At 37.2% G+C, this 72,089-nt stretch overlaps 4 protein-coding genes across 4 annotated transcripts in view; all 4 read right to left on the reverse strand.

Annotated features, from left to right (window-relative positions):
* Window positions 1–14,324: 14,324 nt before the first annotated feature.
* On the reverse strand, window positions 14,325–18,487 carry LOC113289216 (probable protein phosphatase 2C 63). The gene is made up of 4 exons (XM_026538415.1): window positions 18,078–18,487; window positions 17,610–17,986; window positions 15,060–15,296; window positions 14,325–14,956 (listed from the first exon to the last, which is right to left on the reverse strand). The coding sequence occupies exons 1-4, from the start codon at window positions 18,331–18,333 to the stop codon at window positions 14,675–14,677; spliced, it is 1,152 nt and encodes a 383-aa protein (XP_026394200.1). The 5' UTR covers window positions 18,334–18,487; the 3' UTR covers window positions 14,325–14,674.
* A 44,545-nt stretch (window positions 18,488–63,032) lies between these two features.
* On the reverse strand, window positions 63,033–64,121 carry LOC113291469 (probable membrane-associated kinase regulator 1). Its single transcript, XM_026540999.1, has one exon. The coding sequence runs from the start codon at window positions 64,119–64,121 to the stop codon at window positions 63,033–63,035; it is 1,089 nt and encodes a 362-aa protein (XP_026396784.1).
* Window positions 64,122–66,027: 1,906 nt separating this feature from the next.
* Window positions 66,028–69,795, reverse strand: LOC113289218 (probable E3 ubiquitin-protein ligase RHY1A). Its single transcript, XM_026538416.1, has 4 exons — window positions 69,666–69,795; window positions 69,322–69,548; window positions 68,322–68,512; window positions 66,028–66,707 (listed from the first exon to the last, which is right to left on the reverse strand). The coding sequence occupies exons 2-4, from the start codon at window positions 69,532–69,534 to the stop codon at window positions 66,269–66,271; spliced, it is 843 nt and encodes a 280-aa protein (XP_026394201.1). The 5' UTR covers window positions 69,535–69,548; window positions 69,666–69,795; the 3' UTR covers window positions 66,028–66,268.
* Window positions 69,796–70,451: 656 nt separating this feature from the next.
* The window catches only part of LOC113289219, a 3,433-nt gene continuing 1,795 nt past the window's right edge, over window positions 70,452–72,089 (reverse strand). The window contains exon 5 of the mRNA XM_026538417.1: window positions 70,452–70,854. Within this exon, the coding sequence (XP_026394202.1) occupies window positions 70,829–70,854 (26 nt within the window). The 3' untranslated portion in view covers window positions 70,452–70,828. The remainder of the gene's footprint in view (window positions 70,855–72,089) is intronic.

Below are 72,089 nucleotides of genomic sequence, written 5' to 3' on the forward strand. Positions count from 1 at the left end.
TCTCTTGCCAACTTAGAAAATCAAGTCGCCCAAATAGCTAAGTTTCTTAGTGAAAGAGAAGATGGAAGGTTCCCTAGTCAAACTGATCTTAATCCTAAAGGAGATAAATCGTACAATCATGTGAATTCTATAACAACCCTTGGGAGTGGAAAGAAAGTTGACAATAAGGTTGCCATGCCTGATAGTGAACATGTTGTAGCTCACCGTTCTGATCCAGAAAATGAGGAGACTGATAGAGTCTCCAAAGAGACCAATGAGGGTCATGCTGACCCCGGATTTGTTCCCAAAACCCCGTTCTCCCAGCTGCTAGTTCCAGCTAAGAGGGAGTCCAACTTTAATGATATATTGGAGGTTTTTAAGCAGGTTACCATCAACCTCCCATTGTTAGATGCAATTAAGCAGATTCCCGCTTATGCCAAGTTTCATAAGGATATGTGTACGCGAAAGCGAAAACTTAGTGTCCAGAAGAAAGCCTTCCTAGCTAGTCATGTGAGTTCTATTATCAAGAATACCACTATTCCTAAGTATAAAGACCCAGGGTCCCCTACTATTTCTTGCACAATAGGTAAATACCGTGTCTAGAAAGCTTTGCTTGTCTTAGGAGCCAGTGTGAACTTACTCCCATACCATGTGTACCTTAAGCTAGGACTTGGTGAGATGAAACCTACCCATATGACACTTCAGTTAGATGATAGGTCCGTTAAAATTCCTCGTGGGGTGATCGAGGACGTTCTTATTGAGGTCGACGAGTTTAATTATCCAGTGGATTTTGTTATCTTAGATACCCAACCTGTCCCTGTCCCAGAGAACCAATACCAGTGATTTTAGGTCGCTCGTTTTTAGCTACATCCAATGCGATCATTAACTGTCGAAATGGTATTATGAATTTGTCTTTTGGTAATATGACTATTGATCTGAACATTTTTAATATTAGTAACCTACCCTCTGAACTAGATGACTCGAGCATAGAAGAGGTGAACATGATAGGAACATTAGTCGAGGAGTCATTACCAAACACTTTGTTAGAAGATCCATTAGAGAAATGCCTAGCCCACTTTGGGATTGATTTTGATGATGACGATGTGATTAATGAGGTGAATGCTTTGTTAGATTCAACCCCTTTGATAGACACTAGTAATGGCTGGAAACCTAAGTTCGAACCTCTACCCGTTTAAGTCTACCCTAGTTCCTTCGTTAGAAAAGCCTCCTAAGTTGGACCTTAAACCATTACCAGATTCCCTGAAGTATGTGTTTTTAGGCCCATCTGAAACTTTACCTGTGATTATAGCATCCGACTTGGATAGTGATCAGGAAAGTAGGCTAGTGACCGTCCTTCAGAATAACAAGGAAGCTTTAGGGTGGACCATAGCAACATTAAGGGTATAAGTCCTACTGATTGTATGCATCATATCTATTTAGAGAGTGACACCAAACCTTCTAGGGAGATGCAACGTCGACTGAACCCTAATATGAAAGAAGTAGTTCGAACCGAGGTTCTTAAGCTGTTAGATGCAGGCATTATCTACCCCATTTCAGACAGTAAGTGGGTCAGCCCCGTTCAGGTTGTTCCCAAGAAATCCGGTATTACTGTAGTCCAGAATGATAACAATGAGTTAATCCCAACCCGGGTGACCACGGGTTGGCGTGTCTGTATTGACTATAGGAAATTGAACAAGGTCACTAGGAAGGACCACTTTCCCCTTCCCTTCATCGACCAAATGCTAGAGAGATTAGCTGGACGTAGCCATTATTGCTTTTTAGATGGATACTGCGGTTATAATCAGGTTGTCATAGCCCCAGAAGACCAAGAGAAAACCACTTTTACCTGTCCCTTTGGTACCTTTGCGTATAGACGCATGCCTTTCGGGCTATGTAATGCCCCTGCGACCTTTCAGCGTTGTATGCTGAGCATATTTTCTGACATGGTAGAACGGTTCTTAGAGGTCTTTATGGATGATTTTTCAGTGTTTGGTTCGTCTTTCGATGAGTGCTTGCATCATTTGTCATTAGTTTTGACTAGGTGTAAGGATAAGAATTTAGTGCTTAATTGGGAGAAATGTCACTTCATGGTTCATTCAGGAATTGTTCTAGGGCATATCGTATCTTCGAAGGGTATAGAGGTAGATAGAGCCAAAGCTGACCATATTAAAACTTTACAGGTCTCAAAAACAATAAGAGATATTAGGTTATTCTTAGGGCATGCAGGTTTTTATCGTCGATTCATTAAGGATTTTAGCTTGATTTCTAGACCTCTTTACAATTTGCTTGCAAAAGATGTTAAGTTTGTCTTTGATGATGCTTGTTTAGAGGCTTTTGAGAAGCTTAAGACTTTACTCACTACCTCCCCCATAGTCCAGGCACCCAACTGGAACCTACCCTTTGAGATCATGTGTGATGCTTCAGATTATGCTATTGATGTTATGCTAGGTTAGCGAGAAAACAAATTACTTCATATTATTTACTATGCTAGCAAAACTCTGAATGATTCCCAGTTGAACTATACCACTACCGAGAAGGAACTGTTAGCCATTGTGTTTTCCTTAGACAAGTTTAGACCCTATTTCTTAGGTTCTAAGATCGTAATATATACTGATCATGCTGCTTTGAAATATCTTCTGTCTAAAAAGAATACGAAACCTATATTGATTAGGTGGATCCTTTTGGTGCAAGAGTTTTCTCCATACATTAGAGACAAAAAGGGTGCCGAAAACGTAGTAGAAGACCAATTGTCTAGGCCAGTTGTTGATTCCCCTGATGATTTCCTTCCTATAAGGGATAGCTTTCCTGATGAACAACTGTTCTTTGTTACCCAATTACCTTAGTATGCAAATATAGTGAACTATCTTGTTACCGATCGAATGCCCCAACATTAGGGTAAACAAGATCGTTCTAGGTTTTTAGCCGAGGTGAAGCACTTCTTTTGGGATGATCCTTATTTGTTTAAGTATTGTCCAGACCAAATTAGTAGGAGATGTATACCTGAGAGTGACCAGTCCAGTATTATTTCCTTTTGTCATGATCATGCTTGTGGGGGTCACTTTAGTGCTAAGAAGACTGCTGCTAAGATATTGCAGTGTGGATTCTATTGGCCTTCGTTGTTTAAAGACTCCCATAGTCATTGTGTTACTTGTGAGCGTTTCCAGAAATTAGGAACCATTTCCCGAAGGAACATGATGCCCTTGAACCCTATTTTAGTTGTTGAGGTCTTTGATGTGTGGGGTATTGAATTTATGGGTCCGTTTCCTAATTCTTTTGGTAACTTATATATCCTTGTCGCTGTAGACTATGTCTCTAAGTGGATTGAGGCGGTTGCGTGTAAAAACAATGACCATAGGGTTGTGGTTGAGTTCTTGAAAGATAATCTACTTACACGTTTTGGTACACCGCGTGCTATAATTAGTGATGGAGGGTCGCACTTTTGTAATGGACCTTTTAGGCTTTTGATGAAGAAATATGGTATTACACATAAGGTAGCTACCCCGTATCATCCACAGACTAATGGTCAAGTAGAGGTGTCCAATAGGGAGATAAAACGTATATTAGAGAAAACAGTTAATCCTAATCGGAAAGACTGGTCGTCTAGGCTTACTGATGCCTTATGGGCTTACCGTAAGACCCCCGTTGGAATGTCACCTTATCGAATTGTGTATGGCAAGGCATGTCACTTACCTGTTGAGTTAGAATATAAAGCATATTGGGTTGTTAAGCAGCTAAATTTTTCACTCGACAAGGCAAGAGCCCATAGGAAACTCCAGCTCAATGAGTTGGAAGAAATTCGTAGAGATGCATACGATAGTGCTAAGGAGTATAAGAACAAAATGAAACTTGTGCATGATAAGAATATTTTAAGAAAGTCATTTTCTCCCGGTCAAAAAGTTCTTATGTATGATACCCGCTTGCATCTTTTCCCTGGGAAGTTACGTTCTCGGTTGACGGGTCCTTTTTATTGTTCACACTGTCTTTCCTCATGGAGCTGTTGAGATCGAGACACCAGATGGTAGTAGTTCTTCGAATATTAACGGTCAAAGATTGAAACCCTTTTTAGAGCCCTTTCCTATAGGTGATGTCGAGGAGGTCCCTATGGAGGACCCTGTTTACCCTTGATTGACCATCAAGGTGATTGCATGTTGTATATTAGTTTTTGATTTCTCTCTTCACCCAGGTATTATCTTTCCGACTTCTCTCTTTACTGATTCCTCATGTTACTTTACTTTTTGGTATTGCTCTTTCATTAGAAACATTGAGGACAATGTTAGATTTAAGTTTGGGGATGGGGAAGAAACTTTTTGTTAGCTTTTAGTTGCAATAAATAAACTCCGGAGCCTAGAAATTTATGCTTATTAAGGTTGGCACTAACCAATCTAAGTGGATGGGAACATCTTGGTTGTAGGAGTTGAGGAACCAAGCTGATTAGATGGAAACATCTAAAGAGTCTATTCATAAAAGCACAGAGTTCAGGTGTTAGAATTAAAAAAAACATGGTAGTTTCACCATATCTCGTTGAATCCTAATCCCTTCTGTTTTTATTTCTTAAGTGATTTGGTGGGGCACACGATTCAAATTGTTACCATTGCTAGGTGAAATAGAGTGATTGAGATACAAAAATAAATAAATATTTGAGACCAGACCATCAGACCAACCGGAATAAATTCAATAAAGTCGACCACTGGTACCCTTGTATATGCCAGTTGTGTTGACCTAGAGTTAGGATTATCGACCGCTGGTCCCCTTGTATATGCCAGTTCTGTTGATATTAGTCTGACCGGTATCTCAGCCCATTAGGATAGGTTCACCTTGGCAGAGGCCTTCAGACAGATATGGAAAACACCATTCACTTTCAAAACCATCTACATTTTTTCTCTTTATTCATCTTCTTAATCTTTCCATGTGATTGGTTGACTCCGGTTATGATGTCCAGAAACTATCTGAGTAGAGCTCTGTCACTTATATATGAATTTTAGTATGCTGAGTGCAAACTCGTGTACAACAATTGGAATTTCGCATCAGGGTACTTCCTCCTGTATTTAGTGAGAGTATGCCAACCAAGGAGATTGTTTAGTGCCTTCAAAGGTTTTGCGTAGATAGCTAGGGTCCGGAGTAAAGGTTTTTTGGGTACACTTCTGGTAAACCCTCCGGAGACAACACTCCGCTGCTAGGGCCACCTAGCGGTTTAACGGCTTTGCTGCACGTGCTAAGTGTAGTCATTTTTATTTTTCTAGATTAGATTTGCTCGAGGACTAACAAATAATAAGTTTGGGGGTATTTGATAGCCACATTTTTGTGACCGAATTATCCTCAATTTTCAGTATTGTTGGTACTCGATTTTCTACTTATTTTGTGTTTTTATGTATTTTTAGGTATTTTTTGGAAATAAACATTTTTGGAAAAATCAGCTCGAAAAGTTGTCTAAAGCACCCGGAGGAACGTGTTATTCGTACTCTTACTGCTGGTTAAGGGGCACCTTCTTTACTACTTAGCACCCATTGCTATTCGAACCCAAGTTTGGTTAGGGGGGCACCTCACCTTCTTCGTTTGAAAATGAAAAAAAGGTGGGAAAAATAAGAACAGAGCTGTGTGATCTTCAGGGCATGTTTGGACATGATTTTTGTTGACTCTTTCATGGAGTTCGATTAATATGGGCCTGTTATAACTGATCGAAGGAGTCATGATCTTTAAAATCAACGGAATCAAGCTATATTTGGACATACGACAAAACATGGGAGTTTATTCTCGGAAGAGGTTATCACGGGATTGCACAAGATTTAGACGTGTTTGGAGTGTGCCAAACTGGAGCAGAAACGTGTAGAAGACAAATAATAGTATGCTGGATGGCTACAGATGTGTGAGAAGCTGTAAAAAGGGAAGAAATCCCGTGACTGGCAGTGAAGAATATTATCGAGTAATGAAGATTATCCGGAGTTATTAGTGAGTATTTTTGATTCTGGAGAGTTTATAAAGGGTGCCGAGGGTTATTAAAAGGGGGAGTGAGAGTTTGGGAGATTACAGAGCATCACAAAGCCGAGAAAATCAAGTTGCATAAATCATTATTTTTGCTGCTGTGAAGAACACGAAGAACTTTAGACGCACAGAGACAGTCGTTTATCAATAGTTACAACGACAGAGGGGTGAGGGTCATATGCTACAACATCAGTGACATTTTACATATATCGTTCTCTGTAACAATTCGGTTTGTAACACTTATAACTGTTATAAACCCGATTTTTAATAGTTTTTCTCCATTTCATCTTTGTAAACACCCTCTGAGCAATAAAATGACTTTTGAGTGTGTTTCCAACATGATGATGAGCTAATTCTCCCACAACCAAGGCAATGAGGAAGTTATTCACGCATGAATAATTGGTAACTATTTTATTCTCTCTAATTTATAATTTATAATTCACTCAATCACTGCTTTACAGAGTTTTAAATTGTTTGTATGATTTTCTTAATTACTTGTGATTCAATTTGATAGGTTATACTTTGTTTAGATAATCTATGCTTAGGGAATACAATTAATGTTTGAGAAAATGCCTGATTATTTGTGAATTAAGAAATAATGGACTTAGAAGATAATTAGAGTTTTGGATTATTTACCATAACTTATTCATGTGTGATAGTGGAATCAGTGTCTTGGTTATTTTTAAGATCTTAAAATCAATGTTGCAATAAATTTTCTATTTTCAAGTTTTATAAGTCTAAAATCTTTTGCTTTCACAAGTCTAAACGAACCTATTATTACTACAACTCAATTGAAAATCACATCATATCCTAGTAAGTTCCATAAAGCTCCATTCATGAAACTTCCTTAGTAACAAAAAACATTTATCTCGTTGGCCAAAAGATTGTTTATGGACCAAGATTAGTCTCAGTAACCAAAATTTACATTGTTACTCAAACTTTGTACATTTACTCAGTATCTGTTGTTACATCCTAGATCTGAATTGTGACCGCTAATATGCCACCATGACCTGATATCTAGTCTATGACTAAGAGTATACCCCGTGATCCAAATTTCTTAAAGGGAACAAAATTTGCTTCACGCCTAAGATGCCACGTGGTCCAAAATTTCCATGATGATCCATAATCAGTGCCACTCACAATGCTTGTCTCTATAACCTAAATCTGTCATCTATAAAAAAAATACATCTCGTAATCTAAACTTTTCTCCCAACCCAGATTTTTTCATATTTCAAATCAAATTGTGCTTGCTGATCCAAAACTAGAATACGACCAAAAGTTTGTTCCATGACCAAAAACCTGCACCTTATTTCCTGCGGAGACCAAAACTAGTAGCCCAATATTTGCTACCACAATCAGTACTTGTTAAGTGATTTAATTTTTTGTGATCCATATTTGTTGAGTGAATTAAATTGTACCTTGTCGGCAATTTTTTTTCCTTGATCTAAAATATGTCTCTTCCACCAAAAATTTCCACGTGACCAACAAAAAAAAAACACATTGAAATTTAACAAGGGATGACCAAGTCCATCCTAACACAGTGATGGAGTTATATACACCATCCGCCAATCTAAACCAAGATTTGGTATTTGGGTTCAAGACACACACTGGTAATACTGATTGGAGTAGTTTCATTTAGACTAGGTCCTATGGGATAGATTTGGCTGCTAGATTATCCCAAAAGTGTTGCAGTTCAAAAAAAAAATTGTCTGTTTGTTAACACTAGTTCTCTCTCCTATCAATTCTTGCATGTGCACTAGCAGCGAGATAGTTGCGCTGAATGGTTCAACATAATCAAAATCACCTTTTCACGGAATGGTTCAGCGCATGTTGATTTATTTTTTGATCTGACGGTTAAGATGGTTCAGCGCAAGCTAATCTACTTTTCGCTGAATGATTTAGAGCAGCTTCCTCAATCTACTTTTTGCTGAATGATTTAGCGCATCTAGTATGCTGGATTAGAACTACAATAGAACTTACGAGGTTGTCCTAACTGACGTGGACTTCCAATCTAGATGCTAGATTAGAAGACCATAGGACTAAGCCTAAAAGGGTGTTTGGACTTTGGTGCCAGAAGCATAAATCAGTGTCAAGGTTAGAATAAAAAGATAATTGCTTCATAAAAAATTAATTGTCTTATTTCTATAAGTTATTTTTAAAATTTGTTTCCAACTTAATTTCTGTATTTTTTTGCTTTTAAAAGTTGAAAAATTAGTCCTCAAGATGTATCTAAACACCCTTTAATTCAGCAAGGAGGGGACTGCAAAAACTTGATAGATAAATTGAATAGGATTCAGACTACCATCCCCTGGCAAAGCAAAGCCATTTCGGAAGAAGCACGACGGACTTCCACTTGTTGTTCATATTTTCTAGGTTTTTTGGTGTGCATAGATCAAGTAATGCAGTCGTGGATATCTTGGTCAAACAAGTTAAATGTTATAATTATAGTCTTAATTGGCATTTTATCCCACCTTTCAAAAACTCCTAGTAAATCCAATATGAGGAGGACTTGTATGCCCTATGACTCTACTAGTTTTGTCACCTCAGCTACTAATACTTTAAATTAGTCCATCAATGAATTCTTAAGTTGATGGAAACTTGGATTGTTTTGGATATGGTTACATGGGTATTGGAGAAAAAAAATCAAAAGTTGGGGTCCAAAGTACCAACAACTATTGAAGGAACAACAGCTGATGTATCTTTTGGACCATTTAATTTTTCAAGTGCTTCAAGGGGAGGAGGAAGTGGATGTTCTACTGACACAAATTCAACAGTTGATACAAGCAATCAACATACCGAAGTTTTATTGGCTCCAGCTACGCAACAAGTTTCTAGAACTGTTGGAACATGCCCCTCTAGGGAAAAGATCCGTCTCAAATATTTGGCACGCAGACAGCATGCTCGAAGTAATCCCCCGGCCCTAATAAGTGGACCAAGCGATCTCATGATTTTCGAGATGGAGATATTGACTTGTTGGGATTTGAGAAATCCTTCGTCGCACATAATCTTCAGAAATACAATTTTGACAGGCTTGAGTCCGGACGACATGACACGCGGCAGAGTAAGGTTGGAGCAGAAGACGAAGAGGGATTGGGAAGTACTCCCTATAGAGGTTGAATCTTTCAATTTAATTCGTTTCCTATGAAGATTATGACGTGGAATTGTCGGGGGACTTCAAAACCTTGCTTTAGTAGAGTGGCTCGTTATCTTATTGTGCATTACAAACCCAATATATATTTATTGTCCTTGAAAGTTGAAACTAGGGTGGGCAATGACAGATTCTATCATTGTTGATTCACAAGGGTTTTCTGGTGGAATTTGGCTATTTCGGAACAAAGATGATGTGAATATTAAAGCCACGTGAGTGCTATCCATGGTATTGTTAGTATACCTCCAGATCAACCTTGGATTCTCAAAGCTCTTTATGCTAGTACTAATCCCCATTTTTGACATCAGGTTTGGCATGAACTTAAGTTAGTATCTGAACTTCAACAGCCTATGGGAGTTCTTGGGGATTTGAATGTGCTTGTTACCCTGGCTGATAAGAAAGGTGGAATCATTCCTACCTATGACCAGTTAAAAGAGTTACATACAGTAATGAATGACTGCAATCTTTTGGATAAAATTCCTTCAAGGCCCTGGTTCACTTGGACTAATAAGAAAATCAATGGAAAGAATATACAAGAGCGGCTTGATCGTCTTCTTCTCAATGCATCTTGGCAGCTGATGTTTCCTAATGCTCGGGTATCTCATCTTACTTCTATAATTCTGATCATCGGGCTTTGTTGATAAATACTAATCCTAACTTTTAAGTTTCGACCTCGACCGTTTTAAATTGAAACTATATTTTTTCTAAAAAACCTGCATTTGAGTTTACATCAAATGTTTGGATCGGTAATCGCTCCTCTTTTTTATCTCATGTTTTGTACAGTGATGTTTCGGGGAGAGCCTTCCCCAAGTTTTTTAGGCTCAAGTAACGTGTTTTAATATACGCCTCTTGCAAAAAAAAGAAAAAAAAAAGAATTCTCACGTTTAAAAAAATCTGGTTAAATTGGGGTATACCTAATAAGACAAAACCTGGGTCATTATGAAGTAAAACAAACCACCCCTTAACCAATTATTTTTAAAATACCTAATTTACCCTTGTTTAATTAACACTAAAAATGTATTTAGGTTAATTAATTAATTTAGTTAATTAATTGAATTAAAATTCTCAAATTAGGTATTGTTTGGATTGGATTCATGGATTATGTGTTATGATTTTTGAGGATTTTTTTTTTTTTTTAGATTTTTTTTGTAACGGAAATGAAACCACACTAGCCAAACACTTCTATAAAGGGGATTGCAAAGTTGCTGAGTGATTTCATACCCAAATATTACAGAAGGAATCAACACTTTTAATTTTGAAAATATGAAAAATCAGCAAGGTCGACAAAAAAATACCCTACCGACTATGAAAAGTCGGCAAGTCGACAAAACAATACCCTGCCGACTATATGATTTTTGACATACGGAGAAAGGTGTTACAAATGCATGATTAGTCGGCAAGGTATTAATTTCATAACCTACCGAGGTATAAGGATGAATACCGTGCCGACCCTGTAAATGCTAATTTCATAGATGAAAAGTCGTTACGATATTCAACCTAAAAAGCTGTCGACTAGTATTAGCCGGCAAGGTCGACAAAAAATTACCCTGCCGACTAATACAAGTCGGCAAGGTCTACAAAAAAAATATCACGCCGATGTTTGGTAAAAATGTTGAATCATAAAGGATTTTAGATTGGGTACAAAATCATACCCAATCTCAAATCCCGTATGATACATATTTTTAGTTTTTCTCGATATCTTTTTTTTTGATTTTACCGTTAGAGTTTTATAAAAAGATTTTGGATGGATTTTAGACGGCATGGTTTTTCTGGGGGACAATTTGGTTTTTTAACATTTTTTAAACACCCTTTAACACACTAGATTGGATGAATTTAAATTTGGTATACACCAATTGATCTGGGTAAGACTCCAATTTAGCCTGCAGAAAAAAAAAAGAACAATAATAGAAAAGAAAAGAAGAACCCCTCTACGGGTGGGGGAAATATGCCAAGTGCAGTGTCTCGGACATAAGTCACGAGTTCACGACGCATCCTGTACCGAACTCAAAACAATAGAAAATGGAAAGAAAATAAAAAAATACCTGATCTTGATGGGAAGAACAGAAAGGGACAAGGCACCAATAAATCAACTTTGTCGTTATGTTTGGAAATGCTTTCCAACTTCGCATTATTGAGAAATAATGGTGGTGGGGACGTGGGGTGTACATAGTTTATCAGCAACTATTTCTGATTAGGTTGGTAGGACTCTTGATGTAGAACTGTGGAAGAACAGATATCATCTCTCGAATTATTATAAGAATGAGGATTCCAAGTCTTTTGTGTGATTTTATTTTTAGATTGTTGCAATCTCCTCGTACAGCAAATGTAATCCTGTACTTGTCAGGATCTTCATGGACCGCCAGACTCTATTTCTGGGCCCGTCCACATACAACGATATTGTCTCCATTTGACCACTTGTTAGTGCAGGTGTGGAGTTTTAATCTAAAAGGCCTCGATGCTATGTAAGAAGATGCCCAAGCTTATTACGCACTACATGTACTTCTCTTATTCCATGTGAGATTATCCTAGCTATACATATGTGGTTTACATCGCGCCACATACTCCAACAATCTCCACCTTGGAGAGATTAAACCACCCCACCAATCCAATCATACTCCACCATATGATCACCGTCCGTGTATGCTACTCATCGAACATGATTATTGTCACTACGCGTCCTGGAACCCTACTCCACCTTCAGTTAATGGGAAGGCTAGCACTAACTCCACCTTGAGCACAACCTTGCCCACCACAGAACCCTGCTCCACCTGAGTTAATGGAGTGCGGCATTAACTCCACCTGAGTTAATGGAGTGCGGCATTAACTCCACCTTGAGCGCCAGCTCTACCTTGGGCCTTACCTGCTCCACCTTGAGTTTGACTCCACCTGCCGTACCGGGTGACATCCAAAACCACTTCTCCGTTCGGACTGTAGCCCCAACCATAGGCTCTGATACCAGTTGTTAGGATCTTCTCGGACCGCCGAACCTTACTTCTGGGCCTGACCACATAGCACCGATATTGTCTCCACCCGACCACCTGTTGGAGCAGGTGTGGGGTTTTAATTTAAAAGGCCTCGGTGCTATGTAAGGAGATGCCCAAACTTATTAGGCACCACATGTACTTCTTCTTATTCCATGTGAGACTATCCTAGCTATACATATGTGGTTTACATCGCGCCACATACTCCAACAGTATTCAGATTTCAGGTTGAGAGATTACAACTAAGCATCCACAATGAAAGGTCGTTTTAATCAAGCATATATGTTAGTATTTTTCTACTCACAATGAGGTAAAGTAAAAGTGATAATTTGTGACAGAGTTATCGTCCATCAATGAGATCGAAATTGGGGTAGTGAGCCGCCAGATGTCATTTTCCTTGAAAGATGTCCCTATACTCTATGTCTATGACCAAGCGCCCAATACAAGCATTTCGCAGTAAAGGAAAAATAACGAAAAAGGCCTAAATGGCGCGTTTCAGTTTCACAGTCAAGTTCTGGCAGAGGCGCTTTGAAGCTTATTGGCTTCTTTGGATGCTCTCAAAAGGAACCCTGATTTTGGGCATACTAAAATCTTATTAGGCATACTGCATAAAGACAAAAAAGGTTGTGAAATAGCAAAATCAGATTACGTCTTAACCCAATTTTTTTTAATAGTAAATCTATCCTTTACGTGTTAGTGTTAGTAATATTGATTAGTGATTAAATATTTTATTTATTGATTAAGATAATTTTCAGAATTATAAAGGTTGTTTAGATGATTTTTTGGATCATGGTTCGGCGAAACAAGTTGAGGTTCGACTCACATCTATGAGCCGAATCTACCAATTGATGAACGGTTCGGCTCACTGAACTTGTTTACTGCATGCGCCGAACCTATAATTTTCAACTCCAACCCTTTTGTTAGACACTAGTTCGGCTTATATGAAAATTTCATAGTAAGCCGAACAACATCCTTAATAGCCCGGAAAAAAAAATAATTAATGGTTCGGCTTATATTTCGAAAATCGTATAAGCCGAACATCAATTTGTTATTTTTTGGGTTAAAATATTGTTATTGGTTCGGCACATATTGAGAATATCGTAATAGCCGAACCTCGCAAATGTGCTAGGTTCGGCACATATTATGATTATCGAATACGCCGAACCCCTATGCATCTCTATCTGTGACTAGGTTCGGCTTGAAATTTCATGCCGAACTGTTCATATACACTTACAGGAAGCTTTTGTGAAGAACAGTTCGGCTAGAAACGCAACTCAATTTTGAGCCGAATCCAACACTGTAACTGTCATTTAATCGATGAAAAACAGCAAATAGGAGATTGAGTTGGTAAAACTTACTTTCTTATCCTCATTTCCGGAGTTGGAGATGCAGTTGGTTCAATTTCTGGTTCAATTGGTGGTTGATTTTCAGTTTCTACACCTTCATCTTCAATTGGTTCTTCTTCTTCAATTGATGGATTAGAAGACGATTTAGTTTGCCTAGTCCCTTCTTTTCTTTGTACGAGTCATTATGTGGTTGAGTTTAATCGACGATCAAATTTTTACGAATCGACAATTAATCACGATGATGAATTTTTTTTCGCAGGAGGGGAAAGAGTTCGGCTAGAGGAGGAGGAAGAAGAAGAGATGTTAAGGGAAACTGATTTTGATTTTTTAGAAAATTGATTTTAGATTTTTGTATTAAGGGTATATAGGTAATTGAACTACCCATAGGGTACCCCTTATAAGGTCACCCAAGATGGGACTATTGTTTTGTATGCCTAGAAAGATTTAGGTATGCCCAAAATCAGGATTCCTCGAAAGACCTTCTTTTTTTTTGCTCTTTTTTCCTTCCAGTAGGGAGACATTTTACTCCCCGCGAAAACCTTGTGTTAAGAACGAGACATTTTCACCGTCCAAAGAACGGCTAAAGAGCTTATTTGCTAAGATCTGCTCAATTTCCCTCCTCGAACACGTTCCCGCATATTTAACTACACGAGCTATACCTCCATGATAAAACAAATGGACTTAAAGGTTTCATGGTTGCGGTATACTTCCTTCACCATCCAAATAGGTAACCAAATCACTAGATTTCAGTAGTGATCACTGAAATCGTTTCTAGACAAGGAGAAACCTTTGTAATTCAAATCTGGCCCTCGACTGCAACAGGCACAGACATAAATTGACAGTTCATATCTTTTCCAAAACAAAAAGCAAAATAACAAATACTGCCATGTCTACAAAATGCGGAACACAAGATCAAGACGTAATCTGCAGATACAATTCAAATTGTCTCTTTCTGAAACACTACCAAAACGAAAGGTTCATAAAGAGAAAACAACACAGAAACAAAGTCAGAACTCAATTTGTCAAGTCGACCCCAGCTTGGATCAAAGAACATCCCCTTTGATTTATGTACACTAAACCACTCCCATAACCAAAAACTTACTTGGATGTCAATCTAAAGTCTCTCATTATGATATGTCCTTGATATATTACTAGGTTCAAATTTTTATATATGTATACCTTTATGTTATTCACAAGGCAGTCAGATGGTGTATCATACTTTTTCTACCGACAAACTTCCTTCAGGAGCCTAAATGAAGTGGAACCTCTTCCTCCTCTTCTGCATTAAGAGAGAAAATATCGACTGGGGCATTAGTACAGTCAACTGTATTATGTCCTCTAAATCTGTCACTTCGGCTACCATGCTGTTGTTGGTGTTGATCAAGATATATCACTACTACGCTTATGTCATCATGAAAATGCCGACGTGTACCCTTTTCAATCCTTTTCATGTCTTCATATCTCATCTCTCTCTTTCTAGCAGCTTCTTGTAGGGCAGCGCTCACTAATCTCTTTGCTATACCCTGCCAAATAAGTAACAACGTTCAATACCATGATAACTCATAGTACTAAATGTAGCTAACAAAATGGGCTCGGACAAGATATGATTTAAGAAAGTATGCTTACCCGTCTTGGGTTCTTAAAAACAATGTCTACCGCTGCCTCATCAGTAAGCTGCTCCCAGAGTCCATCTGAAGCGAATATCAAAAACAAATCTTGAGGGTTTATCTTTCTAATCTCAATTGAGGGTTCTGCTGTCATCACAGCTCGTTTTAGAGGAACAGGCGATCCAAAATGTTGGAACAGGGGATCCCTGTTGAACTCGGGTTTCTTCAAATACATATCTCCAATAGATCTTGACACCTGACATACAAAGCAAGTTAACTGTCAAACAAATGATTTCCACATCCTTTGCATCAGAACTTATTAAATATAAATATATTTTGAATATCTGAGGGAATTCTTTGGGCGAATAATAATAGGAATGCATTTAAGTTAGTATTCATTGTTTAAAATTTTATGTATTATGAAATATCAAGTGACAAGATTTGTGATCCAGTGACAAGATTTGACTCTACATGTGACAATATTTCTAGCTCAAGAAGAGAGAAGGTTTGAGGCCCACATCCCACGTTACAATTCAAAAGGGAAGGAACCAATAAGGTTATCAAGCAAATACACACATCAAATAGTGAGAAAAGGTTAAGTCTAACAAGGTACAGAAATGCAATGGAAAGTTGATATTCAAAAGAAAGCTTATACAAATTGGCCAGTTGGTCACAGAATTATGCCTTGCCGTGTATCTCATGTAATTATTAAAAATCCATTTGGTCCTTGCTGAATCAAAAGTGAGGCACAACATGTGACTCTTGAAAGAAGATGGATACAGAAAAGGGAGCTAAATCTACACTTTTGTCCAGATAGATCTGACTCATGAGAATAATGAAAGATAGTGTACTTCCCTATTCGCACAAAAGAAAACCAAGATAAAGATAGAGACTAAGATATGGTGAATAAAAGAATAAGAAACCAGAGACGATCAAAGAAAGGTAGAATGCTTCACCAGAATTTCCAAACAAAAAAGAAAAGGTCAAGCAACTATAAGATGGCTTCTTCACTTCAAGAATCATGTCACAAAGTTGATTAAAGTTTGCAAGTTAACTCTTTCAACCTTTGCTTTTAAAGAGTTGGCTGGAATTTGTCATATTTAAGGTAAAGTAATGACTCATTAACACTAAGAATACTACTTTTTAACTATGAAAGGAATAAGTTCTTCTGTGATATTTTAATGAATGTGAATAACACGGTTTCTTTTGGTTGGAGTTGACTAAGACTTTGTCGCCCACATTTTCTGCTGAAGAAATCATTTGAGTAAGAAAAGAAATAAATGGTTTCTCCTGTGGGGGGTAGGCAGGAAAAGCAATAAAATTGAGATTAGGGATGAACTGGGTTGCACCAATACCGCCACGGGTGTCTGACACAGCAGCGTGTCCTCGTGTCCAATACGGCAGTTCTGAAAAACTATAATACGGGGACACAGCGGTATATGTTGAAGTACCGTCAATTTTTAAGATATATATAGAAATGTAAACGAGAAAACCACACAACTGTATTTGTTTTGCACTTGTTTACAATTGCACAAGTGTATTTCTGCTAGCACATGCATGTTTTCGACTACAATCTTCCTTAGAGGTAGGTGACCTTTAGTTCTCAGCTGTTTCCTAGTTTATAGTAAGATAGAAGTATTTTAGGTGTGTCCGAGTATGTGTGGCTGTGTCCGTACGGGGACACACGATACGGGGAGTCCCAAGAAGTATTGGTGCAACCCAGGGGATGAAGACTAAAATAGGTTATGAAGGTATCAAGTTCTTCCAGAAAAATGATGCATTACTAACATTCAGCTACCATGTTGCATCCATCAATTACCCGTTACGAACATCTCAGATGATTACCAGACTTCCTCTCAACTGGTACTAAGTTGCACGAGAAAGATTTAAATCTACCCATTGTTTATGACTTATTCTTTAGGAACATCTTACACAATTATCAGACTTCCTTTCAATTGGGATTAAACTAGACCATAAAGGTTTAACAGTTACCCATGGGGAAAAGAAAGGTATCCCCTCTACCTTCTGATAAAACCTACACTCTGCATAAGCAGACCACTGTACTTGTTCGGAACATTTATAATACATATTCTGATAAAACCTACTCTTTACGGCAAAATGTGTAACAGACAGGACCTAAAATTTCCTCACGACAATATTGAGATTTAACACCAGAGTTACCGACTGAGTCCAGAATGAGATCACGACCCATTAGACAACATCAAATCTGAGACGGAACAAACTACACATGTTTCTAAATCTGTTAGTGTTTAGAAGAACCTGTCAATGCTTATCGACCGTTCTACCGCGGAAACAATGTCTTGCATTCTCGTGTTTCATCTGCTAAAACTAATGTACCAATCACTACAGTCTAAAAGAAGATTCCAGCCCAATTTCGCCGATAAATCCTAGAATTCTGACCAACATTTTAACAGATTTAATTCAGTAAACCCAGTTGTGCAATGAACTCACTTATGATTTCAATAAAACATTTCCCTTCGTCCTAACATGATTCAATCACACAAAATGAGCAGTTTAACAAACAAAGAATTGCATATAAAAATCATACCTGAATTATGCCCTTAATTCGCCAAACTCCCCTAACATAAACCACAATATGAGAATCATCAGGATGAAGTGCTTCAACTTCTTTCCTAACCTCCTCAACACCAACATTATGATCAATCGATAACCTTTCAGCAACAACAGGATTACTCCTCCTCCCCCCAGAACCTTTCTTACCAAGAACAGCTCTAGAATCACCAGCATTCGCTACATACAATACATCATCAGAAATAGCTCCAACCAAACAACATGATCCAACTGAAGCCATTTGTGGTCTAGCAGGCCATGATCTCTTAACAATTCTCAAAAACTCCTCCTCGGTATTACCAAAAGCTTTCTTAATCACATCAGTTGACAATCCACCTTGTTCTGAAGCCAATTCTACAATAAACAATCAAAAACCAATTAGTGTTTTATCATACAAATACTAAAACGGATTTCATTAAAAATGAATAGAAGGAAGAAACTTTACTGTGGAGATGACCAAAGAGATGAGTATTAATAAAACGAGAAGCTTCAGGACCACCATGACCATCATAAACACCAATATAAGTAGCAGAAGGTGATGTAAATACTTGAGTTTGATCTTCAAGTGACGAATTAGCTTGTACTACTGCAATTGAGAAATCACCAGAAGCATGTGGTTTTAAATCCGTATGCCATAATAACACATCATTTCTTCTACTTCCAAAACATCTCTCTAATGGCCTTGAACATAATCTCAACATCTTTTAACTGTTTTGATGAGAAATGGGTGAGAGATTAATGTGGAGAGGGAGAAGAAGAGAGTATTGATTTTTTTTTCAGAGAGAAATGGGAATTTTTTGGGAAGGTGGAAGAAAAAGGAGGAAAAAGACTATAAGAAGCAGAAGTCGTGTTGATACCGCGTCATGTAAAAAGATTTATACACGCGGTGGAGTCGGAGTTTTAACGTAAGTATTGGGATATTGAGGTGTATCTAGAGTGTATGTATATATATTTATGCTTTGATATTTGTTTGATGCTGACTGACATCCATGGCCATGATGATGGATACTTTGGAATTTCAACGAGAAAACCGCAGTTTTCCGTAGTGGAGACAAATGGAGAATGTGAAATGGACCACCTGCTTATCTCTATTGTTTCTTTTTCACATTTTGGAGTTTTTTCTCTTCTGGTTAAAGAGACTCGGTCAACTTGGCCTCTTCATATAAGCTGATAAATTTTTGAAATTTGTCCTAATGGCTTAAACCATATGATTTTTGCCTTTTTTTGATGATAGGTTTACCTACCTATGGCTTTTTATTTGTTTCTAGTTTTCCATTGGAAGATGTTACACCAATGCCAGACGGACCCTAAGAGTTTTAGTCAAGTAGTAGACCAGATGAAACTAGGAAACCCAAAACTAATACAGTATTTTACTAATTTCCACTAGAGTTTGCTGCGTAGCATGTGTTTAGTGGAGGTGGCATCAACTACCTACCTACCTACACGAGACACTACTACTTTGTGTTTGCTCCTATCCTATGTTTATTTGGTGATGAAGCGGTGTCCAAGTTCTATGTTTGTACGTGGCCACACACATGACACATGTCTTGTTTTCATTCTTAGCTTCAACTGCAATTTTGAATTTGCCTAAAAACGGAAACTTGACTTAGTTTAACTGCCAATAACGAGACTCATACATTCGACACGGTCTTTTTTGCCGTATTTGTATATCAATTTCTAAAAGTCTCAGAGTGGATCCTTCCTCCCAAGGCTTAAGTTGTTGTTTCCATCATCATTCATTTAAACACCGTATTGAGTAAGTTAGGTTTAATAAGGTGGAAATGTAGTCCAGGTGTTGAAAAAATTTGGTCGATTTGTCAACCCTTCTGACTTCCCATTGGAAGATGTCACAGTTATAAGAAACTTGATGCCAATACCTAAATTTTTTAGTCAAGCAGACTTGATGAATGATGGACTATGATACCCAAAACGAAGTATTTTAGAGAAATCCACTGGAGTTGTCGTGTAACATGTGTTTGTTGGTGACATCAATCAACAGATTTATCATTAACTAACTACCACTCATTAAGACACTTAGAAAAAATGTTGGCTTATGTTTAATTGGCGATGATTCTCTCTATTTTTTTTTAGCTAAGTCATATGATTAAAGCCAAAAATAGTAATTACCCAAGTGGCCCGAAGGTCCCAGACCCTATAAAGAAATAAAGGACAGATAAAACTTTTAAATATCTAAGAAATGAAAGAAATAGGCAAAACAGGCCCTTACAAGAAACCGTAAAAATCTATAACTCCCATATAAATTTCAAGCATTATCTTCACAGGAACTTCAAGCTTCATAAAAATTACTAGCAATTAACTTCATTTAAAACTGGGTTTATGTGGTGGTAAAGGACCACGAAATTTACTACTCTTTGATGTATTATCATCAACTGTTGTTGTAGCCTTCTTCATATTTATCCAGTTCAAGACTCTCTGAGCTTCTTCCTCCGCAACAGGGTCAAACGCACTATTGATACTAGAAGAGTTTAATGTAGACACCACTGGAATATAATTTACAATCGTTGTTTGGTTAGTATTAGCCTCCATCCCCTCATTATAATCTTTTTCAACTTGCTTGCCATTCTCATCAACCAATGGAGACTCATTAGCCACCTTCTCAGCCAATTCATCAATAAGATTATTTGCTGCAATATCTATAATTTTTTGAGCGAACTTCAACATTTGTAACCCATCTTCCTCCAATCTCTTCTTATAATTTCTTGATGAATCTCTCTAATATGATGTGAAGCGGTGTCCAAGTTCTATGTCAATTGCATTGTGTAGACAGACACATGTCTTGTTAACATTCCTAGCGTGATCTGAAAATCTGCAACTTAATTATTTAAACAGAATCATATTATTAAACTTTGATTCTATCACTTTCAGCCTCTTGTCAAACTCAGTCCCAATCCCTTGGATAGTTGGACTCCCTCTTCGATGGCAGATGCAATTTTCTAGAATCCCCATTGTTGGTGGTGGTTTCTTTGGAAAAGCAAAAGAATTTTGCAAATTCGCCTCAGAAAGAGTCTCAGAGACACATTTATATATGCTAGCGCTTTACCCACGTGAACTCTCTATATATATTTAATACTCCCTCTGTTTTTTTTTTTTTGAAAAGTGGTACTTTCACTTTTTCATTTTAGCATTTGTATTGTACTCGTCTCTGTACTGTGTCTACATTGATTAATCTTCAAATGGATCGGCCAATATGATATAGAACAACATTGAACCTGTTCCAAGTTGCAACAATTCCACAGTTGATTTCTTAAACTTGTTCCATATATATCAATATTTAGACTCCCATTGAGTAATATCTCAGGCCGCAGAATTTCCACGGCTGAATTATTTGAACCTGTTCTATATGAGCTCCATGTTCAAATTCTCATATGAATAACATTAATTTTTTACTATTTTCGCAAAGAAAATAGCACATAAGCATGAAAGAAAAGTACATGTTCACTCTCAAAAGGTCAAACAATGACCGGTAAAACGTGTACTGGCACTTGTCTGGAAAGCCACAGGCATCGCACCATAAACACCACGACGTTGGGGCATATGCCCATCGCCAAAAAAATTATGCATGACACCAACATATGCAAGCACCAAGTTGTCTGCGGGACTAGGATGATGGAAGTATGCACGGGGAAAGGCATAACCCAGCGCCAGACCTAGCATGCACGACGTTGGGAATTTCCTGGTGTCATATCTTTGTTTGCATGACGCTGAGCAATGCCAGCGAAAAACCTTCATGTGCATGATGCTAGGACGACTCCTTGTACGACCCTAGTGCCAGTCTCTCTTCAAAGCAACCAGAGCCAGACTCTCTTCATGGCCACCAGAGCCAGACTCTCTTGCACGACGCTTGGGATTACAGACTTCTTAATGCCTATCACCAGACTCATATTTCATGGCGTTGGGCCATGCCCAATGCCAAACCCAAGTAGGGACAACGTTGGTGTATGCCCAGTGCCAGACATTCTCTGCACGCATGCCGTGGCCATGCAAGCTCCTTGCTAATGCCATTTTACAGAGACTTTTTCTTTACTCATGTGTGTGTCGAGTCTGAGCAGTGGCGGAGCCAGACTTTGAAAATGAGGGGGACTAAAAAAATATTATACATACATTAGTGGACTACATGTAAAACGTATTATAAAATCAACAGACTTTTTATGGTTTTGTGGTTTTAGGGGGGCTAGAGCCAGGGTTAGTCAACCCTTGGCTCCGCCCCTGAGTCTGAGATACCTCCTTGAGCTCTGAGTCACAAATATTCTACAAAAAAGTCTCTCACTTGAGATTGCATAAAATGCCCAGCCTTGTTGACATACCAATCCCTCATCCTTGGTGCAATACCAAGACTTCAGCCGTGGTGAAACACCAAACCTTTGTCTTATTCACGTGTGTATCGAGTCTTATTTACCTTCTCGAAAGCTGAGATCATCACTAAGATGTCATCTTTGATCAATCAAATCATCACCGAATATCACCTTGCTCAGATGCCCATGACATCATCATCATGGCTCAACACTCAGGAAATGGGGATATAGTCTATTCTTAAACTTAATAAAACACAAATTATTCATCGAATCATTATTACTACAAGATTTAACACTAGTCAGTATATTCATGGCGGATCATCTAGTATTAGCACGTCATGGCTCTGACTTAGCGAGAATAAGAGGTAGTCCATGATTCCACAACCTATGATATTTCAATTATATGGAAAATATAATGCGGAAAAGAAATAACACAGACACCAGAAATTTTGTCAACGAGAAAACCGCAAATGCAGAAAAACCCCGGGACCTAGTCCATATTTGAACACCACACTGTATTAAGCCACTACAGACACTAGCCTACTCCAAGTTAACTTCGGACTGGAATGTAGTTGAGCCCTAACCAATCTCATACTGATCAAGGTACAGTTGTGCTCCTTACGTCTTTGAATCCTAGCAGGAATCTACACACTTGATTCCCTTAGCTGATCTCACCCACAACTAAGAGTTGCTACGACGACCCAAAGTCGAAGACTTGATAAACCAATCTATCTCACACATAAAAGTATATTGAATATATAAATATATATCCCACATATATACCTATGAGTTTTTTTTCGTCTTTTGATAAATCAAGGTGAACAGGAACCAATTGATATACCAGACTTATATTCCTGAAGAACAAGCTAGAAATATCAATCTCCTCACAATAATGTTAATCGTATGGTAGCGAAACAAGATATTGTGGAATCACAAATGATGAGACGAAGATATTTGCGACTACTTTTTATCTTGCCTATCAGACATTAAATCTCTAGCAAATGTTAGAGAAGATAGTACTCAATCACGATAGAAAATAGCAAGATCAGAACATGCAACTACAGAGAAAATAGTTGGGCCTGGCTTCACAATCCCAATGAAGTATTTGGTAGACACATTTTTGTGTCTGAATTGTCCTCAATGTCTGTATTGCTAGTGCTTGATTTTGTACTTATTATGGTTTTTTTATGTTTGTGTAGGTGTTTTTGGAAAAATACACTTGTGTGGAAAAAGTTGCTCAAAAAATGCTATTTGGACCCCTGGAGGACATTTGCTATACGGACCCCATATTTGGCTAAGGGACACCCAAGGTTATACGTAGCCCAAATTCATCCTCATCACCCAAATTTGTCCTCAGCACCCATCTGCTATTCGCACCCCAGAAAAGGATAGGGGCACTTCATCTTCAACATTTCAAAAATAAAAAATGGCGGGAATAATATTCACTTCACTGCAGATTTTTCGATCGGATTTTGGAGGAGTTTTTGTGCGATTCAATCGCTGAAACTTCATGGGTAGTTGTGATATGTCCTAACAGAGCTGGTATGGGTGTTTGTTTCGATCAAATTTGGCTAGATAACCCAAGATATGAAATCAGAGCATCACGGGTTGGTTTTCCATTCCGAGTCCTGATTGAGTAACCAAGAGATTTTCGCGTGGCGACTGCATGTGGGAACACTTCTGGACAATGACTGGATGCGTTGAGAGTAATTTGGCGTGGGAAAACAGCGTGAGAAGCTAAATCAGGGAAGAAAATATTCCCAGAATATTTTTCATCAAGGCCGAGTTAAGAGAGAATTATCTTGAGTTATAGCGAGATTTCTTGGTGCTACTAGGTATAAATAGGTTCCTAGGATCACATAGAAGCGGTCTGGAGAGTTTGGGAGAGTTTAGAGTAACAACAAAGGAGATTGATCGTGTTGCAGAGAAAACTTTTCTGCTAATTCTAGGAAGAACACGAAGAACAAAAGACCACCAGAGGCAGTCGTTTATCAACAGTGACAACGACAGACACATGAGGGTCGCAGAGATACAACAACAACAGTTCTTTTCTATCGTTCTTTGTAACAGTGTTTTGCAACAATTATAAACGTTGCAAACACCCGATTTTTCATTATTATCTCTCCATTTCATCTTTGTAAATAAATTTTGAGCATGAATCAATACTTTGAGCAAGTTTATACAATGATGAGCTAAACCCATCCTCTGGGGCGACGGAGGAAGCTATTTCGCCAATAAAATGTGGTAATCTCTATTTTATTTAATTTCTACAATTGTTATATGATTTTTTGCCTTGATAAATAAAAAAAAAAAATGGTTCAATTGATGGAGCATGCTATCCTAGGGTTTTGATGTCCCATACTTTCGATTTACAATTGTTATTTCTAAAAAAAATCAACTTTTGCAATATTTAGAATCAATTTGAATGAAGGATTTGCATAATTATAATTAGAGAATATAAAATCACTTTGATATTGGTAATTAGTGGAATCCATAGCCCCAATATTCTCCATATTTTTCGTATCACTTTTATTTAAGTTTCCTATATTTTATTCAAAATTAAGTCTAAAATCTGCTTTCACAAGTCTTGAACGAATCTTATTACTACAACAACTTTGAAAACACATCAGTATACGACTTTTGTCTGAAATAGGAGATATAGTAGATAGAATTTTGAGTGACAGATGAGTTCAAGAATCCACATACCTTTTGTTGATGAAGTTCCACAAGCCTCCATTACTATTTCTTCATCTTTGATCGATGAATGTCGTGAAGTCTAAAGCTTAACTACACTTTCTATCCTAATCCGAGACTTAGCTATAAGTAGACTAGAAATCAAGACTTATAGTTTTGTCAACTAAACTTGACAACAAGCTTGAGATAGCAACGGTTGCGAGTTCGACGAGTAGTGCTCTAACAATCTCCCCCTTTGTCAATTTTAATGACAAAACTATCAATACATATGGTATACAAAATAAATAAACTTTGTAGCTCTCAATCCAAATGCTTGATTTCCTTAGTTCTTCAACATTACTCGAAATCTTCGTCACTTCCAAGTATTCCAGTGATTCTGAATGTGTTCAACTCAGCATCATAGTTGTTGAAGATCCGTAGCTATAACAATGAGAAAACAGTAGCTCTCAATCAATGTTATATAGTGTGACAATATTATTACACAGCATCAAAGTCCAATTATATCACAACTTTGACAACAATACTATGGTGATATGTATCACTACCCCTTAGTCAATACTTCATCTCACATGAAAACCACTCTCCCTTACATAATGATTTGTAAACCATATGTATTTGTAGTGTGAACTACACATTAATTCCCCCCATTTTTGTCAATATAAATTGGTAAAGGTATAAAAACTAGTGGGATCCTAATGAAATTTTCATAGAGATACTTCATGACCAAAAGAGAACATATCAACTTTGTTTCGACGATTTCACATAGTCGAAACTAGTGTATTCATCAAGGAGTTCATAAAGATACAAGAAAACTCCTACAATATTCCACAACCTCACTCCCCACAAAGATTTGGCAATTAAGCACAAGTTCAGTTAAGAACTCTCCCCCATAAAATGTCATTCTCGAAAGAACAGCAAGAGCGACCTTACTTCACAAGAAAAGAGGATTTCTTTGGACATTAACAAATCACATGAAACATGAATTTGTATCCAAAATACTCAATTAAATTAACCACAAGAGAACCCATGATTAATTTAATCGAAAATGTTCAGCACAAGAGAACTTATGGAGCCACACAGTACTTTCACATAGAAGTGGATCAGGGAAAGACCAATACTGTAGAGTATTCAAAGATTCATTCTATTCTTCATCAATATTTGCATAGAGACATGAATAGACTTAATCTTTGTAAACACCTATCTTCCATCAATATCTGCATAATGACATAATAGGCTTAACTTTTGACATATATGGGACAATCATAGTTCACGGGCGCAAATACACATATCCCATAACAAGTTGCAATATATAAAACCATAAAGATTAATACTACAAAATCATCTTCCAAATAAACTTTAGAATTTAAATAAATAAATCTAAAAAACATTGCAAGATGAAAATCGTTGGAAGTAGCTATGTGTACTCACAATAATGGCTATTCCAAACCCTAGTTATCCTTCTTAAAACACAAGAATAAATTCTCATAAGAAGTTTCCTAGACACTGAATTCCTCTCATTATTGAAAACCCATTGATTATGGGATTTTTCAATTCCTACATTTCTTCAGAAATATCAGTTAACTCACTAAGTTCTCTTTTTAGTCCACACAAGGTGTTCTTTGTCAGAGACAACATACGTTCATAGTGAGCTATCTTTTCTAAAGATAAAATGATTTGAGATTTTAAATCATTTATTTTGTTGATGAAATCCTTCACCATACCTCTAAAGTTATTATCAAAATGACATACAAACAAGAGGCAGTTAGAGGAAGAACCTTCTTCATCATTTGTGGATCTCTCCTTCTTATTCCTTGAGGAAATGATTCCTTCACAAAGATACACATTAACTACTTCAACTGCATCCCTTTTTGTGGTACCTCTAGTTACAAGAGCCATGAAACTATATCTTTCAAAGATAAGAGAAGTGAAGGGCATTTTAATCACAAATGAATATAAATAGACCTACGGATAGCCAAACCCTAGAAGAACTTTGAACAAGTATTTTACAGTTCACGATCCATTATATATTTTAACAAGAAGATATTTTCTTAACATAAATGGAATAAGAAATTAATATTAATACAAAACTTGAGCAACCTTGATGCAATCCTCATTTTCTCAAGTTAAAGATGAGGATGCCGACATCACTAGTATTATATAGTGATGGAGTGAGATGAATGCTTACATCTTTTATCACATAGTGATACATTTTGATCTTTATACCTTGGTAGCTATTACTATAAAGGTGGAATTTAGAATAATAATAGACGAAAAACTTAGAAAACAGAACACAAGTAGTAATTCGAAGAAAATATCTTCTCTAGATTATGAACAAGAAAACGATTACAATTCTCTCTTTATTACGCTCACAATCTTCTCTAAATAGTGGATTAACCTTAAAAATGTTTTCTAAGCTTGCACAAGTATTGTTCCAAGTTTTCTCTAGGTTTTTCTGAGCCTAGTATCTATGTTTCTTTATCTATCATCCAAAGCCCTTTATATATAGCCTTCATCGTACTCATCCGACTAAGGACTTCTATGAGGAATCTATTTCCTAAACTAAGAGTATTTCCTAAAACAAAACTCTTACCTAACTAGGATTTCTGCCTAAATAAGGATTCCTGCCTAGAATAGGATTCTTCCCTCAACTTATCTTGAAGTTAACTAAGTTCCATAAAGGAGTACGGGTACACCTGTATCATGGGTCCCCCTTTTAAGAACTTGAACTCCTGTGAGAGTTAAAAATGAAGGTTGGGGAACTCGAGAATCCCTTTTTCCTTGTTAAACCGACCTTTACATCCAATTAGAAAAGCTTCTTTCTCTCCTTGTCGTGTTCTAGTCACTCTTCGCTCCAATATGCAGTCTTCATTGAGTGGTTCCTCTCTATCAAACCATAAGTCTTCTACTCGTGGTAAGATCATAGCATCGTCACCGTCATCATCTAGTAATGGTGGTTCAAACAACTTCAAGTGTTCGTCATTTATAACCGAGTACATTCCTAAATAAGGTGGTAAATCCAGATGAAAGGTATTGTCACTAATCTGATCGAGAATATAAAATAGTCCATACCTCAATGATTTCAACTTCTTACCTTCCCCCTACAACCGTTCCTTACCTAATTTTAACCATACCAAGTCACCAACACCGAAATTACAAGGTACAAGATGCTTGTCATGTTTTTCTTTGTATTTGGCTTGTGACTTCTTTAATTGTGCTTCAACAGTTGCATGAATCTGAGATATCTTCTCCAAGAATTTATGTTCCATTTTGTCGTTCACTTCCTTCCTTCCCCCCATAGAGGTGTCACTAGAAAATACTAGATCAAAAGGGCTAGGTGGTAAGTAACCATAACACGTCTCGAAAGGAGATTTTCCCGAAGAACTGTGAACTGCTCTATTGAAAGAAAACTGTAGATATGGTAAACTCTCATACCAAGTTTTAGGATGCTTAGAATTATATCCCCTTAACATGTGAACCATAGTCTTGTTGACCACTTCTGTTTGTCCGTCTGCTTGTGGATGAAAAGTTGTACTCTTCTTCAACCTAGTGTCCATCATCTTCCATTAAGAATCCAAAAAGTAACTAAGGCATCGACTATCCCTATCAGAAATAATAGAAGTAGGTAAACCAAAATGCTTCCGCACATGCTCAAAGAAGAGCTTTGCTGCACCGACTCCCGTTACCGTCTTTGTACATGGAATTAATGCGATCATCTTGCTGAATCGGTCGACCACAACGAACAAGTAATCATAATCAGACTTGGTCTTTGGTAACCCACCAAGAAAATCCATAGAAATACTCTCCCAAGGCCTTGATGGTACTGGTACTGGTAATGGTATATATAACCCACGTTTCCTGTTGGAAGGTTTAGATGTGCTGCACAACTTACACCCCTTAACTAACTTAGCCACATCATATTGCATTTTTGGCCAAAATACATAACGACGAAGGTTAAGAAGATTCTTATTCATCCCAAAGTGTCCATCAATTCGGGATGTGTGTGCCTCTCTCAACCACTGTAAACGATCTCCATCTTCTGGAATGCAAAGTAACTGACACTCGTATAACAATCCATCCCGAGTTCAAACTCGCCTTTCAAACTACTATTTGCACCTTCTTGAAGTCTTTGATAGATGCGTATGGCTCAGCATACTCTTGAGGAACAATCAGATGAATTCTCATGGACACCATTAATGCTCGGACTGGTGGACGAGACAACATATCTGCCAACTTGTTTATTACTACCTTCTTGTACTTAATGAGAATGTTGAAAGTCATCAAGTAATACATCCACTTCATGTGTCGGGATTGTTGTAGTTTCGTATGAGCGTGTAAATACTCCAATGGTTTCTGATCTGAATGTACCACTACTTCTTTACCTAAGAGATATACTCGCCAATGCTTGATACATTGATATAAAACTTAAAATTCTTTGTCATAAGGTGCATAGTTCTTAATAGCACCCGAGAACAATTCTGAATGGTACTCCATTGGTTTACCATCCTGTAACAACTCTCCTCCCAATGCATAGTTAGAAGCGCCAGTCTCAACTTGAAAAGTACGTTGTAAGTTAGGGAATGCCAACACTGGTGCTTCTGAAATCTTCCTTTTTAGTAAATGAAAAACGTCTTCATGGGTTTGTTGCCATTCAAACTTTTCCTTAGCTCCCGTCAAACCATGTAATGGTCCTGCAATATTCGAAAAATTTCGGATAAACTTACGTAAGTAGGTGCAAGCCCCTAAAAAACTCCTGATTTCAGTTATGGTACTAGGTCTAGGACACTTAGTGATCACTTCAACCTTCCTTGGATCAATCTTCCGTTGTCCACCACCAACAATGAATCCAAGGTACACCAACTCCTGCTTTCCAAACTCACACTTCTTTATGATCAACTTTAGCTGGCCTTCATGTAACACTTTAAACACCTTCTCAACGTGAACGCGATGCTCTTCCCAAGTTTTTTTGTATATAAGGATGTCATCCAAATAAACAATCACAAATCTTCTATAAAAGGTCGTATCAAATCATTCATCAAACACATAAACGTCGCTGGAACATTACACAAACCAAAAGGCATCACCAACCATTCGAACAATCCTTGTTTGGTTTTGAAAGTAGTCTTCCATGTATCATCTTCTCGAACTCTCATCTGGTGGTATCCGAATTTGAAATCTAATTTTGTAAAAACTCGAGCTTTCTCTAACTGATCCATCATGTCGTCTATCCTAGGTAGAGGGTAACGATTCTTGATAGTGATCTCGTTCAATGCTCTATAATCAATACACATACGCCAACCTCCATCTTTATTTGGTACCAACAATACTGTTGATCCACAAGGTGAAGTACTCGGCACTATCATTCCTAATTCTAGGAGTTCCTGGAATTCTTTCTTGATCTCGTCGGATTCCTCGACGGTCGTGCGATAAATACCTACATTAGGCAGAGAACTCTCCCCGGTCAACATGATTTCATGCTCCACACTCCTCTTTGGCGAAAACCCTGTGACATCAGAAAATAAATCCTTGTATTTCAACTTCAACCCTTCTAGGTCGCCTTCTTGTTGAGCAGTCAAGGCTGCTAAAAAAACTCTACTCGGCTTCTCCTCAAGAGAACGGATCACAAGGAGAATGAACTTCGTGCTAGCATTCACCAACCTCTTATCCTGAGTGGCTGTGATTAAGCTTGCTCCCTCAAGAGGAGAATCTATAGCCCGAATCACAAAACTTTCCCCATATTTGGTAAAGGTATACTTTTGTTCCCTCCTGTGTAGAGTTGCATCTCTATACCATAGGTAAGGACTACCTAGTACTACCTGGCAGACATCCAAAGGAACTACGTCGCATGTAACTTCGTCAATATATGACTCATCTAGAGAAAATTTGAACGTGCACTGATGTGAAACTTGTAAGCCTCATTCCTTTCGAAGCCATCCTGAAGGGTATGATTTTGGATGTTTGATAGTCTTCGATCCTAACTTCTGCACCAAAGAATTTGAAAGTAAGTTCTTCTGACTTCCCGGGTCAATAACAGCATCAACTAGTGATGTTTTGACTTGCATCTTCACTGTGAAGAGTCGCTCCCTAAGATCATCTTTTGAAAGGTCTTTTTTTTGCCCCTTTCATAAGAGAAAGCTTTGAATTGGGTTCCGTTAGTCCGTGGACTTCCTTTGGAGTTTGAGCGACTAGTGTTGCCTTCTTGGCTTCTTTCCTCTGCAATCCTTTAGGCTTTAGATGAGGGTTCTTAACCCAAAACTTGTCGATAACGTGACATGTTTGCTTGCAATGGGTGCAAGTCAATATACTTCCCTTCTTCTTTGCTCCTTTCACCTCCTTTCACAGTGGTACCTCCAGATTTCACCTTAGTATTTCCCTTTAAATCAGATTTCTTAAGCCTGCCTTCAATGGCATTATCTTTTATACTTGCTTCGGAGATAGTATCTACCGAGAACATCTTCATCTCCTTCTGTATATACTCATGGAATCCGGAAATATATTTCATATAGATAACATAATCTCCCAAGTCTAAATCCAAAATCATAGCTTGATTCTGAAATTCCGAAGTATATTCTTGCACGGTTTGGTTATAAGTCTGCTTCAAGTTGTACCACTTGAACCATCTCTCCTCAAGGTAGACAACCGGATAAAACTGTTTCCTTACAACTGCCTTGAATCTTTTCCACGGCAATACTCCCTTACCTAGGTTTTGTCTTTGATAAGCTTTCCACCAGGTTAAAGCATGCTTTTGTAGCTTCAATGCCGCGAAAGCAATCTTTTCCTTTGAGTCATATTCAAAGAAAGAAAAATACGTCTCTAGACGTTCAATCCAATCATCCAATTTTTCTACATCGAAACTCCTATCGTAAAGTGGAATATCAACACGAAAATCAATTTTTAGATTCTTACCATGAGGTTTAGTTGATGAAGGACTTTTAAGAAAATTACTTTTCTTCTTCTCTTCATCCTCATCTTCTTTCTGTTCTTCTTCTTCTTTTTCTTATTCTTCTTCTCCTTCTTCTTCCGAAGCTTCAGGTGAAGGTGTAATATTTCTCTTCTTCTCCGGCTTGGGTGTATGAGAACGAATACATTCATTCATCTCCTGAAGGGTAACCTGAATTGACTTCATGTTTGTTTGCAGCGTAGCCACCTTTTCTTCCATAGTTTGTGGTTCGCCTTCCTTAGGATCATCATATGACTTTGTCATCTTTGATCCCCTTGTTTTCTAAACATCTTCTAGCTTCTCGAGTACCTCACCAAGCTTTATGTAGAGAGATCTAGTGAAAACCATAAACCACAGGGATTTACCCTAAAAACTAACCTTGCTCGTGATGCCAACTTGATAGGTTTTGATCTCTATACCTTGGTAGCTATTATTATAAAGGTGGAATTCAGTATAATATAGACGAGAAACTTAGAAAACATAACACAAGTAGTAATTCGAAGAAAATATCTTCTCTAGATTATGAACAAGAAAACGATTACAATTCTCTCTTTGTTACGCTCACAATCTTCTCTAAACAGTGGATTAACCTTAAATTGTTTGCTAAGCTTGCACAAGTATTGTTCCAAGCTTTCTCTAGGTTTTTCTGAGCCTAGTATCTGTGTGTATTTAGATATTAGCCAAAGCCCTCTATATATATCCTTCATCGTACTCAGCCGACCAAGGACTTCTAATAGGAATCTATTTCCTAAACTAAAAGTATTGCCAAAAACAAAACTCTTCCCTAACTAGGATTTCTGCCTAAACAAGGATTCTTTCCTAGAATATGATTATTCCCTCAACTTATCTTGAGGTTAACTAAGTTCCCTAAAGGATTAAAGATACACTTGTATCACATAGTGACATATCAAGATTTGTTGTATAAACAGACTTCTTACCTCGTCTGAATCTGGTTCTTTTGGATTTCTTCTTGTCTTCAGGAGTATCATGTTGATTACCCATGGCCAGATTCATTCTTTGCATGTCATGTTGAAGTTTGTCAATCCTTTTGTTATTCCTCTTGAATTTCCAACACTTATTTTGGACATGATTTGCATTTCCATAAAACGAACAAATCAAGGAAGATTTATTTTCTTGCTTATTTGCCTCATGTTTATCACAACATTCATCATTGATTATTCCAAAACCGGCTGGAACAAATGAGTTGTTTGTGCTCACAGTTTTGCTTTATAACCCTAAACCATTTGTGTTTCCAAAAGACTTCTGGACAAATAACATTGCTGAGATTTTGTCAGAACTTCAAGACAACATTTGCAGGTCACACTCAAGGGTATTAATCTCTTTTTACTTCAGAGACAGGGTCCTGGTGAATTCATCATTAAAAGAATCTATCTCAAGATTTTTCACTTGAAGTGATGATTCAAGTTTTTCCAACGAAGCCTTTAGTTAGAGATTTTCTTGGTGAAATTATTCAAACTTATCCAAGAATTCAAAAATCTCAGTGTCAGACTCAAACTCTGAATCAGAATTTGAGTACGAATAAGTTTTTGCTGCGAGAGCTGAAAGTTCATTGCACACATCGGAAGTATGTAAGATTTTGAAAACCTGGGATGATTTTTCTTTATTGAATCATCTGAAGCATTAACCAGAGGGAGGCCTTTCTCACTTCTTTTGCTTCTTCTTACAATATCCCTGATCTTTTGTGTAATCAGTGATTTATCAAAATCAACATGATAGGAATAACATTCATCAGCCTAAAACAAATTAGAAGATTCTCTTGTGTTGATCACAGCATTGAACGCGGATGTTCTGTCTGTGTTTTGATCAAGATCAAGAAATTTTAACTTTCCAACAAAAGTATTTCTGGAAAGCGTATCAAGGTTATTTCCTTCAACGATGGCATGTTTCTTAGAATCGTATCACGATGGCAATGATCTGAGAATTTTCATCATAATGTTCTTTTCAGGAATAGTCTTACCCAACGCAAAAGATGCATTAACTATTTCAGACACTTTGTGATTAAATTCATCAAAAGAATCTTCAACTACCATTCGAAGGTTTTCCCAATCAGAATTTAGGTTTTGAAGCCTAGCTTCTTTCTCACAGGTATTCCCTTCAAATACGGTTTCTAAGATATCCCAAGCATCTTTAGACCGAGTGCACGTAGTCACATGGTGCTGAAGATCTAGGGTAATGTCTTGGATGATTGAATTCAATCCTTTAGAATTTTGCTTTGCAGCAAGAATCTCGACAGCATCATAATCACCGATATCCTTTGGAAAAGTTACATCACCTACTGTAACAACCGGAGGAAAATAGCCATTAACAACATAAACACATGATTGAAAATCACGCGCTTGAAGAAAGGCACGCATATAAATTTTCCACTATAGGTAATTCGATCCATCAAAGACTGGCGGTACATTTATAGAGATATCACTTCTGTCCATGGAGTAAGATCTCTAAAAACAGACTTATAAGGTCTTAAACGTGTTTGCCTGCTCTGATACCAATTGAAAAAGCGGGGTCTAACAACCACAACCAATATTTCGCTTCGCAATCTGCATGGACTAACTCCAATATACTTTCAAGAGAATCAACTAGACAGTCAGATTCAATCTTAAGAAAAGTATATCAAAGAGTTATATCTCTGTTTCTTAATGTATTCAGCAAATAAAACAGATAGAAATCCGTGAGCCTGTTTAATATAAGAAACAGTTTGGACGGTATCAAAAACCAATATCCAATAATAATCAATTCAATCGATAACCAAAGGTTGGATTCACAATTGATTAAACTTACGCACAACCTGTGATATTTCAATTATATAGAAAATATAATGCGGAAAAGAAATAACACAGACACCAGAAATTTTGTTAACGAGAAAACCGCAAATGCAGAATAACCTCGGGACCTAGTCCAGATTTGAACACCACACTGTATTAAGTCGCTACAGACACTAGCCTACTCCAAGTTAACTTGTAACTGGAATGTAGTTGAGACCTACCCAATCTCACATTGTTCAAGTTACAGTTGCGCTCTTTACGTCTATGAATCCCAGCAAGACTCTATGCACTTGATTCCCTTAGCTGATCTCACCCATAACTAAGAGTTGCTACGACCTAAAGTCGAAGACTTGATAAACAAATCTGTCTCACACAGAAAAGTCTATTGAATAGATAAATCTGTCTCCCACAGATATACCTATGAGTTTTGTTCCGTCTTTTGATAAATCAAGGTGAACATGAACCAATTGATATACCGGACTTATATTCCCGAAGAACAACCTATGAATATCAATCCCCTCACAATAATCTTAATCGTATGGTAGCGAAACAAGATATTGTGGAATCACAAACGATGAGACGAAGAATTTCGTGACTACTTTTTATCTTGCCTATCGGAGATTAAATCTCTAGCAAATGTTAGAGAAGATAATACTCAATCACGATAGAAAACAACAAGATCAGAACACGCAACTACAAAGAAAATAGTTGGGTCTGGCTTCACAATCCCAATTAAGTCTTCAAGTCGTCAACCTACAGGGTTTTCGAAAAACCTAAGGTTAAAGGAGAATCGACTCTAGTCGCAACTAGTATCACATAGGAGGTGTGGGGATTAGGTTTCCCAGTTGCTAGAGTTCTCCTTTATATTGTCTTCAAATCAGGGTTTGCAATCAATGTTACCTTGGTAACAAAGCATTCAATATTCACCGTTAGATGAAAACCTGATTAGACTCAACCTAATATCTTTCAACCGTTATATCAAAATTAGCTTGTTACACACAAACGAAAAGTGTCTTCATTTAGATATGAGTAACTGTACCTAAATGTGTGCACCTTTGTTGGCTCAACGATAGTTAACCGAAGTTATCCATATGAACACTTTCGTATCAACTTTATTCATCTTAACCATAACTAATTCAAATGACTCAAATGAAACTAGTTCTAGAGTTGTTCAATTGTTTATATTCTCATAGAAGTATACAAGATACAATTGAAGCAAAATCGATTTTGGTTCACTTGAATCAATTCATGAACATTATATCCATAGTTTGCAAAAGATTACATTTCTTATTATATAAATGTATTGGTTCGTGAACAAACCGATTTTAGAACATAACCCACTCAAGTATGCAAACGGGTACGCATACCTAGGTGGCCGGACTAAGTTTGGGTTCGCCAGTACGCGAATGGGTACGCATACCACCAAACTCAGTAAAGTCCCGGAACTTGAACCTCACGCAAGTACGCGTACCAGTATGCATACTTAGTTCCCAGACCTCTACTAAACCAATCAGTACGCATACGTGTATGCATACCATGTTTCCCGGACTTGGAATAACTTGCAACTGTTAGCATACAAGTACGCATAATGTGCTATATCCAATCATGGTTATTTGTTCTAAACTCTCATTTCAATCATTGAAATATTTTCGGAAGACGAAAATAGTTGTCTCACACAAACTATTAGCTTCAAAGCAATTTTCAAGTGATCGAATGATCAATACGAAACTTTCCGAGTCTACATCAAATGACTGTCTCACACAAATCATGTAAGATATTACCAGGTTATTTTCACATGATCATCTTTTGACTTTCGTCAAGAATATAAGATGAACTTGGTTAAAGCGAAATATTACCAACACATATTTCGAGAAATATGTAAGCGAGTTAAACTCAGCTCGAAATATCAAATATGTATAATCGAAGTCTATATAGATATACGACTTTTGTCTCAAATAGGAGATAGAGTATATAGACTTTTGAGTGATAGATGAGTTCAAGTCTCCACATACCTTTTGTTGATGAAGTTCCACAAGCTCCCCTTAGTAGTTCTTCGTATTTGATCGATGAACGCTGTGAAGTCTAAAGCTCAACTACACTTTGTATCCTAATCCGAGACTTAGCTATAAGTAGACTAGAAATCAAGACTTATAGTTTTGGAAACTAAACTTGACAATAAGCTTGAGATAGCAACGCTTGCGAGTTTTTCCGAGCTGTGCTCTAATAATGACGGTTAAGAGTAGTTATAAGAGTGATGAGATAATTTTCATACGTTATTCCCTGACATTGCGGAAATGATTTCACCACTACCTTCACGATCTCTACTCCCTCACAACCTCCACTACTTATCAATGTGTGCTTAGTAGAGCATCGCTCGGTCGGACTCATAATTTTTTCTATCTCAAGCTTATTGTCATGTTAGATATACAAAACTATATCTTGATTTCTAGTCTACTAAAGTCAAATCTCGGACTAGGATTATAGCACATGGTAGTTGAGTATCAGATATCACTGAATAACCCTCGACGATTGAAAACTGGAAAATAAATGAAGACGTTTGCAAGAACTTTATCAACAAAGAGGTATGTGAAGATTGACCAATCCTGTTTACTCATCGTATCCACCATTCCATCTTATGATACGTTATCATATGATTTTAGTAGATTTAATATTACAAAGAAAAATTTTCGAGTTCAATCTTGTCTTGGTCATACTCTCGAAATATGATTCAAGCAATGATATTCATAGATCCTTAACAATCTTAGTTAGAAAAATTTATTGTTCACAAACTATTCTTGTTCAAGTTATTCATTCGGAAATTTCCAAAGCAAATAGTGCATACTGTCTATGGCTACTGGGAAAGTTTCAAATTTAATTATGAGAGGTATAAAACTGCATTATGCAAGGTACACATACTTATATGTTTTACCTAGTCATTTTGAATTCCGCGAACTTTAGAGGTTTGCATATCCTTTACACCCGACTTTGGGAATGTGGGAAGGTTTGAAAACCCGGTTTGCAAACCCTAAGACCTACATCACAAACTGGCAGAGGTTTTGTTTTTGGTGGATTTTTGACAAGGGAGAAAACTGTAATATTACTTCTGACCAGCTGCGGAAATACGAAATAAATATGTGTAAGTTTATGACCAGGCATCATACTTTTACATCGTATTCTGAAAGAGAATTCAGAATGCGTATCCATCTCATGGACATACTGGCCTTGAATATGCCTGCAAGATTTTAGAGCTTCACTTAACTGAATTATCATAATTTTATGTCGGCTATATGAATTATCATGTATTGATCAATGTATACTGGTAGTACAAATTATAAGTATTCATGATGAGCTGATATGCCATCTTGAATAAAAGTACTATTAGAAGCACACCATTTGGTAAAAAGTTATATTGAACATCACTTCGAGTTGCAGAATTTCCACGTCTGAATTCCTTGAATATATTCTATATGATATAAACAAAGTGCCAACACCAACTACTCTTGGCCACGGCCAAGCTTCCGGGACAAATAGTCAAGATGAATTGCCAATTCAACATGGCCAGTGTCCTAGGACAACAAGACCGAGGTCCCACGACCAGGCCCACTTGGACGCATCTCACAACCAAAGTTCGTGGTCTTGGCCACCAACTTGTATGTTCCACCAAAGTTCATGACAGTTTCCATGATCGAACATAGCCAGCGTCCTGGTCCATTGGCCAACGTTCCAAGGAAACTTGGACAGCCTCCTAAGCCATTGACCAGCATTTTAAAGCAACTTGGCCAACCTCCCAAGTTATTCGCCAACGTTGGATGGTGTTCAACGCCACCAAACCACCCAAGTAACCTTAACTAACTTGACCGTACCTATCAGGTTCTGGAAATGCTACGCTTTCATCTTATACAAACTTCTTATTAGTTACACATAACCTAGGAGCTGAGTTGTCTCTTCAATCTATGTCACTTCTGGTTAGATTAGGCTATAATTCCTACGAGAAATCAAGACCATGTTATGTGGATGAATTATTTATGGGTATTGGTATGGTGGTTTACAACAACATGTGGCGTGGCAACACCCCATGATAAGGAGGTAACAAGTAGTGGTAATATTTAAGAGCGGTTAAAGGAAGTGGTAAAGTAATAGAGTGATGAATTACGAGTTTCTAGAAACTTTCATAGCATAATGATTGTAATTATATCATTACCTCCACTACCATCTCTCAATCTCTCCATGATCTCCACTACTCATGAGGAAACATTGAGTGTTTCTTACAACTATAAATAGACTACCTTGTTTATTCAGAAGGAAGAACAAGCTTATCATTCTCAAGCTTTGGTTATTCATAGTTCGACAACCTCACACTCCACAATTCAATTACCACTGATTTCCTCAAATTTCTTTGCTTTCCATCCCCTAAGATCAACCCACCTTGTCTCTTTGTAACTGAAGCAAAACATGAACGACCAATTTCTTGGTTTAGGCTCGTTTTGTACAATTTTGATTTTCGAACCTAAAGAAAGTACTTCGACAATACAGTGTTTTACCTAGGAGTAATATTTGGGTATTAACAGGTTTACGAACCCGATTTTCATACCCCTTGAGCCTGAATTCGCGAACTACCAGTGGTTTGCAAACATGTCTAATTCTAATTGAGCAAAATCTCACAAACTGTCTTACATGACTATGTTTGCTTTTCTACAACTCTCATAGACACTTCTAAGACAACTTAATAAAAAAAATCACTTTGGGCTTGTGGATCATTATTTTGTCTTACTTGTTATATTGAGCATCATTACTACTTGTAAGTTCAAAGGCTTACTAAGTCGCTATGGACTATCATTGTACACGATTCCAGAAATCCGGACCATAGAGCATATTCTTATGTGTAATTTCAATACGGAATTTTCACATGCTTACTTGAACTCATAACTAGGAATTGCATCTAAATTTTTGAGAAAGTGTTTGCTTGAATCCCAAGTAACCTTAGCTTGAATTCAGAACTAACTGTAGCCTTTGAAGATCTATAAATAGAAAGACTCTTGCAATATAATTTCTCATTGCGTGACACTCTTGTGTCCTAGTTGCAACGCTAGAGTCTTTCATTATAACTTAAGTTTCTTTACGAAACTGATTATATGCTATGAATTTGAAGACTTCACTTATAGATTCGTGAAACCCGGCCAAACTATCTTTTTAACTGATAATTCTTGGATATGGAACTTGTTCTAATGGTTACTGAAGTTCAGGAACTTTAGATCACGAACAAGATATATAGAAATCACAAATTTCTTTTCATTTCATACATTGTGATTACTCAAGATAGATAACTATACACTTCTTTGATTTGTTCGGATTATTTTTGATATGTGGTTAGTGATCTAGGTTTTTTTTTTATAAGAGTATTATAAGAATTCCGGATCCAAGAGGTTTTATTGGACTTTGTATGCAAATAGATTTCCAAACCTATATCGAAACATAGAAAACAAGAAATCAAATAGGCTTTCCTGCTAAAGGCAGATAGGTATCAAAAGTCTTCATTGAGGTTGAAGCAACTCTTAGGCTGTAAAGGATGTTATCTAAGAGAATTAAATGCGGAGAATCTTGTTAGGTTCAAGAGACATAAGGTACACACGACCGTAACTGAATTTCTTGGTGGGTTAGCTCGGTCTCAACTACATTCCAGTCTAAATTTTGATAGTAGGCTATTGTCTGTAGAGGTTTAATATAGTGTGGTGTTAAAATATGGACGATGTCCCGGGTTTAATATGCCAGTACAGTTTTCCTTGTTTACAAAATTTTGGTGTCTTGTGTTTTCATTTTCCACATTATATTGTTTATCATTATAATAAGAATATCACAAGCAGTACGTGAATCAATCTAGATAGTTTAAGTCCTTATTATTTGTGACGGACCAGAAAATTACGCCTAACCCTCTAGGGAGCGCATGCCAAAACTCCCCGATGCGCCACTCTAATGATAAAAACCGGGCCTTAATACTTCTCTTCGTGTCAGGAAAATATACGTTCATTTTCCCTTGCAAGCATGCTCGAAAAGCATGACGCATCTAGACTTAGCTTCCACACCGTTCCAACTTACCGTTGTTCTGCGAAAGGTATAAATCCATGAAGGCTATTTCCAATGCATTGTTACATGCATTTCTTGCTTCCGAGACTTGTCCAGGCATAATACATGCGTTGGATTTGCGCAAAAGTATTTGTAGGCCTAATTCCACCTTCCTTACTTAGCTTAGGTATTTCCGAAAGCATGCACTGATCTTACTCATGCCAAGGGTGCATCAATCAGGATCATGTCGTACTTTCCTTAGGCTTACGAAAGCTCCGTTAACTTGCATATCGATATTGCTTACTTCCTGGCAATGCCCAATGCGCCATTGGTACATGCCTACGTCGAACGCTTGATAGGCAATATGAGCATCCATCGAAGACTGGCGGTACGTTTATATAAATAGAATTTATGTCCATAGAGTCAGATTGTTATAAACACAGACCAATGAGGTCTTAGCATGTTTGCCTGCTTTGATACCAATTGAAAAAGCGGGGGTATAAAAACCACACCTAATAATTCGTTCGGCAATCTATATGGACTAACTCCAATATAATTCCAAGAGCACCAGCTTATAAAGCGAGCTCAACCAGGAAATATATCAATGACTTATATCTCAATTTATCAATACAATCTGCAATCGAACAAATAGAAATCTGTGAGCCCGATTGATATGAGAAATAACTTGGACATAATAAAGACCAATACCCAAGTGTAATCAATTCCTATCCAATAATCAAGGTCGGATTTACCAATTGATTGAACTACGCACAACCTGTAATATTTGAATTATATAAACAAATATAATGCTGAAAAGAAATAACACAAACACCAGAAGTTTTGTTAACGAGGAAACCGCAAATGCAGAAAATCCCCAGGACCTAGTACAAATTTTAACACCACATTATATTAAGCCTCTACAGACACTAGCCTACTACAAGTTAACTTCAGACTGAAATGTAGTTGAGCCCTAACCAAGTCTCACACCGATTAAGGTACAGTCGCGTTCCTTACGCCTCTAGAACCACGCCGGATTCTGCGCACTTGATTCCCTTAGATGATCTCACCCACAACTAAGAGTTGCTACGACCCAAAGTCGAAGACTTATAAACAAACCTGTCTTCAACAGATAAGTCCATTCTGATAGATAAATCTGTCTCCCATAGAAGTACCTATGAATTTTTTGTTCCGTCATTTAATAAATCAAGGTGAATAGGAACCAATTGATAATACAGTATTATACTTCCAAAGAGCAGCATAGAAATATCAATCACCTCACAATAACTTAACTATATGGTAGTAGAAGAAGTTATTGTGGAATCACACGGAATTAGATGAAGAGCTTTGTGATTACCTTTTATATCTTACCTATCGGAGATAAATCTCGAGCAAATCTTAAAGAAGATAGTACTCAATACGATGGAACAAGTAAGATCTGAATACGTAACTACAGAGAAAATGATTGGATCTGACTTCACGAATCCCAAATGAAGTCTCAAAGTCGTTAACCTATAATGGTTTGGAAAAACCTAGGTTAAAGGATAATCGACTCTAATCGCAACTAGGACACAAGAAAGTTCCGGGACTAGGTTTTCCAGATGCTAAAGTTCTCTTTTGCATAGTCTTTCAAATCAGGGTTTGATTTCAATCAAAGATAATATAACTTAGTAACAAAGCATTCAATATTCACCGTTAGATGAAATCTTGATTTAAGATTTAAGCCAAGTCTGCTTAAAACCAAAGCAACATCTCTCCACCGTTAGATGGTCTTAGCTTGCTACACACAAATGAAATATACCTTCATTTGGATATGGGTAATCGTACCTAAACGTGTATATTGAGTTGGATCAATAACAGTTAACCGAAGTTAGCCATATGAACACTTTTGTCTTAACCACATTCATCTAAAACATCTAGATCAACTACGATGATCAATCAATCATGAAATATAATCAAATGAATCTAATTGTGTTTCACATAGAGTTGTTCAATTGTTCACTATCTCATAGAAATATATATGAACCAATTAAATCAAAATCTGATATGTTCGTAATCGTACAGAGTATTTATATAAGAATCAATTCATGAACATTAATCCACAGTTTGCAAAGATTCCTTAATTCATAAATGTATTTGCTCATGAGTATGAAAAACATACTAAGCCGATTTTAGAACCTTAATAACTAAGTTTGCAAACAGGTATGCAAACTATAGCTTTCGGAATTTGGTCTTGTCCAGCTGTTTGCAAACGGGTATGCAAACAACAGTCCCTGACCTAACTTAGGTAGAACCATTCGCACACTGGTACGCAAACAAGGTTCCCGAACTTAACAGTTAAAAACGTTTGCATACTAGGTATGCAAACAAGGTTTCCGGACCTGAATCACACTAATACAGTTTGTATACTTGGTACTCATACTGTGTTGTATCCAGATAAAGGTTTTTGTTCTAAACTCCTATTTCAATCACCCGCACAAACAATTAGCTTATAAGTAATTTTCAAGTGATCGAATGATCAATACGAAACTTTCCAAGTCGACATTGTATGATTGTCTCACACAAATCATGTAAGATATTTCAAGGCAATTTTCACATGATCATCTTTTGACTTATTATTTAGTTTCCAACAAATAAATTGTTTCCAACTAAACTTGTCAAGAATAATGATGAACGTAGCTAAAGAAAAAAGCTTCCAACACATATTTCGAGAAATAAATAACCGAGTTAAACTCAGCTCGAAATATCAAATGTGTATAATATAAAAGTCTATATAGATACGACTTAGTCTCATTAGGACATAGAATAGAATAGACTTCTGAATGACAGATAAGTTTTACTCTCCACATACCTTTGGTTGATGAAGTTCCTCCAAGATCTCCTCAGTAAATCTTCGTCTTCAATCGATGAACATCGTGAAGTCTAAAGCTCAACTACGCATTCTATCCTAATCCGAGACATAGCTATAAGTATACTAGAAATCAAGACTTATAGTTTTGATCAACTAAACTTGAAAAAAAAGCTTGAGATAGCAACGCTTGCGAGTTAAACCGATCAATGCTCTAACACACATGTGCACCTTCAACCAACTACCCCTCCATATATATGTCTAATTACATTTCTACAACTCAACTTGGGGAACACTTTGACGTGCTTGCTTTATTATTCATGTTTGTTTCCATGTACCTATGAATAACCAGCCATGATGACTGTGTTTCCATTATGTCCCATAGTCCAATTTCAATATTTACGACCATGATGGCTGCACATTATGGTCTGATATCCCATTGTGGTGCGATATTGGCCATAGGCCAATGACCTGCGTAATCCGCTGCTTTGCTCAAGGCCATCCTATCAACTGGCCTAATGCACCATTTGGTGGACATTGTCTCTTGGCCAACATAACTTGCAACTTGTACCCTCTTGGTGCGATATTGTCCCTTGGATTATATGCCAACAAAATGCGCCATTTTGTACATGATATTGGTATTTGTCCAATATGCCTACACAATGTTCCATTTTGGCGCCACATTGGCCCCAGGACAAAAATGCAACATAAGTTTCAGATGAAGCTTCATCCAAGGCCATGAAACATCTTTGAGCATGCGCCATACGAAAAGTGCAGGTGTTGCATTATTTAAGATTAAAAATAAGTTTATTCTTGTTGAATTCATATCTTGAAAGTTAGATTATAAGTTGCATACTTGTTAGAATTCAGATCTTGATAATTCGGATACAACACGATTATCTTGGATATTGATTTTCGGGATCGTCCAGGAACTCTTTTATACAATCGGGTACACGGACCTTTGGTCTATACTTATTGATTGTTGAAGATAAAGAGAAAATATCTATATGCAATCTGATTTAAGGGTTTTTACTTGTGACCTACTTGTGATTGTATTAGGTTCCATACAGGTTTCCGAATGAAAAAGTTGGTGGTGTGCTTGTACCCTCTCATTTTCAGTGCTAATTACAACTATGAATAAATGTCTTCATCTATCAGGTCGTTCAGGACACGCTTATGTTCACAGATCTAGCATACACAAGAGTTCAACAACTTCACACTGCAAATACATCACCACCGTGATTCCTCAACTTTCTTTGCTTCCCTCTCCTAATATCAACCCTTCTCCTTCCTATGTCACTGTAGCAAGGATGGAACGAACATCTCTTGGTTTAGGCTAGCCTTGTACGATTTTGATCTCTTACTACTTATACAACATATTGTCCTTCCTTAGTTACAAAATTAAAGTACAAACACTCAACAATCCAATATTTAATTTTGTTATAGCATTTCTCGGTTAAACCCACAAGTTTTGCTATCTCAAGCTTGTTGTCAATATTAGGTGATCAAAACTATATCTAGATTTCTAGTATACTTAGTTAAGTTTCGGATAGGTTAAAATTGTAGTTGAGTATCAGAGATCATCCTTGAAGACTGAAGGTCGACGAAGAAATTTGGAGAACTTCTGTATCAGGTATGTGAAGACTGAATCATTCGATTTTACTCACTATACCATCGTTCTATGTATTGAGACTATGTCATGAGTTATAGTATAATTACAAAAAATATTTTTCGAGTCAAGCTTGTCTGGTGAAAAACTCAAAATATGATCTGGCGATAAGATGTTCAAAGTTCCTTAACAATATTAATTCTACGAACTAATTTGTGGATCAATTGAAAATTTCTCATGCAAATGGTTATATCACTTGGAATGTTTCAAATATCATGAGAGAGAAATATGAACTTACTGAAATTTATACTCAGGGTAGGTTGGCGAACTAGTTCGCAAACCATAGATATATGAAATATAGAGATACAGGAAGGTTGGCGAACCAGTTCGCAAACCGCAATTTCAGTTGGGAACAATTCATAAACTCGGTTAGGGAACCGTGGTGAACTGAATTTTACAAGTTGGAGAACCCGTTTCACGAACCGTGATCAACTGAGTTAGGTAGTCTAATAAGGTTGGAGAACTCAACTCACGAACCGTAGCACCATAACTCGTGAAAAATCCATATGGTTGGCAAACTATTGTACCAACTGTCCCGATAATGTTTAACAGGTTCTCAAAGACTTATTATTTTTGAAAAAGTAGGGTTATAACAACTACACTCAATAATTCGTTCCACAATCTGTATGGACTAACTCCAATATAATTCCGAGAGCTTTAACTTAATATTAAGCTCAATCAAGAAATATATCAAAAAGTTATATGTCTATTTTTCAATACAATCTGCAATATGTGAGCCCGATTGATATGAGAAATAACTTGGATGGTACCAAAGGCCAATGCCCAAGTGTCAATCAATTTATATCCAACAACCAAAGGTCGGATTTACCAATTGATTGAACTACGCACAACCTGTGATATTTCGATTATATAAAAAAATATAATGCGGAAAAGAAATAATACAGACACCAGAAGTTTTGTTAACGAGGAAACGGCAAATTCAGAAATACCCCGGGACCTTGTCCAGTTTCCAACACCACACTGTATTAATCCACTACAAACATTAGCCTACTACAAGTTAACTTCAGACTGGAATGTAGTTGAGCCCTAACCAAGTCTTACACTGATTAAGGTACAGTCGCGTTCCTTACGTCTCTGAATCCCAGCAGGACTCTACACACTTGATTCTCTTAGCTTATGATAGACACATTTTTGTGTCTGAATTGTCCTCAGTGTCTCTATTGCTAGTGCTTGATTTTGTACTTATTATGGTGTTTTTATGTTTGTGTAGGTGTTTTTGGAGAAATACACTTGTGTGGAAAAAGTTGCTCAAAAAGTGCTATTTGGACCCCCGGAGGACATTTGCTATACGGTCCCCAGATTTGGCTAAGGGGCATCCAAGGTTATGCGTATCCCAAATTCATCCTCAACACCCAAATTCATCCTTTGAATTTCATTTTAGCGGGAAAATGAAAAACAGAACTGTGTAATTTTCGATCGAAGTTTGAAGGAGTTTTGGGTTGATTAAAGGGCTGAAATTTGTTGGGTAGTTGTGATATGTCCCAACAAAACTATCATGAGTGATTTGATCAATTAAAATTGGTTGGATTCTCGCGTAGAAGTAAACAGAGCAACACGTACACTGGGAGAAGATATTCATGGGATTGTGCATGTTTTTCTATGCATGGCGTGAGATGGAGTTTTAATAAATACATCTGAGGCGTGTACATGACGATTTGGAGCGCGCTGGAAGAAGTTTAACGCATGGTGAAGATTGGGAATTATTTCCGTTTTTGGCAGCGAAGAATAAGAGCAATTAATGGAGATATTACGGAGTTATTTGAGGCCCTTTCGAGTATTTATACACTATTGAGGAGTCAGAGAGGGGTTACTGAGAGTTTGGGAGAGTTTTGGAGAAGACAGAGGCGATAATCAGAACCACCAGAAATACTTTTCTGCTGCTGCTCATCTGAAGAACGCGAAGAACAGACCATCCAAGACAGTCGTTTTTCAACAGTGGAAACAACACACAGGCGTGGGTCGAGAGCTACAGAATCAACGACAGTACTGTTCTATCGTTCTTTTCAGTTTGTAACACATATAACTGTTACAAACCTGGTTTTATCATTGTTTCTCCCATTTCATCATTTGTACACCACCTTTGAGCAATAAAAAAAATGAATTTTGAGCGTGTTTTCCTAATGATGAGCTAAACCCAATCCTTGGGGAGACGGAGGAATCCATTCTTTCAAGAATTATGTGGTAATATTTATTTTATAAATTTATGCAATATTTTTATATGATTAATTGCATTGATAAAAAATAAATTAAATGATTCTTATTAATCAAATGTGTTTTCTCTTGATGATGCATGCTTAGTTTTAGACTCTTGATGCATTATACTTGCGACTAACATTTGATATTTTGGGAATCTGATTTTGGCAATACTTTAGAATCGAATCAATTGTTTAAATTGCATGATATACATTAATTTACAACCACATAAGTATTGATGAATGCTGAAATCCTAGCTTCAGCCTCTCCATAATTTTCACAATATACCAACATTTATTTGCTTTATTTTCTTTGCTTTAAAATTAAGTCTAAAATCTATTGCTTTCACAAGTCTCAACGAACCTACTACTACAAAACAACTTGAAATCACATCAATTTTTGGCGCCGCCGACGCGGACTTGTCTTTAGGCTAGAGTTTTTAGATTATTTTTTTTTAGGTTTTTATTTGCTTTTCATTTTTATTTTATTTGTTCTTCTTTACGTTTTTGAGTTTTTGTCTTTTCCTTACAGATTTTGGAATTTGGAGCAAAAGAAAAAATTTCCAAAGCTTTTGGTGAATACTTAAAGATTTGGAGTAAAAGCAAAGCGAAAGGAGCGAAAGAAAAGGAGAATAAAAATTAATTAAAAAAAAAAAGAGAGAGAAAGAGACAATTTTTTTTTTAGAATTTCTTTTAGATAATCTTTTTCTTTTGCACTTTATTTTTGGACTTTAGACTGTGGACTTTGGGACTTTATTGTGTTTAAAAACCCTACGGAAGGGTGGTTTAAATATAAACTGTTTGCAGAGAAGGACGACGATTACGATATCGCCTCGGCCCCTCGGGTTCGTACATGACATAGGAGTCGTGGCCCGAGTCGACTTCAGCGGTTCATCCCTCGTCAGGTACGTAAGGTAAGTTTGTCGAAACACTCGCGAATCCCCTATCAGCGAGTTACTGTATTCCTTCGTTTGCATATATGCTGAGGATTGGAAAACGACTGCTTTAATTTCCTAGTAAAGGGCAAGGACTGGCCATACAAGATAAGAGTTCGGATTTCATCACCGTTCCCTTCTTGCCCGCCTTAGGAAAACGAAACCAAACGCGAACCTAAGCCTAAAATTTGACTATAACGAGACCTATAGGGTAACGAGCTTAATAGGAAAGTCATTCGAAAAATATTGGTTACTCTTTTAAGCATGCTTCAAAGTTCATGATGGTTTCTGTGAGTTGAATACGCCTCCTTGTAACGCCGGTGAGGCCTTGGGTATCAAAGCTCCATTGATCTTCCCTCGTCTCGATTTAACTTACTTGAACTCGGATTGATTCCAGAGGGATTTTCTTAAATTATAATGAATTCCCTTTTGAAGGATTGGAAGTTGGTCTAGAAACAATCTAAGTAGAGCCATCATGCTTTTTGTTTGCTAGAAATCTTTAGGTTTGCTTTGGTGGAGTCAGCCTGCTTTGTGTTTACTTAGGACTTCCCTTCCTTTTAGGATTTCTTTCTTTTTATTTTATTTTTCTAGTGTATGCCCGAGGTCATTAGAAAACGGGCTTGGAAAAGAGATAATCTAGGTCGATTGATTAGTGAAAAACCTAGTAGTTCTTCTTGTGGAAGCGGGGAGCTCGAAGACTCTTCTTTTAAGAGCCCTGTTTTTGGAAACTTCAGTTTTGAGAATCTGTCTCTTCGTGAGGAAAATACCCCTAGTACTTCATCTGTGCCAGCGATGGAAACTTTGAAAGATTACATGTTCCTAACTAGGTCCACCCGAGCTTCGTGTATTAAATTGCCAGCCACTACGTCTAATTTCGAGATAAAATCTAGTATTCTTCAGATGATCCCTATATTCTTAGGGAAAGCTGATGAGAACCCTTATTTTCATATTACGGACTTTGAGGAAATTTGTGGGACAATTAGAATAAAAGACCTTACTGATGAAGTCTTGAAACTTAAGATGTTTCCCTTTTCCTTGAGAGATAAAGCCAAAACCTGGCTGAACAACCTACCATCTGAATCCATTGAAACATGGAAAGAACTTATTGCTGCTTTCTATATGAAATTCTACCCTAAGAATAAAACTGCGTCTGTTAGGCAGAAAATTAGTGCTAGTGTGCAACAAGAGGGAGAGTCTCTTTATAGGTTTTAGAGAGATTCAATGATCTCCTATCCCAGTGTCCTCACCATGGATTTGATAAGATGAAACTCGTAGAGATTATTTATGATGGTTTAGACTATTCAACCAAAGCCATGGTTGAGTCTATGTGCGCTGGTGAGTTCACTAGTAAAAGTGTTGATGATGCTTTTACCTTCTTAGGAGTTGTCGCTGAAAAATCACAACAGTGGGAGTCTTGTGTTGAACCCCCCAAAAGATCTTGGTCAATAGAAGTAGCACCAATGTGGTAGATACAAGCTTCGGGTCTGATGCTAAGTTTGCTTTGTCTAGAAGGTTAGAAGCTTTGGAATTGAATCATCCTAAACATAGGTCTCTTGTTGAACCGATGATAGGTTTAGAGCCTCTCAAGTGTCTAGTTGTGGAGTAGAACCCAATAACTCGTTTTGGGAAGGTCAGGTTAGTGAAGAGCAAGCCCATGCTGTCTATAACAATGCTAGGTTTGAGAACCGTCAAAGTTTGACCCATACTCAGAGACTTACAACCCTGGTTGGAGAAACCATCCTAATTTTTCTTGGTCTAAGGGTCAGAATCAAGGACAGTCTAGTAATTCTCAGCCTCCCCAGGTTTTGGTTATGCTAAAACTCTTCAGGTCAACCCCAGTTTCAGAATGAGAAAAAGATCTCCACCTTAGAAGAAACCCTTACTATGTTAGCAAAGAACCATGAGATGTTATCAAAGAACCACTATGGTTTTCAAGAAGAAACCAGGCAGAATTTTAAGAATAATTCCCAGTCTCTTGCTAACTTAGAACTTCAAGTCGGCCAAATAGCTAAGTTTCTTAGTGAAAGAGAAGATGGAAGTTCCCTAGTCAAACTGATCCTAACCCTAAAGGAGAAATCGTACAATCATGTGAATTCTATAACAACCCTTAGGAGTGGAAAGAAAGTTGACAATAAGGTTGCCATGCCTGATAGTGAACATGTTGTAGTTCACCCTTCTGAGCCAGAAAATGAGGAGACTGATAGAGTCTCCAAAGAGACCAATGAGGGTCATTGAGCCCGGCTTTGTTCCCAGAGCCCCGTTCCCCCAGCTTGCTAGTTCCAACTAAGAGGGAGTCCAACTTTAATGATATATTGGAGGTTTTTAAGCAGGTTACTATCAACCTCCCATTGTTAGATGCGATTAAGCAGATTCCGCTTATGCCAAGTTTCTTAAGGATATGTGTACGCGAAAGCGAAAACTTAGTGTCCAGAAGAAAGCCTTCCTAGCTAGTCATGTGAGTTCTATTATTCAGAATACCACTACTCCTAAGTATAAAGACCCAGGGTCCCCTACTATTTCTTGCACAATAGGTAAATACCGTGTCGAGAAAGCTTTGCTTGACTTAGGAGCCAGTGTGAACTTACTCCATACCATGTGTACCTTAAGCTAGGACTTGGTGAGATGAAACCTACCCAGATGACACTTCAGTTAGCTGATAGGTCCGTTAAAATTCCTCGTGGTGTGATCGAGGACGTTCTTATTGAGGTCAGTTATCCAGTGGATTTTGTTATCCTAGATACCCAACCTGTCCCTGACCCAGAGAACCAAATACCAGTGATTTTAGGTCGCCCGTTTTTAGCTACATCCAATGCGATCATTAACTGTCGAAATGGTATTATGAATTTGTCTTTTGGTAATATGACTATTGAGCTGAACATTTTTAATATTAGTAAGCTACCCTCTGAACTAGATGACTCGAGCATAGAAGAGGTGAACATGATAGGAACATTAGTCGAGGAGTCATTACCAAACACTTTGTTAGAAGATCCATTAGAGAAATCCTAGCCCACTTTGGGATTGATTTTGATGATGACGATGTGATTAATGAGGTGAATGCTTTGTTAGATTCAACCCCTTTGATAGACACTAGTAATGGCTGGAAACCTAAGTTCGAACCTCTACCCGTTTCTAATCTACCCTAGTTCCTTCGTTAGAAAAGCCTCCTAAGTTGGACCTTAAACCATTACCAGATTCCCTGAATATGTGTTTTTAGGCCCATCTGAAACTTTACCTGTGATTATAGCATCCGACTTGGATAGTGATCGGGAAAGTAGGCTAGTGACTGACCTTCATAACAAGGAAGCTTTAGTGGACCATAGCAGACATTAAGGGTATAAGTCCTACTGATTGTATGCATCATATCTATTTAGAGAGTGACACCAACCTTCTAGGGAGATGCAACGTCGACTGAACCCTAATATGAAAGAAGTAGTTCGAACCGAGGTTCTTAAGCTGTTAGATGCAGGCATTATCTACCCCATTTCAGACAGTAAGTGGGTCAGCCCCGTTCAGGTTGTTCCCAAGAAATCCGGTATACTAGTCCAGAATGATAATGAGTTAATCCCAACCCGGGTGACCACGGGTTGGCGTGTCTGTATTGACTATAGAAATTGAACAAGGTCACTAGGAAGGACCACTTTCCCCTTCCCTTCATCGACCAAATGCTAGAGAGATTAGCTGGACGTAGCCATTATTGTTTTAGATGGATACTGCGGTTATAATCAGGTTGTTATTGCCCCAGAAGACCAAGAGAAAACCACTTTTACCTGTCCCTTTGGTACCTTTGCGTATAGACGCATGCCTTTCGGGCTATGTAATGCCCCTGCGACCTTTCAGCGTTGTATGTTGAGCATATTTTCTGACATGGTAGAACGGTTCTTAGAGGTCTTTATGGATGATTTTTCAGTGTTTGGTTCGTCTTTCGATGAGTGCTTGCATCATTTGTCATTAGTTTTGACTAGGTGTAAGGAAAAGAATTTAGTGCTTAATTGGGAGAAATGTCACTTCATGGTTCGTTCAGGAATTATTCTAGGGCATATCGTATCTTCGAAGGTTATAGAGGTAGACAGAGCCAAAGTTGACCTTATTAAAACTTTACAGGTCCCAGAAACCGTAAGAGATATTAGGTCATTCTTGGGGCATGCAGGTTTTTATCGTCGATTCATTAAGGATTTTAGCTTAATTTCTAAATCTCTTTGCAATTTGCTTGCAAAAGACGTTAAGTTTGTCTTTGATGATGCTTGTTTAGAGGCTTTTGAGAATCTTAAGAATTTACTCACTACCTCCCTCATAGTCCAGGCACCCAACTGGAACCTACCCTTTGAGATCATGTGTGATGCTTCAGATTATGCTATTGGTGTTGTGCTAGGTCAGCGAGAAAATAAGTTACTTCATGTGATTTACTATGCTAGCAAAACTCTGAATGATGCCCAGTTGAACTATTAGGTTCTAAGGTCATAATCTTTACTGATCATGCTGCTTTGAAGTATCTTGTTTCCAAGAAGGATACTAAACCTAGATTGATTAGATGGATCCTATTGTTGCAGGAATTTTCCTTAGACATTAGAGATAAAAAAGGTGCAGAAAATGTAGTAGCAGACCACTTGTCTAGGCTTGTTGTGGATGCCCTTAATGATTCTCCTCCTGTTAGGGATAGTTTTCCCGATGAAAAACTGTTCTTTGTTACCCAAGCACCTTGGTATGCGAATATAGTGAATTATCTTGTTACTGGTCGAATGCCCCAACATTGGGGTAAACAAGATCGTTCTAGGTTTTTAGCCGAGGTGATCATTTCTTTTGGGATGATCCTTATTTGTTTAAGTATTGTCCATACCAGATTATTAGGAGATGTATACCTGAGAGTGACCAGTCCAGTATTATTTCCTTTTGTCACGATCATTCTTGTGGGGGTCACTTTAGTGCTAAGAAGACTGCTGCTAAGATATTGCAGTGTGGATTCTATTAGCCTTCGTTATCTAAAGACTCTGATAGTCACTGTGTTACTTGTGAGCGTTTCCAGAAGTTAGAAACCATTTCCCGTAGGAACATGATGCCCTTGAACCTTATTTTAGTTGTTGAGGTCTTTGATGTGTGGGGTATTGACTTTATGGGTCTGTTTCCTAATTCTTTTGGTAACCTTTACATCCTTGTCGCTGTATACTATGTATCTAAATGGATTGAGGCGGTTGCGTGTAAAACCAATGACCATAGGGTTGTGATTGAGTTCTTGAAAAATAATATACTTATACGTTTTGGTACACCACGAGCTATAATTAGTGATGGAGGGTCGCACTTTTGTAATGGACCTTTTAGGCTTTTGATGAAGAAATATGGTATTAAACATAAGGTAGCTACCCCATATCATCCACAGACTAGTGGTCAAGTAGAGGTTTCCAATAGGGAGATAAAACGTATATTAGAGAAAACAGTTAATCCTAATCGGAAAGCCTGGTCGTCTAGGCTTACTGATGCCTTATGGGCTTACCGTACTGCGTTTAAGACCCCCATTGGAATGTCGCCTTATCGTCTTGTGTATGGAAAGGCATGTCATTTACCTGTTGAGTTAGAACATAGAGATTATTGGGATGTTAAGCAGCTAAATTTTTCACCTCACAAGGCAGGAGCCCATAGGAAACTCCAGCTCAATGAGTTGGAAGACATTCGTATAGATGCTTACGATAGTGCGAAGGGGTATAAGAACAAAATGAAACTTGTGCATGATAAGAATATTTTAATAAAGTCATTTTCTCCAGGTCAAAAAGTTCTTCTGTATGATACCCGCTTGCATATTTTCCCTGGGAAATTACGTTCTCGGTGGACGGGTCCTTTTATTGTTCGCACTGTCTTTCCTCATGGATCTGTTGAGATCGAGACACCAGATGGTAGAAGTTCTTCAAGGTTAACAGTCAGAGATTGAAACCCTTTTTAGAGCCCTTTCCTACAAGTGATGTTGAGAAAGTCCCTCTGTTTACCCTTGATTGACCATCGAGGCGATTGTTTGTTGTATATTAGTTTTTGATTTCTCTCTTCACCCAGGTATTATCTTTCCGACTTCTCTCTTTACTGATTCCTCATGTTACTTTGCTTTTTGGTATTGCTCTTTTATTAGAAACATTGAGGACAATGTTAGATTTAAGTTTGGAGGTGGGGAAGAAACTTTTTTGTTAGCTTTTAGTTGCAATAAATAAACTCCATAGCCTAGAAATTTATGCTTATTAAGGTTGGCACTAACCAATCTAAGTGGATGGGAACATCTTGGTTGTAGGAGTTGAGGAACCAATCTGATTAGATGGAAACATCTAAAGAGTCTATTCATAAAAGCACAAAGCTCAGGTGTTAGAATTAAAAAAAATAACTTGGTAGTTTCGCCATAACTCGTTGAATCCTAATCCCTCTTGTTTTTATTTCTTAAGTGATTTGGTGGGGCACACGACTCAAGTTGTTACCATTGCTAGGGTGAAATAGGGTGATTGAGATACCTAAAAAAAAAAAAGGTTTGAGACTAGACCATCAGACCAACCGGAATAAATTCAATAAAGTCGACCACTGGTGCCCTTGTATATGCCAGTTGTGTTGACCTAGAGTTAGGTTTATCAACCATTGGTTCCCTTGTATTTGCCAGTTGTGTTGATATTAGTCAGACCGGTATCTCAGTCCATTAGGATAGGTTCATCTTGGCAGAGGCCTTCAGACAGATATGAGAAACACCGTTCACTTTAAACCATCTATTTTTCTCTTTATCCATCTTCTTAATATTTCCATGTGATTGGTTGACTCTGGTTATGATGTCTAGAAACTATCTGAGTAGAGCTCTTTCACTTATATATGAATTTTAGTATTCTGAATGCAAACTCGTGTACAACAATTGGAATTTAGCATCAGGGTACTTCCTCCTATAGTCAATGATTGTATGCCAACCAAGGAGATTCTTTAGTGCCTTCCAAGGTTCTACGTAGATAGCTAGGGTCTGGAGTAAAGGTTTTGTGGGAACACCTCTGGTAAACCCTCCGGAGAAAACACTCCACCGCTAGGGCCACCCAGCGGTTTAACGGCTTGCTGCACGTGCTAATTGTAGTCATTTTATATTAGATTTGCTCAAGGACTATCAAATAATAAGTTTGGGGGTATTTGATAGACACATTTTTGTGTCTGAATTGTCCTCAGTGTCTCTATTGCTAGTGTTTGATTTTGTACTTATTATGGTGTTTTTATGTTTGTGTAGGTGTTTTTGGAGAAATACACTTGTGTGGAAAAAGTTGCTCAAAAAGTGCTATTTGGACCCTCGGAGGACATTTGCTATACGGTCCCCAGATTTGACTAAGGGGCATCCAAGGTTATGGTAGCCCAAATTCATCCTCAGCACCCAAATTCATCCTTAGCACCCATCTTCTTCTTTTGAATTTCATTTTGGCGGGAAAATGAAAAAACAGAACTGTCTAATTTTCGATCGAAGTTTGAAGGAGTTTTGGGTTGATTAAAGGGATGAATTTGTTTGGTAGCTGTGATATGTCCTAACAAAACTATCATGAGTGATTTGATCGATTAAAATTGGCTGGATTCTCGCGTAGAAGTAAACAGAGCAACACGTGCACCGGGAGAATATATTCACGGGATTGTGCGTGTTTTTCTATGCATGTCGTGAGATGAAGTTTGTATAAATACATCTGAAGCGTGTACATGACGATTTGGAGCGCGCTGGAAGAAGTTTAACGCGTGGTGAAGATAAAAATGGGAATTATTTCCGTTTTTGGCAGCGAAGAATAAGAGCAACTAATGGAGATATTACAGAGTTATTGAAGGCCCTTTCGAGTATTTATACACTGTTGAGGAGTCAGAGAGTGGTGGTTACTGAGAGTTTGGGAGAGTTTTGGAGAAGACAGAGGCGATAATCAGAACCACCAGAAATACTTTTCTGCTGCTGCTCATCTGAAGAACGCGAAGAACAGACCATCCAAGACAGTCGTTTTTCAACAGTGGAAACGACACACAGGCATGGGTCGAGAGCTACAGAATCAGCGACAATACTGTTCTATCGTTCTTTTCAGTTTGTAACACATATAACTGTTACAAACCCGGTTTTATCATTGTTTCTCCCATTTCATCATTTGTACACCACCTCTAAGCAATAAAAAAATGAATTTTGAGCGTGTTTTCCTAATGATGAGCTAAACCCAATCCTTGGGGCGACGGAGGAAGCCATTCTTTCAAGAATTATGTGGTAATATTTATTTTATAAATTTATGCAATATTTTTATATGATTAATTGCATTGATAAAAAATAAATTAAATGATTCTTATTAATCAAATGTGTTTTCTCTTGATGATGCATGCTTAGTTTTAGACTCTTGATGCGTTATACTTGTGACTAACATTTGATATTTTGGGAATATGATTTTGGCAATACTTTAGAATCGAATCAATTGTTTAAATTGCATGATATAAATTAATTTAGAACCACATAAGTATTGATGAATGGTGAAATCCTAGCTCCAGCCTCTCCATAATTTTCACAACATATCAACATTTATTTGCTTTATTTTTTTTACTTTAAAATTAAGTCTAAAATCTATTGCTTTCACAAGTCTCAACGAACCTACTACTACAAAACAACTTGAAATCACATCAGCTGATCTGACCCACAACTAAGAGTTGCTACGACCCACAGTCGAAGACTCATAAACAAATCTGTCTCCCACAGATAAGTCTATTCTGATTAGGGCTTCACATGGGCGGGTATAAGATAAAACCAACCTCGCACCCACAGACTGCGGTTTTTTTTTCATAACCAACCCCGCACCCACAAACAGCGGGCGGGATTTTTTACCCGCCCGCTACGGATAGGGAAGGTTTGGGTTTAAACCCGCTTTATCTAAACTCACACAGGATGTACTCACCCTCACTTTCAAAACTCAAACTATTGATCAAAATCTCGATCCAAATATAGATACATCGATTGATTCCAGAAAATCAAATTGAAACAAATCAAAACAAAAAATAAGAGTAGTACTATATAATTAGAATTCACAGATGAACATTAACTGATTAAGTGAGAAAAAAACCCAAAACCCCCAAAATTTTCATACCTTGGAAGTTCACAGATGAAGATTAAGTGTTGAATATGTTGATTTTTCGATTGTTGTCGATTTCTGGTGAAGATTCAAAGTTGTTGTTGAACTGTTGGTGAACAAATAAACATGAAATTGTCATTCGTAGGTGAAGAAGAAGAACCGAGGAGGAAGAAGAGGAGAGGCTGAACAGAGAGAAGAGTGTAGAAAGTGAACGAGGGTTACCAGTTATCCTATCTACTAGTATTAGGGTTTCATAATGGACGGCTAGGATTAGTTTTATCTAATGGTATATAATTTGCGGGTTTTTCGGGCGGGTATGGGCGGGGATTAGATAAAACCTACCTCGCACCCACAGACAACGGTTTTTTTTCCATAACCAACCCCGCACCCATAGCGGGCGGGTTTGGACAAAAAACCCACGGGTTTTGGGGGTACGGGCGGGTTTGGGTATCATGGGCGGGTCTTGTGCAACCCTAATTCTGATAGATAAATCGGTCTCCCATAGAAGTACATATGAAGTTTTTGTTCCGTCTTCTGATAAATCAAGGTGAACATAAACCGATTTATAATTCGGTCTTATACTCCCGAAGAGTAGCCTAGAAATATCAATCACCTCACAATAACTTAACTATATGGTAGTAGAAGAAGTTATTGTGGAATCACAAAGAATGAGACGAAGAGCTTTGTGATTACTTTTTATATCTTACCTATCGGAGATAAATCTCGAGCAAATCTTAGAGAAGATAGTAATCAAAATGATAGAACAAGTAAGATCATAATACACAACTACAGAGAAAATAGTTGGATCTGGCTTCACGAATCCCAAATGAAGTCTTGAAGTCGTTAACCTATAATGGTTTTGGAAAAACCTAGGTTAAAGGAGAATCGACTCTGGTCGCAACTAGGACACAAGAAAGTGTCGGATTAGGTTTCCCAGTTGCTAGAGTTCTCTCTTATATATTCTTTCAAATCAGAGTTTGCTTTCAAGCAAAGCTAAGTTAGCTTAGAAACAAAGATTCAATATTCACTGTTAGATGAAATCCTGATTTAAGATTCAAGCTAAGCTTGCTTAAAACTAAAGAAATATCTCTCTACTGTTAGATGGTCTTAGCTTGTTATACACAAATAAAATATACTTTCATTTAGATATGGGTAATCGTACCTAAGCGTGTATATTGAGTTAGCTCAACAATAGTTAACCGGAGTTAGCCACATGAACACATTTGTCTTAAACACAATCATCTAACACTTCTATATCGGATATGATGATTAGTCAATCATGAAAGATAATCAAATGAATCTAATTGTGTTACTAATTGAGTTGTTCAATTGTTCACTATCTCATAGAAATATATATGAACCAATTGAAACAAAATCGGATTGATTCGTAATTGTACACAATACTTATACCGAAATCAATTCATGAACATTAAGCCACGGTTTTCAAAGATTGCATTCCTTAATTCATTAATGTATTTGTTCATGAGTATGAAAACATACTTAACTGATTTTAGAACTTTAACCACTAAGATTGCAAACAGGTTCGCAAACTATAGCATCTGGACTTTGGTCTTGTCCCGCCGTTTGCGATTGGGTATGCAAACAGCAGTCCCGGACCTAACTCAGTTAAAACCTTTCGCATACTGGTCTACAAACAAGGTTTCCGGACCTAAATCATACCAAAGCAGTTTGTATACTGGTATGCATACTGTGTTGTATCCAGACAAAGGTTAATTGTTATAAACTCACATTTCAATCATTGAAAAATCCTTAGAAGACGACAATGGCTGTCTCACACATACCATTAGCTTATAAGTAATTTCAAGTGATCAGTACGAAACTTTCCAAGTCGAGTCGACATCAAATGATTGTCTCACACAAATCATGTAAGATTTTCAAGAAAATTTTGACATGATCATCTTTGACTTATTATTTAGTTTCCAACAAATAGATTGTTTCCAACTAAACTCGTCAAGAATAATGATGAACGTACGTAGCTAAAGAAAAAAGCTTCCAACACATATTTCGATAAATAGATAAGCGACATAAACTCGGCTCGAAATATCAAATGTGTATAATATAAAAGTCTATATAGCTATACAACTTAGTCTCATTAGGAGATAGAATAGAATAGACTTCTGACTGCTATATAATTTTTAGTCTCCACATACCTTTTGTTGATGAAGTTCCTCCAAGCTCTCCTCAGTAGATCTTCTTCTTCAATCGATCAACGCTATGAAGTCTAAATCTTAACTACACATTCTATCCTAATCCGAGACAGCTATAAGTAGACTAGAAATCAAGTCTTATAGTTTTTATTACCTAAACTTGACAAACAAGCTTGAGATAGCAACGATTGCGAGTTCGACCGAGCAATGCTCTAATAATTCTAATATGTTTACCATTGCTAAAACTCTTTTAAATACTTCTACGACTTCATTGATTAATTCAACACTTATCCGTTTGTTTCATGATTAATTTCTTAGGTTTCAATTAATATCAAATTTCTTTCAGTTCTTTGGATAACTTGCCAAACTGAACAGTCTTTATACACAGTTCTGTAAACGAACTATGCGTATAGTCTTCTATTGTATTTTTAAGAGCTAAGTTGCTTGCTTGATTCTCAAGTTATCTTCACTTGAATCCTAAGCTAACCCTGGTCTTTGAAAACTATAAATAGTTCATCTCTATCAACTGGGAAAATCAATCCCTGGCACTTTGTGTCGTAGTTGATTATAGAATCTTCCTCTATTTACCTAGGTTTCCTATGTGAAACGTTATCAGGTCTACGACTAAAAGACTTTTATTCGAGTATTCGTGAAGCTAGGTCCGACTATCTTTACCTCAATAGTTCGTGAATCCTGATCTTGCTTTTTTGTTATCGAGGTTCTCATAATCTCTTTCAGGCAATATAAATAGTAATCGCAAAGTTTTCTTCGTCTCAGAATTTGTGATTCCTCAAGATAGATATTTAAAGACTGATCTTAGTTGATCTTTCAAAGATTATTTTTTAAAGGTGGTTAAGATCTAGGCTGCTCTTCGGGAGTTGTAAGTTCCAGATTTATGATATTTGCTAGCTTTGTCTATTGCAAACAAATTTCTACATCTTGATCTTTGATCTGAACGGAAATCAAATAGGCTTATCTATTAGAGGCAGATTGGTATTGAAAGTCTTCACTTCAGCCGAAGCAACTCTTAGGCTGTAAAGGACGCCAGATAAGGGAATCAAGTGCGTAGAACCTTGCAAAATTCAAGAGACGTAAGGAGCATGGCTTTAACTGAATGGCTTGGAGGGTGGTTTCGGTCTCAACTACATTCCAGTCCGAAGTCTGATAGTATACTAGTGTCTGTAGCGGCTTAATACAGTGTGGTGTTCATTCTGGACGAGGTCTCGGGGTTTTTTTGTAATTGCGGTTTTTTCGTTAACAAAATTTCTGGTGTCTTGTATTTTCCTTTTACGCATTATATTCTTTATGTTTATAACTAGATTTAAACAGGTTTGTACGTATTCAATCTAAGTAGATACGTCCGCTTAATTGTAATCAATTATGAGACTAGTTTCTTGTAGAATTTGTATCTTGAAAGATAAATAACAAGTTTAACCACTTAGCAGAAATCCAATTGAATTATATGAATACAACTAGATTGATTTTGGATATTAATTTTTGGGATCGTCCAAATATTCTGCTTAACAATCAGGTTCATGATCCTGAGTCTATATGCACTGCGTCCCATATTTTATAACAAACAGAAACAAATGAAGTGGCAAAAAAAAAAAATCCGAACAAGTGAAGTGACTAAAAAAACATGTTGTTCGGAATGTTCGAGAAGATTATAGATTCCCACATGTGAACAAATTTATTAGCCAAGACTTTTCTATAAAGATCATTGTTGAGAGGAGATCTTTTGAGTTCGGTTTTAGTTCTTTTTTTTATTAAAACTCATGAACCACAAAATTAAGACTACACCAGCCCATGTTAGACTAGTTTGGACCGTTTGGTACCTTTCGTATAAAATCTTGACTTCTTTGATTCTTTCTCTACTTTAGAGTTAGACAAGCCCACACAAATGATTTGCAGGAGTCAAGACTAACTACATGAGCATGAGGCACAAGCCGAGACTTCTGCCAATCTAAAAGCCCATGACAAACAAAATCTTTAAGTATCGTCAAATCTTTGATTTCTTTCAAAGATATGCAAGATTATGGTTGAGTGATCTCTGAGAATTAATTTCATGGCATAATGATCGTTTTGATGAAAAATATTTTCGAAAGAAGACAACTTTTTTTTTTTTTTTTTGTATATACTCGAATGAAACTACGCTAAAAGTATAGTTTTGCCATTTCTTTTCTCCAAAATAGACAAAGAGCATCCACGATGCTGGCCATATCTTTTGAAACCATAACTGGACAATTACATTTTAAGCTCAACACGGCACCATATCTAGGCTAGAATTAACTCCGATGGCACGCCTAGCCGACTTTGGAATAATGAGCTCAAATTCGAACAACAAGGTCAGAACATATTTGAAAATGTTGGCCATCCATGTCACGAATTATATGAAAAGGACTCATCTTTTTTATCGACGACTCTATACCATAGTATAGTAGTTATCTATCACAATCAGCTGAGTTATTTTGCAATTTACTAGCCACCCTAACCCCACCTCCCGCCACCCAGCTAAGAGCATCTAGAACGGCGGAAGCTTAAAGCCAGAGCCACCTCCAATTTGGCTTTGGCACTACCATTTTTCCCAAAGTCTCACACATATCAGTGGTGATTAAAGCCGATAGATGATTTCTAAATTCTAACTAGTGTATTTCTCCGACATTGCTAATTGGGTTGTACTGAGGAAAGTATCAAATTTCATATCAGTTTAAACTGGTACTCCATTAGCAGCTATGTATTTCTCGTCCATCAGCGGCATTATTGATCCGTGCTGGTAGCTTCAAAATAATTCTAAAAACAAAGGGAAAGATTCGTGAAAACTCTCCAAACTCCAACATATATTTGGGAATTCCAAATTGCTGTCTATGAGGCTATCACTCACTGTCACTGACTCACTCACTCACTCCTTGTTCAATCTCTCTCCTCACTTTTGGGACGTACCTCATTGGCTCATTCACTCATATCTCCTTCAGCTAAACACCAGGCCTGGCCTGCTGTTTTTAGCTCCCCACTTTAATCATGAACTTCACCACTAACACACCACTTTGGCTCTTTTTTCCTTTCTCTCTAGCTCATATGTAATCATAGTGTAGGAGGAGGATTATGTCATTAGTCCACTATCAATCTATATCACTCCTCTCCATTATCCATCCGTAATCTAAAATCTACAAATAAGTCAAGTTAGTGGCATTACTTTTAAATTTTAATCCCATCATCAAATATACAAACAAAAGCGAGAATTTAATGGATAGGTTAGTTTTCCTTCAAATTTTGGACATTAGCTTTGGACTAGTTTCACACCAAGAGGCAATATACGAGATTTTGAACATTAGCTTTGGAGTAGTTTAAAGCAAGGGGGAAAAATATCCGAGATTTTTTACATACATGCTAATCTAGAATGTAAATGTCATTGATCACTGTACTTTATTTTGGGGACATAAATTGATTTAGACTGTGAATGTCGTTGATAGTATAATTCATGTTGATAGTATAATTCATATCTCAGATTAAAATCCGAATGCTTCATCTCATATGCTTAATTTGTTAATTTCGTTGGCAACAAATTAAAAACCAAACGCACAATTTTGTTTTCTTCTCATTAACAAAAACTATTTAAAAAAAACAACATTACATTGATCGCATAGACAGTTAGACAGATGAGAGTAAAAGGCAGGCGTGCCTGAAAAAAGTACTAAGAAAATTAAAAACCTAGCTAGTCTGGAACATCTGCAACTGAGAGTTGTTTCAACCATTCAAATGTCCTTAAATGATTCATCAACTCTTTTTGTTTCTTCCCTTGTTCCTTGTCTTTCTTTATCATCTCTTTTTCACCATCAATGTGATCATCATCTACTTCTTCTTCTTTCTTCATAATAACTTCTTCTTTCATTAATTCACTTCCATTACTCATCTTTTTCCTGCTACTACTCTTAATTACAACAGTTTGAGAAGAAACAATGTTTTCAACTGCATCAGTTGAACACTTACAACTCTCAAACCCAAGATAAAACCTTTGCATCTTCTTCTTCTCCCCAATATCATTTCCAGTAGTACCCTTACTAATGTTCTTAAGACTGCTACTTTTATTACTACTACCACTGCTACTACAACTGCCATTAAAACTCTTGTAATTTCTAAGTCTAAGATCTTGCAACTCAATTTGAGGTGTTTTAACTAAACCCACTCTGAACAGACCCCATGTTGTTGATTGTTTCCCAGTTCTTCCACTAATAACATTTCTTCTTATCGAATTAGAATTATTGGACGAATTCCATATCTGGGGTTTTGGACTTGGATGACTATGAAATATGTTCTTCAATGGCTTATAATGACCAGATGTTGTAGTACTTGTACTGGCGGAAGAAATAGAATTGTGACTTTTACTGCTGCTACTTCTACTACTAGTAGTATAAACACCAGATGAAGAACGATCCAATGATGAAGATCTACTTGGGTTTATACTAGGATTACTATCTTGTCTTTTTAATGAAAACCCATTTTCTGAACTTACAGAATGCCGTCTCAATGGAAGTATCTGACCTTGAAAGAACACATCATCAGCTACACATATTTCCGTTTCTGTTAATACTGAACCAACACAGGACCCAAATTCAAACTCTTCACCTTCTGAAGCTGCTTTGTTGCTTTTGATGTTGCTGTTGATGGCACTCTGTTGATTAACTTCTTGTTTGATTGGAAGATCACAGAGTGAAAGAGCTTCTTCGTCTTCATGTTCTGAATTGTAATCTTCCATTAGTTTTCTATGATCATCATCATTACCCCCACCATTGAATCTTGTCATGAATGCAGATGCTCTTAAATTTGGAGTTTTGAATTCGTGCAGAAAATGAAGAAATGAGAGAGGTAGATTTATAGAAAGAGAATCAGACAAATATGAGAATTTAAAATTGTATTAAAGTAAAGGTAAAGGTTGTTTTTAAACTATAAAGTAAAGGTTAGAATTTGCAGGCTAGTCGACCAAATGATGATTCCATTTTCTGTTAAGATTTTTGAGAAGAAGCAGAATTAGAAGGTTGATTAGCCGGCCTTTACCTGACCAAGTGTGACAGACAACTCTCTATCAAAAACCAAGAAAAAGTTTGAATCTTTTTGAGCAAAAGAATTTAAAAAAATCTTGTGTTTTGAGTGGGAATGAGAGGAGAGCTAGTAGTGCTAATGATAGTGGGATGCTCTTATTGGTGTTGTGAGAATGATATTTCAAACCCTTGAAAAGGTTCTTCTAAGAATATGAAACGAAAAGAAAAGGAGAGAAAAACAGACACTGACCCTTTGTTGAGATGTACTAGTGCTTGTGCTTGAGATTTATAGTGGTGATAGATTTTTAGAGTTGAATTTTCTGAGTTATAGAAAGCAAATATTTGAAGAAGGATTGTTGTGAAGGATTTTGGTGGTGTTATAACTGTTCATGGACGGCTTGTGAAATGAGTGGAATTCAATTTCAAAGTTTATAGCAACTAATTTTTCTGTTGGGTACGTACTGTTGATGACGTGTTAAAGTAAGGTGGCGCCACGTGTGCACTAAAGTGGGTCCTGCTTTTCTTATCTTCTGGTTTGGCACTAGCAATTTAGGAAGTTTTGACTTTTTGACTGCGCTTATGACTTTGTTTTTATAGTTTCAAGATTTGATTGTTCGTCTAAAATGGGGCTCCGTACCATTAATGAGGTTTGAATCATAGAATCTTGGTGTTTTTTCATGGTACGTAGAAATATTAAGCACCCTAATTTTGTGCGGTTATAGCCAAAGCTGGCTAGTCGCCAGTTTAGTACTAGTGTGTGTGGTTAAAAACAAGGAACAGTATCATTTTTCATACGTTGCTTGCTTTTCTCAGAAGCAAACCAGAACTGAAATCTGAGGAATGAATTTAGAGACAAATTTTTCTGTTGTTATACTATTCAGTTTTCTTTCTTTCATGTACAGCTGATGAAAGCGCATTTGCTACTTTTCAAGACACTTTCCTGTTCATTTAACAGTGTTTAGTCCTTGATATTAGACCTTTTTCTTTAATTTGGAATACTATGAATGAACAAGCAAAACATTCGGGGAAAAAAAAATTCAAAGAAAAAGTTGAATAAGACCAGTGGGTAGATCAATCAATGGAAGAAATCAGTCGCAAAATGATTGTTCTGTTTTCTAACGAGAAGTTGTTTGGAGATTAACGGAAAAAATGAATTGTCATGTTAAACCATGGTCGGTCATTAACCATTGGGTAAATCAATCTACTGTGTAATGTCCTGTGTTATGTTTTTTTAGTGGTGAATGTGTAACCAGATGGTCACTGTACTTACCAACTGTTGTTCAGAGCCCAATTTCATCGCTGAACCATTCATTGCAATGACATTCATCCCAACCAACCACCATCTCCATCACTCAGAATTAAAGATTGCTATTTACTTCGAACAGTTTTAATCCGATTTGTTATTCTAACTGAACAGAGACATCTCCATAATGACGATTACACCATATAAAGGAAGAGAGGATGACTGGAGCCACACCACAAGTGCATTATGTACAAATATGGACCCTGAAACATGCTGCATTGAATTCAATATCAGAGAGAGAATGGTGGAGAATCACAGATTGATAAAGAAATCTAAAAACATTGGATACAAACGCTCGTGTACCAGTTTCACGGGTTATTGCTTGTGGCCTGATAACAATTGAATATGATAGGTCCATGAGAGATGGCTTCACAATCACGTAACTCTTACCATTAGATTCCACAACCCCACCAGAGAGAATTTTCCAAGACAACTCTAATCAAAGCTGAACCTAGAACAAGGAAAATCAGTGAAGTGCCAGCTTCTTATTATACACATCACACAAACAACGGTTAAATAAGCTGACATCTCACAACTACCAAACTGTCCAAGGGGGAAGAAATTAGTTAAAAGTAGTACTACAACATTTCAGAAAGAACTGGATGGTACTTAATTTATTGGTTTATGATGATGACCTATAGGTGTTCGGCAATATGGGCAGTCTCCACATTTCCGAACCCATGGATTTAAACATGCCAAGTGGAAGCGATGCCTACAAGGCAGGCAAATTAACTTGTCACCCTCCCCAAACTTCTCAAGACATATACTACACTCTACTGCTTCTGAAATAACTTCAGATTCTACTTCAGTGCTGAAAAATTCTTGTGGTAGACTATCCACCTCTTCTGAGCTGAGTCCTGTCGCCGTCTTTGATTTTGAAACTTGTACTGATGATGATCGGGTAGATGAGTCGGGAAACAGGTTACTGACTTCAGCTAACCGCTCCCTTGATGTTTGAATATCCCAATCCGCTGCATCAGTGTGCCTTAAGTCATCAGGGTAGGAGGACTCATCCAAAGAAATCCAAGATGAAAGCCTGTTATTTTGTCTAGCATACAAGGAGAAAATGTCAGTAAATTTCCGAAAGGATACATAATCATCTGGATTGAATACAGACGTAAAAAGGCATCTCGAACCAACAAACCATTGATTTAAAAGAAAATTATGAACTTCACATCAACAGGGTTACAGTTTGGCTAGTGATCAAATGATAAATTCTGTGTATGTCACATTTGATAATTGGAGATACCTACTGCACCACCATATATCAGAAACAGCTTTTAATGAATAAGAATGTACAACTGTTGCCGGATAAAAACGCAGGCAAGCTACCACCAAGAAAAAACTTCAATATTGGACGCAGACAAAGATCACCATAACACCATATTTTATCAATATCCTATTGCAATGTTTTCTTTTTTTCCCGATCGGTAAAGAATTTGATGCTGGCAATTTGATGCTGACAAGTTTCAAACTCAGGTCACTGGTATCATCACCCAATGACTTTACCACTGTACTACAGTGATACCGGCATCCTAATATGAAGTATTGAAAAGGGGCAATGGCCGATGTCACTATGGTACAGTGGTCAAGTCATTGGGTGATGATACCAGTGACCTGAGTTTGAACTCTTCAGCACCAATTCTTAACTGATGCACGAAATCTTTACCGATCCAAAAAAATAAAAAAGAACAGGGGCAATGCTTTAGATTGCTCAAGAAAGAAAAAAAAAAGAACAGGGGCAATGCTTTAGATTGCTCAAGAAAGAAAAAGAAAAAAAAACAGGGGCAATGCTTTAGATTGCCCAACCAGATTGCAGTTTTCTTCCAGAATTCCCCTATTAAGGTTTTGCCAACTTAGGAAGGTCCTAAAAGTTGCTAATGCCAGGTATATACACATCATCAACATCACTCACGACATTCTTTTTACTTCAAATGACATTTACTAGTTCCTAAAGGCATATATATAACAGGAGCGGAAATGACCTAAAACGTCTGAAGAAAGAATGAAGTTGACAGAGTCTTAGGCACTTCTGGGGATACCAAAACTAGAGCACTTAACTGGACATTTCAAAAGCATGAAATCCCAAGACAGTTGACTCTTGACATTTAGCAGATTGAGAGATGTCACTTCGTTTTGGAACAAACAGCTGTCATTACTATATACATATGTAGCACTAGTGTGCAAGTTCAACCGTAAGAACATTGCTCCAGATTCATGTATACGATAAACACTGTATACAACGACACGGACACGGAGTCAGTGTCTTGTGTCCAATATGCTACTTCGACGCGACAACTTAAAGAATAAGAATACGGAGACACAGTATACACTATATTAATAAGTAGCTTACGATAAATATATAAGGTAGTGAACTTAACAAAAAAGCATGCATATATATCTATATGAAGAGAAAAAGAATGGAGAAAGTCTTAGAGGAAGATCGGTAGAAAGATGTAGAACTAATATTTAGTTCCTAAGTTTCCTAATATTTAGGATCAAAATTTTGTTCCTAAAATTAAGCTACCAAGTCTCGAGCCGCATCTGCAGTATTAATACGCATATCCGTGTCAATACGTATTCACAAGGCAACCTTTTTTTTTTTTTTTTTTTTTTTGCGTGTCATTGTAACACAGGATAAACAGTTAAATGAGAAACCAACCTGTTCGCTGCGATGGATACACCTCTAAGTCTCTCAACAAGCCTTTCCCTGGCTAGTAGTACTGCTCCAGGTAATTGATCACTGTGAGGAGAAGTCAGCCGATTGGGTCTATTATGCAAAACTTCGATGCTTCTACTGTTTCTTGTACCTGGTTGACTGGTAGCATTTTCAGTTCGAATTGAATCATGTTCCTGAAACAATTAAAGCTCAGATTATGATGATTGAAGGTGAGGATTTACAACTACCAACAAAATACAGGCACAGGGATCCATCAAGGGAAGCATTAGTGATGCCATCACCAATGAGGATGATTGAAGGTGAGGATTAACAACTACCAACAAAATACAGTCACAGGGATCCATCTAGCAAAGCATCAGTGATGCCATCACCAATGAGCGAAGGGTGGTGCCAAATGTTCCATGGATTAAGAGTAATTGGTTCCAAGTAAAATGAGAAAGAAAGTTAACACCAACTGGTAAATATAAGTTTTGGCGGCAAATGAAAATTCAACAGGAAAATTTTGCAAGAGCCTTGGTAACTTTGGATCCATCCGTAGATAACAATGATATGCAGCAGCCCCGTGAAATCGAAAGAAAAATAAACAAAAACACACAGTCCTAATTCTCGCTCATTAAACTTAGGATGGGCAGGAAGCTGAAGATCTCAAATTCGGGAACAAAATCATGTGAGAAACATCAAACATGCTACAAGTGCATGTGAATTATATTTTTCAATAACACTAACTATCAACTTCATTGATAAATCCTCAAGTCACAACATGCATTCTATTGTTAAAATCAGAATTTTTTCACAATCCTGCATAGAATTCGATGCACTTTATCGTGTCTTCTATCGCTGTAAGCATAAAAAAAGACTATCCATTTTTTATGACAACAGGATATCCGAAGCACCAAAATCCTTCACCACACATTCAATTATAAGTTCAAATTCTAATTAGGGTTTCAAATAATTAAAAAAAAAATAAAGTAAATATTCTTACACGATCGCAGAGATGCTGCCTCAAGTGTGGAGGTCGATGTTCGGTGGTATCACGACGCTGTTGTTGTTGACGATAATGATATCTCCGACGGCCATGATTCAAGTGATAATTTCTATCAAGAGGAGAAGATAAAGAAGAACCAAATCCTAATTCAGTTTCTTCACGTCCTAAACGAGACCTCCTGCTATAAAATAACTCCGATGCGCTCGTCATGCAACTTCAAAGACCTAAATCAAAATTCAACAAATACAAATTGAATTTTATCAAAAAATATTCATTTTAAATACATTTAAGTATGTAGAATTTGAACAAAGATCAGACTGAGGAAAAGAGGTGACAATTACCAAGTAGCTTCGTAGAAATTTGTTTGTGAGAAAATTTTGAGTTCGACGAGAGAGCGACGCTTATAAGAATTTTTTTTGTTTTTCAACTGGAAAAATGAAGTGCTGTGTGTCTGAATATGGGAGGCGGACCCACTGGCAATGTTTTGTTGGATATCGAATTATGGATAAGAAGAAGAGAGATGCTCAAAATCTAACAAATATCTAGCGGGAAAACAATTGGATGTCTCATGGCGGTGTATTCATGAGGATTAGGAATAAATTGTTAGTATTGATTTGCATTAATCAAATCCAAGAAACTGTTTGCTCATTGATTGTATGTAATTCCTTGAATGGGGTTAAAAGACCTTCAGTTTCGAAGTCTTGAGTTCAAATATTATGATACTCGGGGAGTGGTCATGCATTTGGCATCTTCTTTTTGGCAGTTTTGTTAACATTGCTTAAGCAGTTGAGTTTTCTAATTAAGAGAAAAGTCCTTTTTGCTCTATAAATTTGACTGCAACTTTACATCAAAATGTTACAAGAGCTACTGAGCCTACCGGAGACTTGATTTCTGTTCAACATGAAATGAGAACGACCAATGTGGTCTTCAATGTTCATCATTTATATCAGATATATTGCGTATTTGGACCGCCAGCTTTTTCCTGGTTTCTTAACAGGTTCATCCCTTGTTATTATCAAACTCCAAGTGCTGTTGAAACAGCCTTGAGATTGGAATCCAACTTGATCCCTCTATTTCCAGGAAGTTCGAATAGCATTATTAGTTTGCTTCCAAAATAAGATAGTGAATTGAATGTTTAACCTATAATTTGGATTTTCACCCATTAACTGTTTTTATATATACAACATAGTACTACATAAAAAGTCACTATCAATAGCATTACACGAAAAAATCACATTTCTTTCTTGAGGGGTTACAAAATGGGGTTTCAGTTCGATTTTATCAGAAAACCCCTGTTGTCTTTGTTCTACATTCTTTTCAGGGATTCAAGAAATACATACACTATCATATGCAACCACTGTGAGCAAATCTCTTGGTGCATCCAAATACCGCTAACTCCTCGACAAGAAGCTCTTGCATGTTTCTTCCATTGGCAGCTAAAAACATATGCTGTCGATGCTGAAAATCGTCTAACCCAAGATAGATACACCATTTATATCTTCTATTAGATTGCACGTAGCACAAATAGCACTGCAGGGACAGAAAATGTACATCAGGCTCGATATAAGGAGTGAGGAAACAAAATTTGAAAAATCCAATTTATTCTAAAGTCTAAAAAGGAATCGATCAACTTATGAAATGCATTTCTACCTAATTCCAGATTCATAGAGGAAATTGCAAAGAAGAAGTTCACATCCACAAAGTACAAATCGATGAGTATAAGGTAACCAACTAAACAACCATAAAAAATGTCTCAAATTTATCTTTAGAAGTCTTGACAGAACAACTACATACGCAAACCACTTTTCCACTTCGAGAATATCTCACCCCCATCCACACATGCGGAAGTAAAAAATGTTCCAACAATATCTATCACCACAAACAAGAGCTAAAGTTGGAACTTCCAATTAGACAACTAACATAACGTCGAATAACCTACAAAAGCTTATAACATTGTTTTACCGCCAAAGGAAATAAAATTAATCAAAAAAGAAGGAATCCAAATACTTGTTTTGAGCAAGAAGCATAACTTGATATTTAATTTGAACCATGAAATGATTTTCAGAACGTTTCGATGACATTTACTATTACTAAGTCCACTTGAGCAGGATACATGCAAAGAAATAAAAGGAAGAGTCGACCAACATTTGTCTCTCATGTTCATGAACCCTGGTGCATACATCAATTTTTATGTACGTGCTTTGAAAAAGGGGAACATAATAGCTTAGCATATATAGACATCCAGTATGGTGCTTATAAGTAAAACTGGTGCTTGCCATCCAAACATCAGTTATCTCTGTACTTCGCTAAAAGTGAGAGCTAAAACTAAGATTGTGTTGGCATCGTCTTTAAAAGCATGAAAAGAACATCTATACTACAGAGTACAGACCTCCACCAAGTTAAGAATTGCAATCCTAAACACTAAGAGGACAAAAATTTGGGAGACTCTGCTTTGTCTGATGCCACCAATTAAGTGCATCCCGCAGCAAGACTAGAGAGCCTTTATAACGCTGTCCAACTCAAATATGTGGTTTTACACACGAATTCTCATCAATCCACACTGTCACGTGAAGTAATAACAGTAAGTATGACATTCACAACACCTAGATAAGTGTGTACATTAATTGTATAAGAACGTTCATAATGCTATCCAAAATAGATTATACTACAAACAGTCAAGACAAACAAAGAATGTTGCACAAACAAGCTTAGAGAAAGGAAACAACTTCCTTATGAGAATTCATCTAGCACAAGTATAAGAAAGA

Source organism: Papaver somniferum, chromosome 6, assembly GCF_003573695.1.
Source record: "Papaver somniferum cultivar HN1 chromosome 6, ASM357369v1, whole genome shotgun sequence".
NCBI lineage: Eukaryota > Viridiplantae > Streptophyta > Magnoliopsida > Ranunculales > Papaveraceae > Papaver > Papaver somniferum.

Coding starts and splice junctions, on each gene's coding strand:
- LOC113289216 (XM_026538415.1), bottom strand. CDS start 18,333: ATGTTGAGATTATGTTCAAGGCCATTAGAGAGATGTTTTGGAAGTAGA. Junction 17,987..18,077: donor TCTCTTTGGTCATCTCCACA/GTAAAGTTTCTT, acceptor TGTTTATTGTAG/AATTGGCTTCAGAACAAGGT. Junction 15,297..17,609: donor GAATTAAGGGCATAATTCAG/GTATGATTTTTA, acceptor TTTGTATGTCAG/GTGTCAAGATCTATTGGAGA.
- LOC113291469 (XM_026540999.1), bottom strand. CDS start 64,121: ATGACAAGATTCAATGGTGGGGGTAATGATGATGATCATAGAAAACTA.
- LOC113289218 (XM_026538416.1), bottom strand. CDS start 69,534: ATGACGAGCGCATCGGAGTTATTTTATAGCAGGAGGTCTCGTTTAGGA. Junction 68,513..69,321: donor GGCAGCATCTCTGCGATCGT/GTAAGAATATTT, acceptor TAATTGTTTCAG/GAACATGATTCAATTCGAAC. Junction 66,708..68,321: donor GTATCCATCGCAGCGAACAG/GTTGGTTTCTCA, acceptor CTTGTATGCTAG/ACAAAATAACAGGCTTTCAT.